Raw genomic sequence first — 72,089 nt, forward strand, 5'->3', positions numbered from 1 at the left:
TTTTGTAGTGATGGCTGTGGTGGGTGTAGACTATGTAGTTTCCATTGTAGTTGTAATGGTGATTATAGACGTAGCTGTGAAATTTCTGATGACTGTGGTGGTTGTGGTAATTGTTAGTTGTGGTTGGTAGTTGTGGCTGTTATAATTGTTACTGGTGGTTGCTGTAACTTTTAGTAGTAGTGGTTGTGCTAAGTCTTAGCAGCAATGGTTGTGGTAATTGTCAGTAGTGGTGGTGTGGTTTTTGGCAGTGGCAGTTATGGTTATTGTATTTGTGGTGGCTATGATTGTTGTGGCTTTTATTTTTAATTTTGTTTGATTCTGCTGTAGTGATGATGATGATGGTTGAAGAGGTGGTAACATCACTGTCATGTTTGCAGTAGCAATCACAGTTGTAGCAGTAGCTGTGATTGGACTCTGGTAAACAGTTCAGATAGTTGGAGAGGTACCATAATTTTTATTTATAATAGGAGCAATAGTTTCAATAGGAGCTGTGCTTATTGTGGTACTAATGGTTGCTATGGTTATAGTGGTGGTTACGGGCAAAGTGAAAGTGGATTACAGTAGTAGTTGTAGTTATAGTAAAGATTGTGGTTATAGAAGAGCATATGTTTATAGTACTTTTGTGTTTGTAATAATTATAATTGTGGTAATAAGTTTTTGATTGGAGTGGCCTCAGCTTTGTGGTGGTTGTGTTGCTGCTTGTAGTGCCAGCTTTCAGCCAGGCGTGAGTAAGAGGAGGTACAGATCAATTTGCAGGTTTTGCACAAACACAATAACAAGTCTACACATTTTGAAAATAAGAACTGACCACTCAAAATTCAAATAGTGATGGGGTACTTGGTTAGTTTAAAAACTGTATGAAAGAAGGAAAATGTGTTGAAAATATACTTTCCTGTCGAGTCTAAGGGTGGTTACACATTTAGTCTAAAATGAGTACAACAGAAATTAAAAGTGATATATTAACAACTTGGTAGGACTACTTGGAGTCAAAGTTACCATCTCTACATGATAACTTTGAAAAATCTGTGCAACTAAGTCAAAACGTTCTTGAAACTAACATAAATACCTGGACCCTCTTTGGTACAAACTTGTATACCCAAAATAATTTAAGAACTAGTTACTAGTTAATATATGCCATAAAGCAGATAAAAGAGAAGCTGAAGGATGGAGCTGGCACAGTACGTAAGAAGGATAAGTCTGCACAATTCTCATAAGAAAACTGGACAAGTAAATGGACATATAATGACCACTCACTAATTCAAGCCACAGTAACTCAAATCTTCAGATAATTTGAGCAAAATCATAACTGTCTCTTGATTCTGATGAATATTCTTATTACACGAGTTAGCAGTCGAATTGCATACCAACACTCAATTGGTCAATGTTAGTGGACTAATACATTAAACACTACATTAACCCACTGCCTGTGTACCAAATAACAATAACAATAATAACAATATTAATAATAATAATAATAACAATAATATTAGTTATTATCATCATTATTAATTTTATTATAAAGTAATACATTAGCAGTTAAAAAATAGAGAAAATACAAAAAATATCTAAGCCTTTTTTGGTTTTGTTTGGCACAAGGGGAAGCCAGGTACTGTAATTACCAAAGTGTATTAACAGGAAGAGAGCTACACTCATGGTGTCATGTAACTATTTGAAACTACTGACGTTCTTGGCCTCCACCACCTTCTCATCTAACTTGTTTCAACCGTCTGCCACTTTGTTTGCAAAAGTAAATTTTCTTATATTTCTTCGACAGTTTTTTTTAGTTAGTTCAAATCTATACCTCCTGTCCTTGAAGTTCCAGATCTCAGGAATTCTTCCCAATCAATTTTATCGATGCCCATTACTATTTAGTACTTAGTGATCATATCGCCTTTTTCTCTTCTATCTTCTAGTTTTGGCATATTTAATGCCTCTAACTTCTCCTTGTAGCTCTTGTCCTTCAGTTCAGGGAGTCATTTAGTTGCATGTCATTGCACCATTTCCAGTTTGTTGATGTGCTTCTTAAGATATGGGCACCATACAACCGCTGCATATTCCAGCTTTGGTCTAACAAGTCATGAACAATTTCTTTACTATTTTGCCATCCATGTATTTAAAAGCAATTCTGAAATTAGAAAGTGTAGCATAGGCTCCTTGCACGATATTCTTTATGTGGTCCTCAGATGATAGTTTTCTATCTAGAACCACCCCTAGATCTTCTTTATCAGAATTCTTTAAAGATTTCTACATAATTTATAAGTTGTGGGGGGGTCCTATGGTGGTGGTGTTCCATATACTTATTTTGTCCAGGTCTTCTTGAAGGACATGACAATCATTTAAGTTACTTATCTTCTCTATTATCTTAGCATCATTAGCAAACATGTTCATATAATTCTGTATTTCATCTGGTAGATAGTTTATGTAGACAATGAACATTACTGGTGCAAGAACTGAACCCTGTGGTACTCCACTCGTGACATTTATCCAGTGCAATACAGTACATTGCCTCTGATTACTGCCCTCATTTTTCTGTCAGAAAATTTTTCATCCATGATAAGAAGTGTACCTGTCACTCCTCCAATATGTTTGTTTCCAGAACAACCTCTTATGTGGAACTCTGTCAAAAGCCTGTTTTAGGTCCAGTCAACCCAACCATCTTCTGTAAAATCTCTGTGGCTATAACGTAGAAATTGAGTAAATTCGTTACACGGGATCTTTCAGATCGAAAACATACTGCGTGTTATTATGTCGTTTTTCTCCAGGTGTTCTACCCAATTAACTTTAAATTATTTTTCCAAAATTTTGACTATTACACTTGTCAATGATACAGGTCTATAATTGAGGTCTTCCCTGCTGTTACTTTTGTAGACTGGAACTATGTTAACCTGCAGACGAGGAGTCACAATAATGTGGCTGAAAAATGTTGACCAAACCACACACTATAAAGTGAAGAGACGACAAAATTTCGGTCCGTCCTGGACCATTATTAAGTCGATTATGTTAGCCCTTTTCCACATATCTGCTAGGACTCCTGTATACAGGGATACCTAAAAAAAATCAGTTGAAGTAGAATGCTGAGCTCAGGTGCACATTCTCTCAGAACCCATGGTGAAACTCCTTCTGGGCCACCTGCTTTGTTCTTAATTAGCTGCCTGAGCATTTTTCCCCACTTTATCTCTAGACACCTCTAGGTGCTCTATGTTTTCTCTGGAACTTTTATTGTGTCAGGTTCTCTGAAGATTTAATTTTGCACAAACACACTTTGGAACTTTTTATTTAATGTTTCACACATTTCCTTTTCATTTTCAATGAATCTGTTTCTCATTTTCAACCTCTGAATATTATCGTTTACTTGCAATTATGATGTATATGACCTTATTTAATATTTCCATTCTAAGTTGTTTCCCTGAATGCAACAATGCTGGCATCTGCAGCTGTATACATCACTTAACTCTAGTATCTTTATCTCACTCCATCTATGTCGGTGTATACATTGCAATTTTTAGGAGCATGTTCCCCCCTCTCCTTATTCTTAACTTCCCCTTTCTCTAGTGATTTTGTTGGTTTGTTCTTTTGTACCATTTCACTGGCTTGCCTACCCCTATCACCTTGCAGAAAAAAAATTGATTTCTTCTTCTTTCCTGCTCTCATTTAGACATTTTGCTTCTACGAGGTTCAGTTGCAGCTTCTCTGTCTTCTTTTGAAAGATCTCGTCTGAATGACCATAATTTCCCTTCCTCATCACTTTGTAGTTTCTTAACATTCCTTAGTACTTCTTCCATCTGTTTAGAACTATTTAGGGTGATCCTCAAGGGTCGATCTTTCCCTTTTTCGTACCTACCAATTCTTCTGCAATTGTAGACATTCTCTCTGGCTGTAAGACCTTCCACTAGCCCAACAATTTTATCTACTACTTTTGCTTCTTCTAAGGCTCTTTCTGACCTAGATGTTATCCCCTTTTCTTTGCAATCAAAAATTAATAGGGGCTTACTTCACTCAACTGTGTTTTGCACCAATTTCGGGTTTGATACCAGTTCCTTTGACTTCCAGCCTAATATTTGGTTTGTTCTGGTTGCTGCAGTGTTTGGCTTCCTTTACTGCTTCTTCTATTTTTTCCTTCTCCCTGGCCATTTGTGCATAGGCAAGTTGCATATCCTTCTTGCACTGTTCTATTCCCTGTTTAACTTCCTGCATCTGTACTGACAAAAGATGTTTATCCAACAATCCGAATTGACAAAAGCTGTTTTCCTGTTGGATTTCCTTACCTAACCAATTGAAGTCATTTATGTTTAAATTTGCTTTAACTTCTCAAAAGCTATTTTCAAGACTTTATTTTCCTCTTCCATGGCTTTGCATTGATTATTTTCCTTGTATAAGTCTTTCACTAGTCATTCAAGATCTAATACAGTACTTTGCTACTCAAGGGGTCATTACTTTCTCTCAATATACTGATTATTTCAACATATTTCACAATAATATAATTTTGCCAACTTGTTGTGTAGACTGCATAATGCTTTCCTCGTTGAATTCATCACAATTTAGCTCAATTTTGTTTTTCTTCTTGCCTGCAAGCATCTTGAATTTTGTCGTCTGAACTGTTTACACTATGGCACTTTTTTTCATCCAATTATTTCACTTCCCCTGGCACATTCCTTTATTTCACCTTTTTTTCAAATGCACTACATCTTTAAGTTTCTTGGGACACCACTCACGATCATCAACCTGTTCTACAATACTTAGGAATTTGAAATATTCTGGAGCTCCTCTGATCCAGGTGTTGACTTTGCTGTAACCCCTTTCCAGGTGGGGGAGTAACTGGGTCTGTGGACTGGGGAAAGCAATTTTGCTGATTCACCATGTAGAAGGATAGGATTGTTATGTTTAAGTTTCACTGTTTCATAGTAGTTTACACCATCAGTGGAGTAACTCAATTTATACACAAAAATTAATATAGTGATTGAGTACTGTATATAGGCCTACACTAATATGAACAATTCCACAAGGGCCGTGATGAGGGTTCGAACCTATGCACAGGACGTTCCCAGATGCACCTTAGTCAACTGTACCGTGACATGGTAGTCAGGTTCGAACCCTCATCACAGCCCTTGTGGATTTGGATTTGTTCATTTGATATATCACGTTATTGTGATTTCTGTGTCTACACTAATATATATGCCTATATTGCAAGTAAATCTGCTCCTGGCACAGCTCAAGGAATGTTTACAACCTACTTACTTCTTTGCTGCTATTCTGTCTGGCAATGTCATCCAGAAATAAATTTAAACACTGACAGAAAAGGCCAAATTTTGACTTAAAGAAAACCATAAGCCACTGCACAGTAAGCAATTAAATACAATAGCAGAATTTTTCCTGGGTCTAAGGTTAACTCCATAACATTCATATATAGTAGATGTATTATAACCACATTTATATCATTTGCATAAAGATCAGGCAATAATAACTAAAAATTAACATATGGTAACAACATTACCCTTGAGATTAACGTATGATGATAACCACCCTTTAGCCCCCTAACGTGCAGCAATGAATTTGCATGCATGTCCATCTATGCGAAAAAATTATACTTTTTTCTTTATAGAACCTGGATGGAATTTGGATGAAAAAGTATGGAAACGTAGAAATAAATGAATATCTACACTCATTTTGTGTAGTGAACAAGGTCCAACTACTGCACTATGAAAATTTTTCAATATCAAAACAGAAATCACATATCAAATGCAGTCAAATAAAACTACTGTAATGAAAGAAAAAGAAATATAACAGATTTGGAAGTAGTCATGTGGGAAGACCTTACTTTTAACGAACACAATAAAGTAGCTATCACAACTGCAAGAATATCGACAAATTGGATAACAAGAACCTTTCAAACAAGATATTCCATACATTCCATACAGACTAAGGCACGTCTGGAATCATCCCAGACGTAGGTTCGAACCCTCATCATGGCCCTTGTGGATTTGTTCATTCCATGCATATAATTATACTTTTTAAGAAATAAGTGTTCTCTAGGACTGAATATTGTTGCACACTAACAGCCCCTTTTAAAACTGGAGAATGTGGAAAGGTCTTTTGCTGCCTAAATCCATCAATAAAACATCTCAATTACATGGACCCTTTAAAAATATTAAACCTGTATTGTCTAGAACATAGACGAGAGAGATGCATGATAATTTACACCTGAAAATATTAGAGAGACTGGTTCAAAATCTGCAATGAAAATAAATCCACATGAAACCAGAATTCATAGCAGGATGTGCAAAATAGCTCCATTGAAATGCAAAGGTCCAATTGGTAAAGTGAGAAGAACTCCATCAACAATCAAGTGCCCAAGACTTTTCAACACACTACCTCTACACATAAGGGGGGGCCTAACTGGTTGACTACTCTCATGGTGTTCAAGAGAGAACATGATAAATACCTCTAAAGAATACCCAATCAAAAAGGCTGTGAGCAACTGCATCCAACAACCTATATTTCATGAGACTTGGCTATGGAGACATTAATCCCTAGGACCAACTACAGATAGTCAACAATTATGTAGCACTCAAGCACCAGACTTTGTCACTCATTCAGTAGCTGAGCCAGATGACCATAGACATCTAGACTTGCATGTCTAGGCGATTGTTTTTATACTGCTATGTATGAATGAATGACTATACAGTACTGCATCAATAAAACTAAGGAAATTGCATAAAGTCTATTGGCCCATACAAGTAACTCCTATTTATATCTCCCAACCACTTGGGCTGGACGTTGAACGACATCTCGCTTCATGCAGGTCAGGTGTTCAATCCACGACCATCCAAGTGGTTGGAAAGCACTCCTTTCCCCTGTCCCATCCAAAATCATTATCCTGACCCCTTCCCCTGATAATTCCCTTTCCTTCCTATTTATACCCACCCACAATAAATAGACCTGCTGGGCCAAACAAGGCAGCTCCTGTTTATTATCATGGACATAAAGAGGGACCAATAGGCCCAAATATGAAAGTGTTTTGGGATATATAAATAGAAGCCATCTTATTTTGGGCAACAGCCTTCTGCAGTTTCTTTATTATGTTCAAATGATGATCAGTAGACATGGTATATGTACTTTATAACAAAAATATAGTTGTGAAAACCATATGAACATAATAAGTATACATATCATGTAATTATAATGGAAAGTTATACCATCGTGATGATTATCGCAATGGCATAGTAACATTTTTCAACAATAATCGCATTTGCATAGTAAGGTAATCATGAAACAATAGCAGGATTTTGTTCATGAGTTACAGTAACTCCACTACATCTATCTAGAGCTGTTATCTCCACATCAGCATCACTGGTGCAAAACCCAGACAATAAAAGCTGAAATCAATGAATGACGACAACCACATTACCCCCATGAATCAATATATGACAATGACCAAGATAAAAATTATATGAAATATTATAGCAATCAAATATTGCCTGTTAGAAATGCTTGAAATTCCCTGTTGAAGTAACTCGTGCAGACCAGACTCTGTGAGCCAGGCTTGTGTTTCTGCCCTATCATGTGATACAAGGTGAAGCTCCATATCTCAAGTGTATTTTCTTTGATGATGTATTTTGTTTATCACAAACCTGACTAATATGAGTCAACAACATGTACTGCATAGAAGACATCAAATCAGCACCTTGATGCTAATAATCCAGGTTATGGTTTGATGCCTGAAGATTATATCTTTCAGAGTTAATAGCGACATGTGGGAACGTGAGGAGAACAAGGAGAAAATTTCACTACAAACTACAAAATCAAATTTCCTTATGTTAAAAAAAACTGGTGCCTTATAGTTGGGTAAATATGATATTTAGGTCAAAACATTCAATTGACATAAGTAAACCTGTAAATTTATTTAAAAACCAAATTGATTTGCAGTTGACCCAAGAACAGGGGCTGGGCTATACTGTATTGTTAATTATGTAACAAAAAAGAGAATGAATTTATATAGCTTTAAGAGTCTTTCATCATAGTTTTCACCCCTTTTTCTATGGGCTGATGACCCTTTCATCCAATGGAAACGGACAATGACAATGAATGGATGGATAGTCTATACACAACTCAAACTTTTAATTCAACATTATTATTAAAATTAATGTTGACATTTAGATGTCATTAGCTTCTGCATCCCATTTTTGTAATTTAGTTGCATCTGCATTATTGTTACATACCATAATCTCATCCTCCTTTTGTGTGGGTTGAATTACTGTAGAGTTCCTTCCACAGTAATTCCCTGTGGGAGGACAGTGATGGGGTAGCAGGTGGGAGGGTAGTGAGGGAGTAGCAGGTAGGGGGAGGGGTGGGGGCAGCAAGGGGTAGCAGGTGGGAAGGGTGGTGGGAAATGGGTGGGGTTGTGGTGCTAGTCATGAGGGATATTAACGCACAGGTGGTGTCAAAAGAAGGGAGGGGAGAGGAGTTGCAGTTTTATTTTCCTATGCTTTCAAGTTAATAATATGAGAAATTCTCAAGACATCAAATAGAAACCTCAAGGAAGAAAATAAATTATTCCTACCAGGGAAAACCTAAATATACCACTATTCGAAGGGATACACTTACTTTTTGCTGTGATATCGCATAGAATTAGGGAAAAAACACGACATGGAAGCAAAACTGAACAATTTCAAAGCAAAACTTCCTTTTATGACTTTAATTATTTAAAGTTTCAAGTAAATGAAACAATAGATTCTATAGTTCTTGTCTAGACAAGAAGAAACTCTTGGAAAACAAATATACAGTGGTACTGTGGATATGCACATTGCTGTCAATCAAGTTAAGCACGACTAGGTATGGCCAGTAAATAGATCGGTAACCACATGGATTAAACCTTACCCTTGGCAATGACCACCCCAACAAGCAACATGCCACCTGTATTCAACAGGGTGTACTCATACCCTTATTAAAGTATAAGGCAGTATTTAACAGTATTGTATGGTAATTTAGATACATGTATCCATATTTTGGAAGATGCTAAACATGAGTGATGAACAAAACAAAGCTTGAATATATGACATCAAGTAAACAAAACAAAAAACTTTGTTTCCACTTGCACAGATAAAGCAATTATAGTTATACAACATGAACTATGAGCAATTCCCAATACCATGACATTAAAGCAGTATTTAACTTGTACTATCATGTAAAACAATGTTTATGTTGTAATTTATTTACCATGTAAATTACAGAGAATAAGTCATAACAATGTGGCTGTAAACAAATAACCCAACCCAAACATATGAAATGAAATGAATCTGATGACATTTAGGTGTGTCCTAAACCCTTATCAAGATGTAACAGCAAGAGTAGGAGAGGGGGATCAATATAAGTGAAGAGGGAAGGTGAGGTGACAGGTGGTGAGGGATAAGTAGAGAATTAAAGAATGAAAACTGACCTAACACAATGTCTCCCACTCCCACTTGTTCGGTCACAAATTGAAAAAGTTCCCGGACATACTGCAACATCGTCAGTTTCATTTAATTTCATATCTGTGGGTTGGGTTATTTATCATACTGCATTTACTTTCCAGTGAAATAAATCCAGCCTCCTATATTTACAGGTGTTTCAAAAGAAAATTATACTAGTTTTGTATATGCCTACCTCAGTGATCTTTTTGGTGGCAATTGTTTTTCGTGTGCATTCTTCATCAAAACATCAAAGGCATTGTGATATGTCTTGTCGTCTTTTTTCTCAGAAACCGGTAGAGACTGCGGGCAGTCATATCTGCAGTGGATGAATTTCATGTTGAATGCATGGATGACTGTTAGCACTGACACGTTAATATCATTCAATGTCATCCAAGGACCACTTCTGCTTGTGAGCAAAGCAGACAATGGTATTCTTTATCCACAGTGACTGCTCCACAAATTCTCTATGTCAGAGCAGAAAATGTTTCTGCCATCTGGCACTGTGTGAAATTTTTTAATGCAGGGGCTTTCCCAATTTGACAGGCATTTTACAAATGACTCATGAAATTGCTTCACAAATTTATGTTTTTGTTGTATGGAATGCATTGTATTGGGCAACAACTCACTTCCAAACTTCGCCTGAAAAATCTTTAGTCCATAAGATTTTGGTATGGTCGGTGGGAAATCGGAAGTTAAGATTTTTTCAAAGGAATTAACTGAAAATAAATGATGTTATTCCAAGCTTTGGTTAGAAATACCATGGAATGGTTAGAAAAGGCACCACACAACCTTTTCAACGAACAAATATGAAAATAATGTTTGTTTACAGTTCCTGCAGGACATTGCCAATCAACCAGGTCATAACAGCTAAAAGTGAGCATGCAGGCCACAAGCAGCATAGCCTGGCTGATCAGGGTGTCATCAGGTAAGTTTGATATCAGGCCTGGCTGAGTAGAACAATCTCACAACCAGTCACAGGTAAATATTCCAAGATGAATATTACAAGTCTGCAAAGATAGACAATAAATTCCTAAACAATAGGTCAACTTATCAGGGTTTCCAAATAATTACCATAACTGAAGGGTCTTGAAAACACACAACTCTCTTTCTTCTTTACAGAATAATGATATTGTATTTTATAAAGCTGATAATGCTGTTAAATTTCTTCATCACATTTGGTATGACTAAGACCTGTGAGTGGATGTGAAAATTTATGAGATGCATTATGGAGGAATCACAGCAGACAAATGATATGAAAAGAATAAAATCAATATATTCATATTTATAAGAAGCAAATGGGTAAATAAATAGGTCAGGCGGAGGTAACGGAACGAACTAAACAAAGCAAAAATGAGGAAGGGATAATAAAAGGGGCCATCCAACAAGTGTCCGCATATTACTAGCTGGTTAGCTTACTGTAACACATTATCATGCATCAAGCCAGCACATCCTCAACTCTCCAATACCACAGCATGTACCAAACTTCACAAAACCAGCACAACTGCCTGGCCCCAGGCTGGGCTTGAAGAGAACAACCCCCAGAACCTACTCCAGGTATGGATAAACTGCAAGGCCACAGCATACCCTGGATCAGAATAGCCCTATTAATACCTCCCAGAAACAACACAAAATGATAAGTCCCCCTATATTTCCCACCATATAAGGCTTCAAATATAATTTAACAAAAAATGAACTTCTATTCATGAATGCTTGCAGCATTCATAGAAACTCATACTACAGATAAAATGAACAATGAAGTCCAAACACCAAATATCATTTAAATAGATGTGATAAGAGTAAACAGGTCAAATATAAGAATAGGTTTGTATATTAACCCTTAAAGAGCCATTTTTGTCATATGTTGATTTTAGTTACCATCACCCAGTTTCTATACAAATGATGTAAATGTGGTTGTAATATAAGATATAATGGAGTTAACCAAAAGTCATAACAAAATTCTGCTATCATTTTTTTAATTGCTTACTACTATGTGATGAGATAATTGTGCACTATTGCACTAATCATCAAATCACAATTTTTTTTTCCTGCTGGTGTCTGAATTTATTTCTGGACAATGTTCCCAGGCAGAACAGCAGCAAAGGAGAGGGTTGCAAGACACTTCCTTTGACCTTTAGCAAGGACAGGTTTATTTATTATATAGAACATATACATTATAGGCCTGCATACAGTACTCAAACACTGTCTTTATCGGTTATGTAAACATAAAACAAGTTATTAAACACACAAAACTAGCCTTGAATGTAAAGAAATGCCTCTTTCTAGTGGGTCCATGGTGGCTCGTTGTTAGCTACCTGGACAGCTCCACCCACTTAAATCCATGCCAGGGGCCTCGAGAGTCACTATAAGTCTACCAGGACCCAAAGGATAAAACCTGACCCCATTCTACAAAGCGAAGTCAAAACAGTCAGCCAGCTAAACAAATCCTAAAATACAAGACCTCAAATCAAGCACAAAGTGTTAGATCTCACTCTCCCATATAGTCACTAATAGGTAAGCACCTGTGAGCCGCCCAGTGGTTGCGTGCATAGCTTGTTGCTCTCTCAACTTGACAGCCGCAGCCATTTAACTAGGAAGACAAAAACCTTAGCTCCTGAAAAGGGAAGGGAGGGGGTTCAAGGAATCACCAAGAACCCACCAAAAAGTTGTTTCATTACAATGAATGATGGTTTTCTGGGAGGGCTACTATGTTGGCCCTTTGTTGTTGTCACCAGGGGTGGAGAGCTGTAGAAAGTAAGTCCCAAAGAAGGGGAAATTAATGATACAATAAATCCACCCAAAACCACACAAACCCAGTGCAGACCAGGAGCGTTTACCAAGGAATGATAAGCCATCGAACTACCAAAACCACAGTAGTCAATGATATTACCAGGAAACATTCATATGATATTACCAGGAAACATTCATGATATTACCAGGAAACATTAGAGGATAGAGCCCCTAACTTGTGCATAACATGTCTTTGGATAGACCACAGACTGGCTGAACAAAATGACACTCCAGACAATGTGAGATAAATGGGACCCAGAACAAGGGACCAGGTACACGAGACCCACAAATAGAGTCTTCTCCCGCACACCAGTAAAGGCACTTGGGTAATGGTGAACAGTGGCAACTGGACACAATAATTAACAAAGCATTAATTAATCATCCAAGAATCTCAGCCATTTCAACCATAGCCAGAAAGGAAGGAAAGAGGTGGAAGAGAAGAAAATGACCCCAAGACCAAAAGAACTAAATAAGAGCCTAGAAGCCATCCTGGTCCAAAGGGGCAACAAAAAACCAAGGGGAGGGGAAGAAAATCCCCGAAACCCTGTCTAAAGATCAGGTAGCCTCAAAAGAATCATGAACAATCCTTAAGTGAAAAATGCCTATATGCAAAACTAACCCAACAAACATTGCACCAAATGCTGTTGTCACCATCAGTGGCACTGCCATGCCCGAATAATACAAGGCAACAGTAATCAAAGCAAGTACACACACACATCAAACCAGGTAAGAGAGGAAGGTGAGGAAGGGGAAATGGAAGAGGAACCCCCTTCCCCATGATGGAGATCCCCTCCAAGGAGGTGGAGCCTATTCAAGGCTCCACCTCCCAAGAAAGGAGCCTATTCAATAACACACACACACCACCATAACTGACATCACAGGTCCTACAGTGGACAAGTTAATCAACCCACAGGCAGTGTAATGGAGGTAGTAACAGATGGCCATCAGAATAAAGGAAGACCAACGGCAATCCCCCACAAACTCTTACCCTGTGAGGGCAGAATCAAAGGGCTGGTATATATATAAACACCCCTGAAAACTGCAAAGGGGATGCCAAATCCCAAAGGACTGACCAAGCTTGAAACACTGGACAAAAGGGCTGCTCACCATATACCAATAACAAAAACAGTCTATGGGCATATGAGGCTGTCAAGGGTGAGCAGTGCACCATAACATGAGCACAGAACATCTCAAACTGCACCCATCCACAAAGCCATACAGAGAAGTATAAAACCTGTTCACTGCTACAGACGAGGCACTGTCCACAGGATGCTGGCATCTCAAACAGCAACTTTAACCCACCAGAGAAAATAACTGACTAGGTATGGTCAAGACCAGCGAATACCTAGAGATGACCACTCTAGGCACTAGCAGTTCATGGTGAACAGTTAAACAGTCACACACAAGAAGTGAAGCATAACAAACATGCATTGTAAAGCCCAATACTAAAATATAGACAAAACACACAAGCAGAACAGAACAGTGTCCAGGATGACATAACACTTATTTGAGTAACCAAGGCTTGAAGAAATTATGGGAATTAGAATAGAAGGCTCACAAACCTAAGGCTGCCTAGTAGAAGGATTGACAAGTTAGGAACATGCCCCCTTGGTGGAGAGAAAGGTGTAAATAACAAGTGAACTGCTTCGCGCTCAGGTGTTTTGCTCAGTTCAGGGTTCATTCTCTACAGCTTGTTTACCTTGCTGATTGTCAGTTTTGACTCGTCCACCTTAACTTTGTGGCCTTTCCTTTGTTAGGGTGATCTCATATCCCCCCCCCCTGCTCCTTGTGCCTCTATAAAGGGGGGTCAGGTTTTGGTGTCAGGTTCTTAGTAGGCTTATAATGACTCACAAGGGCCTAGTATGGATTGAACTGAGTAGAGCTATCCAGGTAGCTAGCAACAAGGAGCCACCATAGGAGCCCTTCCAAAAATACATGATGTAAACTAATAAATGAAGTAGACGGGAGCCTTGGTTACTCAAATAAGTGTTAAGTCATCCTGGACACTGTTTTGTTCTGCTTATGTGTTTGTCTATATTTTAGTGTTGGCTTTACAATGCATGTTTTTTATGCTTCACTTCTTGTGTGTGACTGTTTAACTGTTCACCATGAACTGCTAGTGCCTAGAGTGGCCATCTCTAGGTATTCGCTGGTCTTGACCATACCAGTCTCCATGGTGTAGTGGTAAGACACTCGCCTGGCGTTCCGCGAGCGCTTTGTCATGGGTTCGTATCCTGGCCGGGGAGGATTTACTGGGCGCAAATCCTTGACTGTAGCCTCTGTTTAACTCAACAGCAAAATGTGTACTTGGTTGTAAAAACGATTCTTCGCGGCGGGGATTGTATTCCAGGGACCTGTCCGACAAGCTACGCGTACTAGTGGCTGTACAAGAATGTAACAATTCTTGTATATATCTCAAAAAAATAAAAAAATCACGATCATAAACAACCATTAGCCTGATTAATCAAGCTCTCTCACCCTTACTTTGCAAGTCGGCAAGCTGCATTTCTAGTGGCAACGTAGTCATTCAATCTTCCACCAGCTACTGCGTACACCTTGCATAACCACAAAAGAACGATACTTTTTTGTTGCCCTTTTCTTACTTTTTACAATACAAATGAATAATTTATAAGAATTTTTTTTGTTGCATAAACCCTGTGGTCCTTTGATGATAAGCACTTTTAAGGGCTAAACAGAAACTTGCATTCACAAAACTTTAACTATACAAATGAGGTGGTGGTGGTACTTGGAATCGAAGTAGAGAACAAAAACCTTGTTATTATTCTAATATACAAATCTCCGTATGCAACAGTTAACTCAAAAAAACAATCAGCAAAACAGAAAATTCTCTCAATAATCTAGAAAATCCTTTGCCAGATTTCTTTCATGGAGACATGGATGAAGAAATAACTCAACACAAGTCGGAGAGCTCATTAAAATTTGTGACAAATGCTTGATCAACCAACAAATAACAGAGCCAACTAGCTAGGAAAATACTCTCAATTTGAAGTTTACTATCGTTGAAGGAATAATCAGAGACATTAGCTCTCTCAGACACCAGATACTCAGATCAGAAACTTGTATAAATCCAAACTAACATGATACATGACATGTGTCCCAGAAAGAAAAACAAGGTTCAGTACATAGAATGTCAGCTATAAAAGGATTGACTGGGAAAATTCAAAACAACTACCATACATATAATTAAAAACCCATCATAGTTCAAAAATTCCCACACAAGAAACATAACAATTGATTGCCAAAGTGTACACTGTTTGCTTGAAATATGTTCCTTTGTTGAAGATCAAGAAAAGAATCGACTTAGTGAAAGTGCAAGGCACTACAGAAGGCAAAGAATATCTGATATGTTCAAGCCTGCATGAACATCTTTACTGTGACAAAGTAATCTAAACAGTGTGTGTGTGAAGAAATTTTGTGAAGATTTAGAGCTCATATCAGAGAAAATGCAGATGGAACAAGCCATATTTAGACCAGGAAAAATCTAAAATACCTTTTCACATATGCAAAAGCAAACTCAAACACCTTGGCCATTACAAGACCAATACTGTACTTACAAGAGATGGCTCACTCTTGTGAAAAAATAAAGAACTCTGAGAAAGAAAAGATTTAGGGGTGGTTGTGGATAGTAAACTGCCACCAGAGGATCACATCTAAGGTGTTGTGAGATGAGCCTACACTATGCTAGTAAACATAAAAATATATGGATAAAGAAATACTAAAGAAACTGTTCATGAAATTCATTCAACCAAAATTGGAATATAAAGCAATTGTGTTGTGCCCATATATCAAGAAGCATATCAATAAACTAGAAAGAGTGCAAAGACACACTACTAAATAGGCATTAAATATGTCAAAGCATATATATAGAAGAAAAAGATGTGGCAATAGTGGCAGAAATCAACACAATTGAAAAGGAGGATTATTTTTAAGCCTGCAGCTTCAAGAAAAGGCCAGATTCAAACTAAAGAAACAAAGATGCCAATAAAACATACAAGCATAGCTCTCTTCCTGTAGCTACATTTAGCAAACTACATAAAGAATGACACCAAAATTTGTGAAATTTTGAAAGAACAGTAGAAAATCTATGTTTACCAGACCACCAACCAGAAGGCCTGGTCAGAGACCAAAGCCATGTGGGACAGTGATCTTCAAAATCTTCAAAAGGAAACCAAAAGTAGGTAAGCTAGCACCCTAATAGAAGATCCTTCCAACATTCTTTCATCAAATACAGGTAAGAAATGTTGTTGGAACAAAAGTGGTCATTTTTCAAGAGGTAATTGGACAAGTTCCAATATGAAATGCAAGACTAGCCAGGTTGTAATGGTGGACCTGTGAGTCACTGCAAACAACAGCCTAAATGATCAAGTTATCATCAGACAAGACCAAGCTTGGAGACTAGAAACTAGAAGACCTCTTCAACTGACTACAGGTAATATAGGTACAGGTCAATATATCAACTTACTATAACAATACCCGATTTCCTGATACCCTGTTTCGTAAGAGCACTTTCCTTTCTCGAGCAGTCCAGGTACATGCATAATCTTTCCAGATAATTTGGTTTTTTTAAATGACGAATATTCTGAAGGTACTGTAGAGTAAAACATTTTCTAGAGATCTCCACAAAATTGTTTGATTACAGTTCGAGTACATCAGTCTCCAATTGTTCGAAACGAGGCAAAAATGTGTACTGTACTCTCTACACATTTTGTATCCTGCAGCAACAGAATACAATTGAGAAGCAAACAAATTTTGAGGGAGTAATAGACAGTGGGGAGGGAGGAAGGTAGGATTGGAGACAGTGGGGAAGTAATAGACAGTGGGGAGGGAGTAATGGACAGTGGGGAGGGAGTAATGGACAGTGGGGAGGGAGTAATGGACAGTGGGGAGGGAGTAATGGACAGTGGGGAGGAAGGAATGCACAGCGGGAGAGCAATAGACAGGAGGAAGGAATAGACAATGAGAAAGGAAGAGAGGAACAGACAATGGGAAGGGAGGAATTAACAATGGGGGAGGAAGGAACAGACAGTGGGGACAAAGGGAGGAATAGACAATAGAGAGGGAGAGAGAAATACACAATGGGGAGGAAAGAATAGACAGTGGGAGGAACATATAGCAGGGAGGGAGAAAAGGGATAGACAGTGAAACCAGGGAGGGAAAGAGGGAGGGGGATAGACAGTGGGAAGGAAACAATACACAATGAATAGGGAGGGAGGAATGGAATGTGGCGAGGAAGACAAAAAAATAATGAGGAAAACGGCATTGCTGAAGGCAATGATGAAATGGTAAAGAATGCATAGGACAAAGTGGTGCCGTACCCACGGAAAGTACCACCAGTGATAGAAACGGTATAACAGCTGCCTTCCCCTCAGTTGTGCTTTGAAATGCAACCAAAACCAATAGTTTGATTACCTGCAATTGATTCACAAATATGCAGTGTTTTAGGCTACATGTTAATTGATAACTTAAAAAAAATGCACGGACAGGAAATATTATGCAAGAGAAAACTTTATACTCTTACCAAAACATAATACTATACAAACATAACAATACATCAAAGAAAAAGAACGAAAAATAATGATCTACTTATATAAGTTAACCATGCTCAAGTGATGAATGAAAGGGATATGATGCAAACCAAATGAATCTATAATCTGTGATGTACGAAGTACAGACGGCCAGTCTCACATTCACAGATTATATCACTTACTGAATGCTCTTGTATAACTCTTTGATCTTGGCTTGTATGGCAGGATTTCTTAATCTCACTATTTCAATAGCTCGACTCTGTAGCTCATTCTTGCGACCAGTTTTATTCTTGCCTGCGTATCCTAGGAGCATCTGAAGTTCTGAGACCCGAAAGGTCATCACCATTCTCTGTTGGAGAAGAAGTCTTGACGCATGAATACATGATTAATAAGCAATACTCATACTGCTTCTATGCTTTTTTTTGTAAGTACTGTACTGTATTTGTATCGCATTTATCAGACTAAGAAATAACAAACATGCAATTACAGTAGCCACAGTATGATGAAAAACTAACAAGACTCGTGCATCACGATGCACGAGAAATCCCCTCACCTCTTCCTATATGCATGAAAATTGTCAAAGAACAGAAACATTATAAAAGTGAAAATACGACCCTAGATGAGAAAATGGTTTAAAAGGAAACTAGCAAATATATGACTCTAAACCACATTTAACAAGTAGAAAATGAAGGGGTGACAAATAGACAAAAGGAGCATTATTTTATAAGAGCATAATTTCAGCACACACTCAGTTTAATGCAATGGTGAGAAACAAGGCACCTAGACTTCAAGCACACCACTCTATTTTACAAAGAATTTTAGGGAAAAAATGTGATGCATTCCAGGACCATGAATTTTATTACAAATTATAAGCACAGAACTGTACATTTTGTAAAATATTACGTTTTACTAACACACTGTACAGTATTTGAATTCGTATGGCCAGATCAAGAGAACAATACTCATCACAATTTAAACTAAAAATTGACGATGATTACTTTTAAAACGAACCCACTCTTTTCCACCCTCAAAACTGATTTGTTGGGTTAAAATTTTCAATACATAATTTGTTTAATTCTATTGAATCAATAATTAGTGAAACATGAGCACATTCATTCTCAAATTCAAGCTCATGGGATGGGCACTGAGTGAAAATGATCTCAGTCAAAATTAAAACTAGCCATACGATCTTTCTCAAAATAGGTTGTATGGCCTTCTTGTGCTCTAAACAGATTCTCTTGGGTAAGATTTTCTATTAAGTTCTTGGGTAATTCATTGATATCGATTGACTAACTCTTTGGCTACATGAGACAGATCTACGAATGATCCATGACGTTACAAACCCCAAGCTGATCTGTTTGAATCAAATTTTAAGAGATCTTCAGTAATTAAAACAACAGTTTAGATTTAGAGGATATCACCATACGAGCTCATGTAAAATCCTTAAGTGATCAAAATTTTTGTCACGCATAAAAGTAGTTCATGCAAAATCTCCTCACATAAAACTGGGAGTGTACTGTGTATATAATTGCAACATGAAACACACAATATGTATTAATTCAAGGCTTAACAGATGTACAGCACTGATCTTTTATTACATCTAGTTTAATATTCAGTATTCTTTTATTGACAAAATATAACTAAGTGTTCAGGGGCCAGAAAAGTGTAAAATATGGTTTAAAGCTGCTAATATTCAAATGTGTCAGAGACTATAGATATAAAGTTAAGTAAACAGTACAGTACTAATAGAAATTTTGTTATTTCTTTAAGTTGTTGCATAAACTAAAACCTTCAACATTCCAAAGTTAAATGGCTAAAACCTTAGAACATATAGTTCAAATATGCTTATAGTTAAGCTTGCCTGAGGTTTCATTTTGAGGAGGATGAGAGTGCTGTAATGTAACTGATATGTAAGGACTATACAAGACTGTACTGTACTAGAACAAGCAAATTGTCCTCTTGTCACAAATAAAGGGAATCTTTTTAAACTTTTAAGATTTCAGACAGTGGCAGAGGTAAAGAGATACAAGCTTTATTTGATACCAGAATAATAAACTTCTTATGCACGACTAATCCAATTGCCTTACCTTAAAAATATCAGAAGAAAGAATCCTAGATGAAAAGTTTAATATCACTAATATTTTTTTTTATTTGCATGTGTGTATGTCCTTGTGTGTGTGTGTGCATGTTTATAAGGTACTGGAGCCCTCCAAAATCTGTATTATACAATTACAAACCCACTTTAAATTCCCATTTCACAAGGTGAAATCTGAATTTTTAAACAGTGCTCTTATTTTGGCAATTATTAAAAACTCAGAATTTTTTGTCACTCAAAATGAAAATTAATTTACTACAGCACTAACAATTGTTTCCAGATACAGTAGCTTTAAAAATGTAATCTAAGTAATAATAATGTAGTTAACATTCATACCCTAATTTTTCTAAAGCTCATTGGGCAAGTTTATTGAGCAAAATTTATGCTGTACTTCAACCTATCATTCAGACATCTACTGGACAATCTGACTATAGAAAGAATTTCACTCTCAACACCAGTATATTCCCCCCACCCAAGCCCCCCTGAACCTGTTCTACAAGGTAGGGCCATGCCCTTCTAACACTTTTGTGCTCCAGCGATGACAAACGTCGTCGTTCATTTTTCTCTTGATTCTACTCCGGTGACGACGTCCGGCATCACTCATTAAAATATTTGTTAAAAATTTGAATTTTATTCGATCAATCTAGGAGTGGTTTCAAAATGAGCACCTTCAGACTGTGCACAATTTGATACCAAAATGAAAGACGTAACATGAAAATTGATGTCAGAACACTGGAAAGATATAAATAATTTTGTGGTGATGAGCATTAAAAAGTGTTCATAAGTAAAAATATTTGTTAAAATTTTATTTATTGTTCTATTATTATGGGACTAGTTTTAAAATACGTGTCTTTTTATTGCAAACAATTTGATACCAAACTGAAGGACGTTGCATGAAAATTGATGTCATCAAACTGAACGAGTATATACAGTAGTCTGCAGGTGTGCCAATTGGTGCTCGTTCACGAGTAACTTGGCCAACTTTAGGCTCTGCTGTGGGACTCACTCCGGGCTTTTAGACCTTATATGCATATACCACTATAGAGAATTCTATTGCGAACACAATGATACCAAAACGAACGATGTAGCATGAGAAATAAGGTGAGAAATCTGAAACGAGTATATACATTTTACAGATTTTGCGCGCTCACGGGTAACTTTGCCGATTTTAGTCTTTATATTTTGTTATTGGTATTGCTTATATATATATTGCAGTTGTTATTGCTTATATTGGTCTTTCTACTTAGAGCATTTTATTGAGAATATTTTGATACCACAATGAAAAATGTAGCACAAAAACTAATGTTAGCAAACTGTATGTGTTTGTCTGGTGTACTGGGTGTAGCGGGTGTGGCAATGAGTGTGCTCTAGCGGGTAAGGCTTCGACGACTTTGGGGGTCGTTGCGGGTGAAGCGTGCCCATGTTGTATAATTTATATGCATATGTCTGTGTATGAAATTTTATTGCAACCACAGTGATACAAAAAAAAAAAAACGTTGTCGAACAAGTTTGGACTTGATAAACCTGAACAGAGTAGCAACATGTGCTCGCTGTTTGGCGTGAACGACTAATAAATGACTTAGTTCTTTATTTGGTGCCGGCATCACGTTAGCTTTGACGACATGGTATACATATGTTCCTATAGAACATTTCATTGGCAACACATTGATTCCAAAATAAAACACTTACATCGAAAATGAAGGTTTGAAACATGAGAAGAGTATAAACTTTTCAGTAGTGGTATAGCGCATGTGCAGTTGTGCGTGCAGTAGCGGGTAACCCTTAGGCAACTTCCCACGGTCTTGCGGGTGGGGCGCGCCCATGATTTGTATTTTATATTCATATGTCCGTGTAGGGAATTTTATTGCGGTCACAGTGATACCAAAATTAACGATGTAGAACAATTCCGGGGTTGACAAACATTTAAAGAGCATGAACATTTCATCGCAGTTTGGCTCTCGCGGCTAACGATTGCCATAGTTTTTTATTTGGTGCGGATCTCACGTCGGCTTTGGAGAAATTTTATAGATATATTCCTCTAGAGCATTCTCTTGCGAACAAAATGATACCAAACTTAAATACATACATGGAAATTTAAGGCGAGCAGACCGAAAAGACTATAAACATTTAAGTGTCGCTGAGTGGTCGACCGAAACAAACGACGCATACTGGGGAGTTACACAAGGACTGTCGGGCGCGCGAAAGTGCTAATAGTGTAAATGAACAAGGTCTATCAACTTTTCCATGTCAAAAACTCTTTCTTAAGTTCAAGATTTTCTATAAAATATCTTGGGACCTCATTCCAATTAAGGAAATATTGGTTCATAGCCATTTACAGAATAACATTATTGACACTTTCATTGAGCCAAATGTCAATCATCACTAAGCAAAGCTCATTGAAACTGCACTTTCAAAATAAAAAACCAGCTATGGGATTTCTTCCAAAATAGGCCTATTGACTTTAACCCCTATTCCCTTAAAGAAAGATTACTGTAATTTGGATGCAAAATGTTAATAAAAGTTAAATTTACATAAATATCTCCATATTTACTGGTTAGGGAACCTGTTGATGGGTTGCACACCCAGCCACATCTGTCAACACTAGTTTTGACTCTAGGCAGAGTACTCTAGTTTTGGCCTTAGATGTTCCTATGATTATTTCTTCACTTTTGTTCATTCGCTACAGTGTTGTGAAGAATAACTAAATTTATGTACAGTAAATGTAATTTACAGAAGCATGGACTAGATCCATTACTAACTACTGTATGGTTATGAAAACTACATGAACATAAATGATATACATATCAAGAAATTATAATGAAATTTTAAACCATGACAATTACCGTGTCCGATTACTGCACAAATGTACTGGCATACAGTACATTTACGACAACAACCACATTTGCATAGTAAGCAACCATGAATTAATAGCAGGATTTTGTTCATGAGCGAAGGTAAACTCCACTACATCCAGATAGAGCTAATATATCCATATTAGCATCATTGGTATAAAACTCAGACAATAATGATTTAAATCAATGTATGATAACTGCATTACCCCGTAAATCAATGTGTGACGGTAATTGCACCTTGAGGGTTAAATGAAGATTTTATTTAAAAAAATTATTAACCCAATATAAACAGTATTTAATGAGAGAGAGGTCAATATTCAGTTCTGATTGCAAAACTCCTAACTCTCAAAACAATACATAACTAGCTACTGCACCTTTTTCAAACCAGATTCATCCACTTTCTCCCATATCTAAAGCTATTTTATTCAAAATCACCTAGGAAATATCTTAAGAATCTGTTCCAAGTAACACTACTGTTTAAGTCCAATGATGCATTTAAGGTTAATGCATAATTTTGCTGTGATTTATCCAATCATATTAAAACTTCATCTGATCTCCAAACTTCTAAAACTCTCTTCCTTAACCATTCAACTTGCATTTACATGACAATCCTTTTGAAATGGTGGCTGTCAATAATGGTATTTATATCAAGAAGTGTGGAAAATGGGTACACTCTTATGTACACATATTACTAATATGTAAACCATCTTAAAATACATTATTTCTGCTGTTATTACATTGTACACACACCTAAGTTATAAATATTTACATGTTTATACACTGTTATAACACACACAGCACTTCTGTCACTTTTCCCACCTTTTTATGTTCTTGCAGACAATGCACTCATGTTGGGCCTTGGCACAAGCTCCAACATGAGGTCAGTCTAATTACACAAAGCTACCCAAAGCCACCCAAAGCTTCCTGGCATTATACTAGTAATGAATAAATATGATATATTTACTCATTATAATGTTGGCACTGAATGTAGAACATGGAAAACATTTTTACTCTGAAAAAGTATCATTTCATAACGAAATTAGACGAAACTAAGCTGCTGGTGACGCCAAAGCAAGTCGACGGTTCAAGCAATAATGTTGTGGACCAACTAAGCAAAGCAAAGTAATTAGGATTTCTGTCAATTAACTAAAACTCTGTCTTGATATTGGTCGAATTCGGGTTACTGAAGTTCCAATTTGTAAGCTCATATTGTACGAGAGGGTTTGCCATGGCCAAACAGTAGAAGGCATCAGAATTAGGCAGGAGAGACCACTCCACAAATAACTATGACACAACATGAACACTGGCACAAAAATTAGGGACAACCAGAAAGGCAATGTAAACACCAGCTCATACTGGCACTGGGAAGGACCCAACTGTAAAACTAAAAGTACTTGCACCTGGTCCTCATAAAAGTGTGGAACTACACAGTGCTACTCTGTTACCGAGAGAATTTCTTTCCGAACTTTTTTCTTGAATAGAAAATTGGAGAAAATTTGTGCTAGCCTGTAATATTTGAATGTTCTGCCAATTTTATATAAAGATAACATTCACCACTAGAGACCTCAGGCAATTGTTTGCTATAGTGAAAAAATCTTGAGCCTGAATTAAATGATGTGTAATACATCTGGCACATTGTAGTGTGAGCCAGGTCACAAATGCAATACTTTTTGTGCCAGATAAAAGAAGTGTAGGGAACAGAAATGCATACTGCTGATGATATAATGTAATAGGAGTGACACGACATTCCACTCTGGATCAATGACAGTTTTACTGACTACTACACCCTCCAGAGATTTTAAAAACGGCCAAATCACTGATATCCATGTACAATACAGTTTACATTTGCATATGAAATGTGTGTGTATGCAATTACAAGACTTATGCACAAAAAATGATATAGATATAGGTTGTGCATATAACCTACACATATCTGCATACTGCTGTAGTGGGGCAGCGGGCATTACTTTAAGCATACAGTGGAGCCTCGACTTGCGAATTTAATCCTTTCGCAGACGGGTCATAAGTCGAAAATTCGTAAATCAAAACAAATTTTCCCATAAGAAATAATGTAAATTGAATTAATCCGTTCCACACCCCAAAAATATTAACTTAAAAATACATTTTATACTGAATAACACTACAATATAGTATGTATATCTTACCTTGGATAAGGACTCTTGTTGGCGTATGGAAGACCGTGAAGAGGGGGGGGAGGAGGAGAGGCGAGTCTTTGGAAGGGGAGTCCTCTTCCATTATAACATCAGGCAGTGATAACTTTTCTGGGGTACTCTCTCTCTCTCCTACATTTTGCCTGCATGCCACTAGGACAAGCTTGTGGCTCACTGCTTGTTTTTCTCACTAAAAATCTGTCTAGCAACACTTGTTTTTCCCTTTGTTGTAACACTTGTCTGAAGTTCTGAAGTGAGTCATCACATTGTCATTAATAAGGTTAACACAATGGCCTGCTACAGCTTGATTTGGGTGACACTTTTCAGCAAAACTTTGCAATTCTTCCCATACTGCACACATTTTCTTAATAAACGAGGAAGGGACATCCTCTACTCTACATGAACAACCCCTCATACAATTTTCATGTTTACAAATTATCTCTTTGTTTTTCCTTTATGGTCATCCTCACATGTGTTTTCTAAGGTTGAACCTTACCACTGACTTTCTTGGGACCCATGGCATGATATATAATAATTATTTTTATGTTTAAAAAAAAAAAAAAAAAAAAAAAAAATACTGAAATTCTTTACAAGCACAAGCGTCACTAAGCGGGCGGCTCTAGTAAACTGAGGTGGGGTCGGCCATACGACCAGGAAAACGCGCTTGGTTGACTCAAACGCATATCAACAAAGGTTGTTTGTCGACGACACGTTCGTAAGTCGAATCGCATTTTCCGACAAAATTTACGTTGTAAATCGAGTCGTATTTTCCGACAAAATTTACGTCGTAAGTTGAGTCGCATTTTCCGTTGAAATTTACGCGATAAGTAAAAAAATTCATAAGTAGGGGCAATCGTAAGTCGATTGTCACTGTACAGTATTTGGTTGAAAGTGACAACATTGCTAGCATTGTTCATTTTGCTGTTCAGGCATTCAATGGGTCTGACAGTCTTCTTTCCATACCAGAATAAAGGGAAACATTTTTTTTATTCTTTCCATACACATTGAGTTGGATGATCATGTTACCAAAATTCGTGGTCAGTCTGGGTTTTAGGATATTAAACATAACAAGAATGACTGAAGTATTATGTGTATGTTTCATTCCACCCTGAAATATCTTCAGGTGAGATATAATGTTTTCCATGTACTGTATAGTGAAAATCCATGTTTTCAATGCATAGTTTTCCCATGTATAGTAAGGGGAACATGTACTCAAGTAAAAGTGATGTGCAGTTTAGGCGAGTCAAGCCGTGGAACTCAGGTGTCGGTGAATGACGTCATCTTCCACTGGGTGGAGTCTAGGCCTCAGCGTTGGTAATGAAGCAAAGTCATTGTTTTGTATACAGTATTTATATTAGGTCTTTTTTCATTGATGAGGATTACTTCTAGAATTTGTAATCTGCCATCAGTTGCAGAATCGAGCATCTGTGTGTTCCTCAAACATTTTCCTAGCGAGTGCCACATTGTGATTAGTTCGCTTATGGTTTTTTTGATTACCTGCCTGTAGATGACAAGTCGACCTTCTTGAAAGCTTAGTAGCGGTCATGACAATACAGGCTGATTAATTTAAAGATTACATTCTTCATGGAGCCAAGTGTACTGGTACACCACGTTGGCTATCTGGATAGGGTTGCTTTTTCTGTTCAGGATGTTCTTCAGTATTAAGTCTGCTGTCTTTTCGGTCTCATAGTAGATTATGAGTTCAAGCTTTTAATTAGGGTCAACTGGTTTTACTCCCCCTGGATATGATACCCTTTATAATACGTTCATCTGTCTTGTATTGGGAGTTCATGATGGATTTATAAAATAGCTTAATGGTTGGGGTCATCTGCTGGTGTGGTTGGTAAAGAGTTGTACCATTTATCTAGATACTGTATGACCTCATTTATCCATACTATATGGGAAGGACCTCCCCCACCAGATAAGTCAGATTCTTACTGGTAAAGTCCAAAATTGAGCATATTCATAATATTTTGTACCACAACCAACATAACTCAAATTTTTACATACACTTTACAAGGAATTTCTGCTTTACGAACATTCGTCCATACGAACATTCTCCCAGGTCCCAATGTACCCCTTTCATGCATAAAATCATTGCACTAACTCAATGGAGCATCCCTTTGAATTTTGAGGCAGTGCCAGCATCCGTGTGGCAGCCAAATGGAGTATAGTATTGTATGGGTGGAGGGGGGGGGGGGGGCAGATGGTTATGGAGGGGTGCATAGGAGTGTAGGTTTGAGTGGGTGGGTGGCTGGGTGTGTGATACACTCCCACCAGTGGCCTCAAGTCCTCAGTGACCCACACTCACATGATTTGATCCGTGTTTACAGTGTTGGTGGGGTGGGGCCCTGGGTTGGAGATAGGAGGGGTAGGAAGGAGTTTACGCCTTAGGCCAATTGCAAAATGGCGGACCACCAATACAGTGCACATGTATTTTCATTTATTTATTCATGTAATTATATCACTTCACTCTTTAAAAACAGCCAACTCTGATTTGTTTTAACATAATTCTTGGTTATTTTGTACAATACAGTAGTAATAGGCCTCTTCACGTGCCCCTCATCCCCCAGACGCTCTCTCTTGACTCTCCCAATACCCTCCTACCCCAAACCCCACCCCACCCCAATACCTCCAATACCCTGAGCCTCAAGTCACTTTGTATGAGATCAATACGGTATAACCCAATGCTTGTCTGCAGTATACAGCAAAATTTCCAGTTTTCTGGATTTCTATCTGGATATGGTGAAGTTTGGCAGAAAGTTATCTGGACTTGATTTAGAATCTATGCCAGGATGCACGATCCAACAAAATCTCAGGTTATCCAGACTGTATCTGGATTCTTGAGGTTATCTTGAAATGATTTCGGGGCTTTTCAGTGTCCCCGCGGCCCGGTCCTCGACCAGGCCTCCACCCCCAGGAAGCAGCCCGTGACAGCTGACTAACTCCCAGGTACCTATTTACTGCTAGGTAACAGGGGCATAGGGTGAAAGAAACTTTGCCCATTTGTTTCTGCCTCGTGCGGGAATCGAACCCGCGCCACAGAATTACGAATCCTGCGCGCTATCCACCAGGCTACGAGGCCCAAAGATATGATATGGCAAAGTTTTGCCAGAAAAATATCCAGATACTATTTTGACTGGATAACCCAAATATCTGGTACATTATAATTCGGATAAACAAGCTCATACAGTACGTCCCAATGCAGGTACAGTATTCAGATCTTTGTTAGGGTATTCAGTGTTTACTAGAGCTTGCAGACTTCTCTCCAATTCTTTGTGCACTGCATCCCAGCTTGTGCAGTGGGCGAGAGCTCTACATACATATGTAGGGTCCCAGTAGTACAGTAGGGTCGTTATCGACGCACAATCGAGAATTCCGAGTTTGAATCCAGGCAGGAAGGGACATAAATGGTTGGGCACATTTCCTTTTACCTAATATCTCTGTTCACCTAGCGGTGAGTAGGTACTCAGGAGTTAATCAGCTTCTCGTGGGGTTACATCCTGGGCGGTGTCAGTAATTCGGCCTTGAGGGAAACCTCAATAAAAGCAAAATGTGTACGAGTACACTCTGGCTTCCTGTCCCCCGACAGTGAATTATTATATTAATTCATCACACTTGTCCTGTATTGGTAGGGGTGCTCGCTGAGGCCGTTCAGACACATACCGATGTTTGTTGGTTTCATGAAAAGAAGATTGTCAGACGCATCGAATGCCTGAACAGCAAAGTCAACAATGCTAACAATGTGGACACTTTCAACCAAACATCTGCATATACACTATAAAGGTTTCACATTAAAATAACAGATAAAAGCAAATAAATACAACAAGAAATTAAAAAAATAAAATGGAAAGAGAAATTGCTGCCCTGCATCTCACCCCATGTGAGATGCAGGGAGCCGGTCGGCCGAGCGGACAGCACACTGGACTTGTGATCCTGTGGTCCCGGGTTCGACCCCGGGCGCCGGCGAGAAACAATGGGCAGAGTTTCTTTCACCCCTATGCCCCTGTTACCTAGCAGTAAAATAGGTACCTGGGTGTTAGTCAGCTGTCACAGGCTGCTTCCTGGGGGTGGAGGCGTGGTCGAGGACCGGGCCACGGGGACACTAAAGCCCCGAAATCATCTCAAGATAACCTCAAGATCTCAAGATAACCACCCACACCACTCATCACCTAACTACCATAGCAGAATACCCCACCCACCAGCTACCAAAATTAGCCAAGTGTATAACTCCACCAGGGCTAAACCACTAAAACAAAGGCCAAATTGTATGATATTTGTGCTTCCAGGATGGTTTTAACAATATTTGTTTTTTTTTATGTTGGGATAGGTCTAGAATAATGGCACATGGTTTAAGCATTAAAAAGCAATTAAAGTATTGTCATATGTTAATCTCTAGACCAATATGGTTATCATCAATTGCCAATATTAGTTATTAAAAACCCAGTTTTTTTATATACAGTAAATGTAAATATGGTTATAAAACATTTATATAGATGTGATGAAGTTAAGCAAGACTTGTGAAAAAATTCTGCTATCATTTTGTAATTGCTTACTACGCAATACGGTTATCATGTACTAGTGGCTTGTGGTTATTGAAAAACTGCAATCTGGTCATTGTCACCAGTTTGAATTTATTCCTGGATGACATTGCCAGACACAATAGCAACACAGGAGTGGGTTGTAAAACTTCCTTTGAGCTCTACCATGAACAGATTTACATGCAATATGGGTACAGTATGAATACAGTATTACATTGTAGGCCTATATAAAATATAGTTTTTGTTAATTATGTGTCACAAATTGAGTAACTCCATACACTGTGTAAATTAAAGTGAAAGAAAAATCAAAAGCATATAATGAACACGAGTCATCTCTACACAACAATCCTGCAAAACTACATATCCCTGGTCAAGGCCCCCCCCCCATCTGGCTCCCTCCTGACACTCACGAAACCAAAAACAGACTTTGATACAAGTACTGTATTTGTATTTGTTTAATTTTCTTAACTTTTGCATACAAATTTATTCAGTTTTTTTTTTTTAGGCAAGATGACAATTTTGATGACAGCCAATCTTAATGGGGATTAAGGAAAATCTTAAGTCATTGTACAGTACTTTGTAAAAAAATAGCCATTCTGCTATCAAAGTTGCCAGGCAATGGTGGTTACCATTAATGAGCTCAGGAAGCTACTGACGGATCCTTCCAAGAAAATACTACTACATTTATTTTTAGTGTTTTATTGTCTGCTTGCCTTAGGAGGCCTGGTCAGGAACCGGGCTGCGGGGATGCTGAGCCCCACAATCAACACTAGGTAACTGCAAGGTAAGTTTGCCTGACTAGTCTGACTGGACTGTAATGACTGACCCAACTTAACATTCAACTGTCCATAACTGTAACCACATACACACTTGCCAACATACCCACCAGTCCACCCACAAAAACACCTGCCTGCACTTATCCTCAGTGTTTCAAGTGACAACTAAATTTAAACTCAAGCAAATGTAAAGTAATAAAGCTTGGTATGGAAAACAGGAGGCTGGATAAAAGATTCTACATGGGAGAGGAAATCCTCCTAGAATCGGACAGAAAAAAAAAGATGGGACTTATATTGTCACCAGAGGCGCACATCAAAAGAATATCTTCAGCTTGGCCAATGTAAGAACTGACAATTGTAATCTAAACAGTTGTTCAGGATCTTGTATATCAATTATGTCAGATCAATTCTGGAATATGCAGTACCTTATCTTGTTGAACACAAAACAAAGCTGGAGAAAGTTAAGAGGTAAACCACCAGACTAATCCCAGAGCTGATAAGTACAGTATGAGTAAAGAGGAAAAGCTAAAAAGTATTAAACTTCACATCACTGGGAGAAAGAAAACTAAGAAGATATGATTACCACAAAAAATACAGTTTAATAGACAGGGCAGTCAAGGGACAAAATTTGGCATGGGTAGTACATAAACATGGGAAGACAGGTGGAAACTAAGAACCCTAATGAACCAAAGAGACATCTGAAATAATTTTTCATTGTCAGGATAATGAAGAAATGGAATGCAATAACGAAGTGAAGTGGTGAAGGCAAACTTCACACACTGCTTAATAGGTTCTGGAACCTCTACACAAGTCAATTAATTAATGGTTCAGAGGCAGAAACCAAGAACACAGCTTATCCCTAGTACACTCAACTAGGTGAATATAACTTATATAAGTAAATCTCATCTTTTAATGTACTTGCATAACTATACACTATTGGATTGAATTACAAACCATCCTGTCAGCCACCCATATTGAGAAAAGCAGTCTGATTTCAAAGTTAATAGCTAGAAAGCATGGGGGTTAAACCCTCTTTACCTGATAACAGTAATACAGTATAATCAAGGGTCTCAAAGTCTCACACAATTACTGTACTGAATATAATTTATTAAACTAACAAACCCATTGAAAGACAGTGACGAAGCCTTGAGGTTTATCTTGCCTAAACAACTTCACAATTCCTTTTTTTTTATAAAACTAAACAAATATAAACAGTAGAGGAATGATGAGTAAGCACAATTTTAAGCCTATAAAAGTAGGTCTAGCCCAATAGATTCCATAAATTACAGGAAATACAATATTAAGTGCAATAAATATGGCAAGGAAAATGAGACCGATAGTTTGTCTTTTATAAATACAATACCTATAACTAATGTATATTTTACCTTTATTTGTATAAAATATACCATAACAGTTTTACATCTGTAATACTTTTTACAATTTCAGTATCATTTCCTGTATTCTTTGATGCCCAGCCATGTTTTTCATTACTGTATTTATAATATAAGGTAGCTTACCAATTAGGTATTGCTTCATTATTTAACCTTTCTATTGTATTCTAATGGAAAAAAATATCCTAAGCTAGTTTTGTGTTACACAATACTGTACTGTATACCATATTAACCCTTAAACTGCTCCTGTCACCCCTCAAGAGATAGACACACTGCTCCTTTCACCTGTGTAAGATTTAATGCACCTCATAATATTCAAAATTCCTAAGGACTACCTGCTTGATGGGGTTCTGGGAGTTCTACTCCCCAAGCCCGGCCCGAGGCCTAGCTTGAATGTGAATGCCATTCAACAGCCGAGACCTCTGGCAATCATTTACCACATTTGAAATAATTCTGAAAGCCTTAGTTGCCTTACTGGGCATTATCACAAAAATTAGCACCATATCAGGTGCATCATCAGCCTATGGGCTAAAGATAACCACTGATGCTATGCAAAATTTCAAATTTTTATGGCCAAGGAAGATATTTATGAAAAGAAATCTATTAGAAATAGTTTACTTAAAAATTAATAATCAGAATTTAATGTTTTAGAGATGTCCTCACCTCACTACTCCAAACTATAATGATTATAATTTTTCCAGACATCAGAAATAAAGGTTTTATGATATAGAATAGAAAATTAATTTTTAAAATTTTTTTTTTTATGTTCAAGAGGAAACTGACCTAAAAAATGGGTGCAGTTTGATGGTTAATATTACAGTTTATTAATTCAAAACAAATACTCTATAGAACAAATCCACTAGGGTCGTGACGAGGGTTCGAATCTACGTCCGAGAGGATCCCAGAGTAGGTATTGCTTCATTATTTAACCTTTCTATTGTATTCTAATGGAAAAAAAATATCCTAAGCTAGTTTTGTGTTACACAATGTGTGTTCTGGGATCCTCTCGGACGTAGGTTCAAACCCTCGTCACGGCCCTTGTGGATTTGTTCATTTGATGCATCACACTATTGTGATTTCTGTGTAAATACTATATAGCACAAATATACCTTTTTTTTAAGTTCTGCCCCATTTCCATAGGTCACTGAGGACTAAAGCCACGATCTTCATAGAAAATACTCATTTCAATCTCACCAGAAAAAATTAAGAAAACCCTACCTACCTAGTGTCATCCTAATGTGAAATTTAAACAAAACTCTCAGCAATAATTTGGAATCCCTAAACCAGAACTTTACAGTTTAACCTTACCTAGCCTTTGCAGAAATGTGTGTCCCTCACTGGAAATTGAAATAAAGCATGGTAAGAAATGTCTGAATAAAATTACAGCTCAAATAATAAATAATAAAGGAGCACATCTCAACTGAAATACTTCCAGTTCAGTTGCTGATCATATTGTTACATCACTTTAGTAATTTTTTTTTACAATTTTGACACCAATTTGTATATACAGTACACTTACATCCTACCACTTTTAAATATCTCTGAACAAATACTTGTTCTTCATTTGCCTCACAATGGGTTGTGCCAACAGGTATTTTATACCATTAGTACACACCCACCATATCAATAACCCTTTCAATAATGACAACTTGTAAACTTATATGCAAAGCTGCTATGCAAAATGTAACTTATCACAAATTACTCCTAAACCCACCACATGTAAGAGTACAAGGCTACAGGTCCTCGACCATCTTAATTAAATTATGTATCCATTAGTATAATTAAAAAATTATATTTATGTATAAATTCAGCAATAAAATGCATTATTTATCGAGGTATTAACCAAAATATGTTGGCTGCTGAAGTCATGTCATGCACAATAAAATCATCCATCTTCATGCCAGTTTTCACCCAGGTACTGAAGTTGTATCATCTTTTTCTTTTATTTTTAATTTTTCACCAATAAAAATATGTACAGTATTATAATCTATATTCAAACAAAACACCAATAAGACAGTATAAATAATGACATGGGTACATGTACAAAATGAAGAATTTTGGAAAAAAAATAACAATACACAAAAATAACACCACACAATTTGTCATATTGGCAGAAGAATAATAATAAATCCTCTCCTAACCATCTTAGGCTTAATATAGTAAAGAGAATATATTTAACCAATGTAATGTTAAGTTAGGCTTGGGTGAGCATCATGTCAAAGTACTGTAATTATTTGCCAACTATCATCTGCCAAGAGGAAAAATATGCAAAAATTTACAATTTTGAATATACAGTATATCTGTTGTCATTATGTGTACAGTGCTGTCTTATCGCAAGACGGGGTTTCATAAGTATTATTCTGATCTATCCAACACTACTGCTCACATTCCTACAATAATTGGTTGTATTGTACAGTATTGGTCCTCACAGGTCTAAAATCTAAATGGCTGACAAGTGGCATCAACTATTCAAAAGTTTTGTGACATGTGCTAGGGAAAAGTACAGAATGTTAAGAGGAGGTATTACAGCCCATCATCAAAACAAATGGTTGTGAGGTTCACAATGTTCAAGTCAAATTCTGACTACAAAAAATCTACCCAAGTCAATATTGGACTTATAGCCCACCTAGCCATGTTCGAAGCTATAAACTATAGGAACAAATGAAGGAACTAGTGAAAGAAAATGAGTTATGGAAAGTGAAGAGTGATGAATTTAAAGAAATTAACAAGAAAATACTCATATGGTGAATAACTAAGAGACCCTGAGGGCCAACATGGAGTTAGGCAAGGATATGCAAAGAGAAACTTCCTTGACAACTCATATAGAGGAGGTTAATAAAGAACTAAAAAATACAAAGAGGAAATTAAAGACATTCTCAAGTTGTAAAAGAGAGAGAGACAATCAAGGAAGTGTGTTTGAAAGTCAAAAACCAGAAATCGAACAACAAGCAGAAATTAGACAAGCAATTAGGAAAGAACTAGTTACCAACAGTAAATTAGTACAAAACACTGCAGACAGAAGTAAGTCCATAATCATTTTTAGAGTTTAGAAAAGGAAATATCATCTAGGGTGCACAGAGCAGCAGATGAGACGAAAATCACTGAGAAAATAGTAGGTTTAGACGGCCTCAATTTAAAAGAAAAGGTCAGTGATTTTAGGAGAATAGGATAATTTGAGAGAAAAAAATAACCCCTTAACCCATTAACTGCGCAACGTGCCTGCAGGCCCCACGTCTGGGGTGCATTATGCGCCTTCGGGTATTTGTATTTTTCACGTTCCATTCAAAACTCCCGCGGCTACGTGGGGTTCACATCAGCTTACTCAGGGCTTTTGTAAACAGACGCCATCTTTAAAAAAAATCGTGGTCCACATTCCCGGGTGTGAGAGCCTCAGTAGTGAGTGAGCAACCAAGGCCGGCGCACGTAGCATGAGTTCACAGCACTGCTGTTCAGCTTGTGACCACAGCATCGCCTAATAATGTCAAAATATATACAGTATATAATTTGTACTATTTTGCCATGATAATATTATAGAAGAGCCTGAGTGTGATAATGACTGTGTACACTGTTCAAATATTAGTGATTCAATGCTGTTCACAATGTTCACAGCGCTAGCCACAGCACCACAGCATTATTTCGTCCATCTGGGAATCTTCAAACTACCTCTTAGGTTCCTTTACAAAATAAACTTGGTCAATTATGTATTTACAGGATTTAGTGACCAGTATTGTGATAACAGCAGGATTGTGGTGATAATAAGCACTGCATAGTATTGTGGGAGGAGTAATTGTGGTGAGAGCGAGGGAGAGAATCGAGGTAGCCTCAATGTGTGGTAGCCATTCTTGTTTTGCTCGTCATACTAGCTTAGTGGTTCGCTATGACGAACACATTTGTACATGGGTATATACAATGTGTGTATATAGTGTAGTAACAGCAACAGGAGTATGTTGGGAGGAGCTATTTTGGTGAGGGAGGTGACATAATCGTAGCGTCGTCTGCTGGCTGCTGTGTGATTTCTCATGCAGTGTATGGTGGCCAATGTAAAGTTTGAGCACAATACCGGCTTACTTGCATAGTTCTGGTGAATAAAACATGTAGACAGGTATACATAACACGTCTAAATAGTGTAATACAAACAATAACAGTATGGTGGGAGGAGCAATGTTGGCGAGTAAGATGTTGGAGGAGTGAGGGTGTGGCAGCTGACACTCACGGAGTTCTGAGTGTGTTCATGGTGAATGTATATAGTGTGTGATAGTGTATAAATAGACTGTATATATACATAAATTAGCATAATACAATGGAAATATGTGCCGGATATGTGTACACGTGTCATGCACGTAACAGTGTTTTCGGACAGTATGGATGTTCTACTGCCATAATATAGTGTACTTGTTCATTATACATAGGATTGGCATGTAAAAGCATATAAAATGTATTTGGAACTGTGCACTGAAAATGAACAAACATATACTCGCAGCAACTCGCGCATCCTGCCCCGAGCGCTCTATGGGCCCCGGGGGCGTATGCCACAGGCGCCCTACCGGCTCCGGGGGAGTATGCCACGGGTGCCCTACCGGCTCCGGGGGAGTATGCCACGGGCGTCCTACCGGCCCCGGGGGCATATGCCACGGGCGACGTCACGCACGAACTTACGAACCCATAGCAGCTACAGTACTTACAATTTTGACGTTCTGTTACTATACCCATACTCGGGGAAGAGTTTTTGACACTTTAAAGACAGAAAAGAATTTTTTCCAGAGATTTTATTTCCTGCGCACTGGGGGGGGGGGTCATATTTTGAGGCCGCGCAGTTAAGGGGTTAAAGGTGACATTTAATGGAGTGAAACAAAGAACGGAAGTGCTTAGAAATGACAGGAAATTGCAGTGATGAGGATGGTAAACTTTGGCCAATATGACAAGACCTCTCAAAGGATGACAGAGAAAAGTCAAAAAACAAACCTCAATGAAACAATGTCTAAATGGGAATAGAAAAGAAGAAGAAATTCTTTTTTTCTACAGTGTTAGGGACTGGATAGCTAGTGAAATGGTACATAAAACCAAAGCAACAAAATCATTTGACAAAGAGGGAATATAGAACAAAGGGAAAGGGACTCATGTTCCTGAAAATTGTATATACTGTACCAACAAAGATGGAGATAAAAAAAAAATACTATAGCTAAAAGATATACAAGTAATTCAGTTTAAGGTCCCAGATGTTGTCACACTAACAAAGACAATGTGAAGAAAATATTTTAAATGGGACCGTATTCCGAAGGGGCTACTAAGTTTGGAGGCATGACAGGAAAACTAAGAAGGGGTGAGGAGTGGCAGTGCTGGTGAAAGAACACCTAAAGGTAATAAGAGTTACATAATCGAAAACCCTCGAGAAGTTGACAATGGCATTGCAGGTCTGGAATCAGGATGATAAACTGATAATCGTAAATGCCAACAGCCTGACTATAAGCTAATCTGCAGATTATGTTCCATCAACATTTGGTAGTTTGCCTTGTGTAAAGCTGTTAAAAAGAGCTCTAATTTTGCTAACAGGAGTTGAAAGTCATTTCTTGTACCCAGTAGCTAGTTCCTGGATGCCCTGTACTGTATTTATGAATGGGTGGATATAAATAGGAATTGCCAACAGACCTTTATGTAATTTACTTAATTCTTATATTCTTATAAACAAATGACAAATAAAAGTAGCAGAAGTATAAGCTGAAATTATACCAATATCAATAGTTAAAAACAGGCAGATTCCACCAATACATCAGTACACCTCAGTTTAAATCTTTCCATACATTAATCAATATTGATACATCACCGTGAAGCAGTTCATTCATCTGGCAGTTTTGTAGCGCAGTGGTAAGACACTTGCCCTGCACTTTGCGAGCGATTTGACCTGGGTTTGTATCCTGGCCAAAGAGGATTGACTAGGCACAAATTCTTAACTTTAGCCTCTGTTCACCCAGCAGTGAATGGGTACCTGGGTGTTAAACTATTTGGCGGGGCCATATTCCAGGGAAAATTAGGATTAAGGACCTGCCCGAAACACTGTGTGTGCTAGTGGCTTTACGAGATTTTAAGAACTCTAGTATATATTAGAACATAAGAATCAAAGAAACTACAGGTCTATTGGCCCATACGAGGCAGCTCATATTCATATCCACCCAGACTCGTTCATATGCATGAAACATTCAAGGGTTCCTATGTCTATTATGTTACGAGGTAATTGGTTCCACAAACCGACAACCCTGTTACCGAACCAGTATTTACTCAGGTCTTTCCTAAATCTAAACTTATTCAATTTATATCCATTGTTTTGTTTTATTATGTGTTGTTGTATTAATACCTTATCAATATCTCCCTTGTTAATGTATGCTCATTCATCCACTTGTACACTTCAATCAAGTCACCATAATTCTTCGCCTTTCTGGAGTATGTAGATTAAGCTTTTTCAATCTCTCTTCATATGAAAGTTTCTAATTTGTGGGATATACATCAGGCACAGGCCCATGTGGCACTGCAATTAAAAGATACTATTGGACACAGCTGAAAAAGGTGTGAGGGCTAACTAGCAAGAGGGCAAAAAGACCTGCATCCCGATCTGGGGAAGCAAGTCACATTGTTCATAGGATGATTCACAATCAAATTTTAAGACCTCTACCTAACCTAACTTCACTTTACCCAACTCAACCGAGTCTAATATCCCAACCTAAGCTAATACATGCTCATCTAACGATATATACAGTTCTGACAATCAGACCTTCGTCAAACCAACTTGTGTACGATTTGACCATACCGCCCATTGTAGACATTTATAATTCGGGGAAGGTTTTAATCCTTTTCAGCAAACAAACTAGCTAACACAGCTATTTTGTTTTGTTTTCCCTCATTAAACATTGTACAGACGAGAGAACACGTAACAGCGTGCTCGGCTGCATAACTAATGATGGCTTCCATTCACATTTACAGAGCTGGGTCGCAAATGACCTGTCAAGCAGCACAAAAGGGAGAAAAGGTAATATTTGGAACTCTTAACTCACACATTTTGAAATAAACACGCTCCATACATGCCTAGAAATGCACTGAACATGCACCCACACAATAATAGCAAATCGCTGTAAAATTCTTATCCACCCTTTCGAACCAAAACAACTTTGTCTCAAATTTTCCCAAGAAACCACGCACAATACAGATCTGCCGATTTTAACTCATACACATGAATTAACGCCGCGGAAGACGAACATTCACTGTATATTTTGTTTCTACTTTAAAATGCTCATACACCTGCTTAAAGGAATACTACTCTTGCCCCTAAACATTAAAATGTATGTGTTACCCGCAACTGGTCTTCCGAATCTGCCATATTTGTTTGGGTTTGTTTTCGAGCGTGCAGCAGACGGCAAGACGATCCTCAACTCCAGTTTTCACTCCCGGCTCACATGCTCACACACACTCTCTCACATATTCACTTTTATTTAAAACTCATAAAACAGACTACTTTATTAAGGAATATAACTGTGAGTGTGAATAAAGCTTAATATTTGCAATAATTACTATAACACACTGATCAGTCAACGCGCGCTTTTCGTTATTATTATAGTGCTCTTAGCTAGCATTCTTCAGAATGGCAGCATTCTGAGAATGCTTCCATTCTGTCTGAGTTTGGTGGCCTGTATATAACTCCTATAATAAGCTTTTTATCTTTTTCGTTTAATTCTAACCAAATAGTTCATGTGTGTGGCTAACAAGGTTGTGTATTTATGGAATCAATTACTGGGTAACATAATATACGTAGGATCCCTTGAGTGTTTCAGGCGTAGTCTGGACATATGAATGAGTATGGGTGGGTATAGGAGCTGCCACGTGTGGGCCAATAGTCCTGCATTTTGATTTCATAGATTCTTTTGGTTTCATTGATTCTTATGTTCTTATCCATTTCTCCTTCTAAAGGGGGGTATGGGAGTGACCTTTTCTTGTACGCCCGTTCGAGTTCCATTTTATAATAATTTTATTATTATAATAATATTATTATAGGAATGGGACTCGAACGGGTGTACAAGAAAATGTCACCCCCATACCCCCTTCATAAGGGAGAAATGGATAAGAACATAAGAATCAAGGAAACTGCAGAAGGGCTATTGGCCCCACACGTGGCAGCTCCTTTCCCACCCAACTCATTCATTCCTATAATTATATTTATTTATTTATTTATTTATTTATTTATTTATATACAAGAAGATACATTGGGATTGTGAGGATACATAGGATAGTAATTACAATCTTGTAAAGCCACTAGTACGCGCAGCGTTTCGGGCAGTGAAATATAGTAATACATATAGTAATTATGTTTACAAATGCAAAACTGTGTTATATTTCAATACTAGCTAACTGATATATTTACTATTTGTGTCAGCAGAATCCAGCTATTAGCTCTTAGACCCCGCCTTTCCAACCAATCCTATTTTTCCTGTATTAAATCTACTACATAAAATACATTAGATCTCTCTAACACACACACACACACACACACACACACACACACACACACACACACACACACACACACACACACACACACACACACACACACACACACACACACACACACAAGTGTAGATATGATAGAGCCCAATGGGGTCAGGAATCTGTGCACCTGTTGATTGACGGTTGAGAGGCGGGACCAAAGAGCCAGAGCTCAACCCCCGCAAACACAACTAGGCGAGTACAACTAGGTGAGTACACACACACAAAGACAGGAAGACAGAAGAGTTAGGGGTGACATGATCACCACATTCAAGATCCTCAAGGGAATCGACAGGGTTGATAAAGACAGGCTGTTTAACACAAGGGGCACACGCACTAGGGGACACAGGTGGAAACTGAGTGCCCAAATGAGCCACAGAGATATTAGAAAGAACTTTTTTAGTGTCAGAGTAGTTGACAAATGGAATGCATTAGGAAGTGATGTGGTGGAGGCTGACTCCATACACAGTTTCAAGTGTAGATATGATAGAGCCCAATAGGCTCAGGAACCTGTACACCTGTTGACTGACAGTTGAGAGGCGGGACCAAAGAGCCAGAGCTCAACCCCCGCAAGCACAACTAGGTAAGTACAACTAGGTGAGTACACACACACGTGCATAGAAAAACTCCTCTGCATAGAAACCCCCCTATCCCAAACCCTCCCTGCCCCCACTCAAATGCTAAGCCAAATACTAAGTCGCTAAAGGCAAAGGACTCAACATAACTTTAAACTGGATCCCATCCCATATTGGAATCCCATTAAATGAAAAGCTGATGAAATTGCTAAATTGGCAACTCGTCATCCAGTGATACATAAAACAATTCAACCCAGCCTAGAGAACAACCCAGCCTAGAGAACAACCCAGCCTAGAGAACAACCCAGCCTAGAGAACATAAAAAACATCATCACCAAAAAACTCTCACATCTCAACAAAGCCGACCTACACCAGAGAATAGCTGAAGGTTCGCCATCTGCAACATGGTATCTTCAGGCAACCAAATTAGAAAGGTTAAATATCCCAAAAGGAATCCACAGGGAAATAGCAGTTAGGTTATATAGACTACGTCTAGGTTACAGATGCAACTGGGAGATTGGTGAACCCCGAGAGAGAGAGTGCATCTTCTGCCAAACTGTCACAGAAAAGCCATTACTTCACTATCTTCTGGAATGTGAAGCAACCAATGACCTTAGAAGAGCTTTAAGAGTTCCTGAATCATGCAGTGGCCACCCTGAAGCCATCAACACAGCCACTCTCCTGGTCAACAAAGGTGTCCAGCAGCTGGACACCCTCATAAAGACTCAAGCAGTATCCTCCCCCGCGATAACACCTTGATGGTTAAATGCAAACTCAGAATACTGAGAAAAAAAAATTGTACCACTTACGGGCTATTCATGCCCGTGCCACCTCTTGGGTGGCTTAATCTTCATCAATCAATCGATCATCCCTCCCACACCCCATTCCCACCCTTCTACCCCTCCCCTCCTCCCGCCATGTCCCCCCATCCCCTTTTCCTTCTGGTCCTCCCTCCCCCTTCATCCCATTCCCTCCCTGTCCCCCCCCCCTCACCCCAGTATCCTCTGAGACCCTGTTATCCACCTCACACCCATGGAACACCTTCCCCCACCAGTAGAACACTCACCAAGGAGGCGATTTGAGAAGGGACAGAAGAAAGTGAGCCTCAGGTCAATGTACACTAACATAGATGGAATTACAAATAAAGCAAATGAGGTTGGAGAATGGGTACTAGAGGAAAACCCAGACATAATAGCACTCACAAAAACAATGCTAACAAAAACCATAACAAATGCAGTGTTCCCACAGGAATATTATGTTACGAGGAAAGAGAGAGAAGGAAGAGGCGGAGGTGGTGTAGCTCTGCTGGTGAGAAAGGGCTGGGACTTTGAGGAGATGGTTATTCAGGGCTGTGAGGGTTTCAGTGACTACAAAGCAGGTACCATAACAACTGGAGGACAAAAAATTATAGTCGTAGTCATATATAATCTACCACCAAATGACAGAAGACCCAGACAGGAATATGATAGAAACAACATGGCCACCATTAACATAATAGAGAGAGCAGCTTAGGTTGCCAGCAGGAATGGATTTGGAATACTAATCATGCGAGACTTCAACCACGGGAAAATAGACTGGGAGAACAGAGATCTGCATGGAGGACCAGAAACTTGGAGAGCTAAGCTGCTGGACGTGGCAACAAGACACTTTCTAAGAAAGCACATCAAGGAACCAACAAGATTGAGAGGAGAAGATGAACCAGCCATGCTCGATCTGATGCCCGAAACTTGCCCGAAACGCATTGCGTAATAGTGGCTTTAGGCATTGTATGTACTAGATCTATCTATATATCAATCCATTAATGTAACATCACTTGTATGTATATACCTTACCTGAATAAACATCTGAATCTGAATCTGAATCTGAATCTGAATCTGATATTTACCCTAAATGATTGGGATATAAGGGAAGTTAAGATGGAAGCACCCTTGGGAATGAGTGACCACAGTGTATTAAACTTTGAGTACCTGGTAAAGCTAGGAATTATCTCCCCCCCCCCCCAAAACAACTAGGAAACAAAAGGCTGGCATACCGAAAGGGGAACTATGAGGAGATGAGACGTTTCCTAAGGGAAATACCTTGGGACACAGACCTCAGAGATAAGTCTGTACAAGATATGATGGACTATTATTAATTCTGCTAGAATTTACCTGCTTAAAATTATCTGTTAGATTAAGGACTTGCCCGAAACGCTGCGCGTACTAGTGGCTTTACAAGATTGTAAATACTATGCTATGTATTCTCACAAACCCAATGTACCTTCTTGTATATAAATAAATAAAATAAATAAAAAATGTTACCCAAAAGTGTAAGGAGGCAGTAAACAGGTTCATCCCGTCCCAAAGGGAAAAATCCAAGAAGCAAAAGAAGAATCTATGGTATAATAGGGCATGTATGGAAGCAAAAGGGCGTGGAGGAACTTTCGGAATAACAGAACACCAGCAAGCAGAGAAAGAAACCAGAGAACCAGGCATGAGTATGTTAGGGTGAGAAGAGAATCAGAGAAAAATTATGAAAATGATATAGCAAACAAAGCCAAGACCGAACCAAAGCTACTCCACAGTCACATCAGAAGGAAAATAACAGTGAAAGAACAGGTAATGAAACTTAGAACAGTCGAGCACAGGTATACAGAGAGGTATACAAAGAGGTGTGTGAAGAACTCAACAAGAGGTTCCAGGAGTTCTTCACAATAGAACAAGGTGAGGTCACTGTGCTAGGAGAAAGGGCAGTAAACCAGGCGGCCTTGGAAGGATTCGAAATTACGAGTGAGGAGGTCAAGAGACACCTGCTGGATCTGGATGTTAGAAAGGCTGTTGGTCCAGACGGGATCTCACCATGGGTACTGAAAGAGTGTGCAGAGGCACTTTGCTTGCCACTCTCCATAGTATATAGTAGGTCACTGGAGACGGGAGACCTACCAGAAATATGGAAGACGGCAAATGTGGTCCCGATATACAAAAAGGGCGACAGGCAAGAGGCAGTGAACTACAGGCCAGTGTCCTTGACTTGTATACCATGCAAGGTGATGGAGAAAATCGTGAGAAAAAACCTGGTATCACATCTGGAGAGAAGGGACTTCGTGACAAATCGCCAACATGGATTCAGGGAGGGTAAATCTTGCCTGACTGGCTTAATAGAATTCTACGATCAAGTGACAAAGATTAAGCATGAAAGAGAAGGCTGAGGGGACTGCATTTTCTTGGATTGTCGGAAAGCCTTTGACACAGTACCGCATAAGAGGCTGGTACATAAGCTGGAGAGACAGGCAGGTGTAGCTAGCTGGTAAGGTGCTCCAGTGGATAAGGGAGTACCTAAGCACTGGTGAAGTCACCAGTGGAGTCCCACAGGGCTCTGTACTCGGTCCTATCTTGTTTCTGATATATGTAAACGATCTCCCGGACGGTATAGATTTATTTCTCTCAATGTTTTCTGACGATGCCAAAACTATGAGAAGGATTAAGATAGAGGAGGACTGCTTAAGGCTTCAAGAAGACCTGGACAAGCTGAAGGAATGGTCGAACAAATGGTTGTTAGAGTTTAACCCAACCAAATGTAATGTAATGAAGATAGGGGTAGGGAGCAGGAGGCCAGTTACTAGTTATCATCTGGGAGATGAAATTCTTCAGGAGTCAGAGAGAGAAAAAGACTTGGGGGTTGACATCACGCCAGACCTGTCTCCTGCAGCACATATCAAGCGGATAACATCAGCGACATATGCCAGGCTGGCCAACATAAGAACGGCATTCAGAAACTTGTGTAAGGAATCATTCAGAACTTTGTATACTACATATGTCAGGCCAATCCTGGAGTATGCAGCCCCAGCATGGAGTCCATATCTAGTCAAGGATAAGACTAAACTGGAAAAGGTTCAAAGGTTTGCCACCAGACTAGTACCCGAGCTGAGAGGTATGAGCTACGAGGAGAGACTACGGGAATTAAACCTCACTTCGTTGGAAGCCAGAAGAGTTAGGGGAGACATGATCACCACATTCAAGATTCTCAAGGGAATTGATAGGGTTGATAAAGACAGTCTATTTAACACAAGGAGCACACGCACAAGAGGACACAGGTGGAAATTGAGTGCCCAAATGAGCCACAGAGATATTAGAAAGAACTTTTTTTAGTGTCAGAGTGGTTGACAAATGGAATGCATTAGAATGCCATCCACCACATGTGATGTGGTGGATGCTGACTCCATACACAGTTTCAAGTGTAGATATGATAAAACCCAATAGGTTCAGGAACCTGTACACCTGCTGATTGACGGTTGAGAGGCGGGACCAAAGAGCCTAAGCTCAACCCCCGCAAGCATAACTAGGTGAGTACATGGAGGGCCTGACGGATGAATGGACAGCGTTCGGGATTTGTAATCCTAGGGTCCGGGAATCGAACCCGGGCCACAGAATTACGAGTCCTGCGCGCTGTGTGTGTGTGTGTGTGTTGAGAGGCGGGCCGAAAGAGCCAGAGCTCAACCCCCGCAAGCACAACTAAGTGAATACACATCCCCAGGAAGCTGCCCGTAGCAGCTGTCTAACTCCCAGGTAGCTATTTACTGCTAGGTGAACAGGAGCATAAAGGTGAAAGAAATTCTGCCCATTTGTTTCCGCCTCAGACGGGAATCGAACCCGGACCTCTAGGACTATGGTCCCGGAGCGCTGTCCAATCAGCCGTGAGGCCCCTCATGTGTTTAGCCTGGTGTGTTACCTGGAGCTCCGATTGTGCTATCATAGTAATAATGGAAAGTGGGCAGTTCGATGTTACCTTCAACATCGTTCTGACAGTTCCTGCGACGGCGCTGGAACCAATCGTATTGGCGTTTAACTTTCCAGTGGAGACTTACGGCGCCGTGGAGAGGGGCAGACCTGCTGCATGGGTGACAGCTTCTCCCCCGTATCAACCTACCCTGGCTTTGCGTCCTGAAGAGGCCACTCCAGACCGACAACCAGAGCGCAATTCTATAGTCTTCTATGACTGATGGATGCCTACTACTACTAGTGAAGGAACTGATGAATGTATGTGGAGCTCTGAGAACAGATTTGGATTCAGTGTGGGATCAGGAGCTAAGGAAGATGAAACAAGGTGTCTACCCTCAAGAGGAAGCAAAGGAGGAGAGCAGCATTAGAAAGTCTTCGTCTTAAGATAAGATAAGATGTTTATTTAGGTATAGGTACATACATTGAAAATGAGATACAAACATAATGTTGGATTAAGAGACAGAACTAGTACATACAATGCCTAAAGCCACTAATACGCACAGCGTTACGGGCAAGTTGTGGAAAAAATAGAGTAAAACCTAATTGAGTACTAATTGAGATCAAAAGCATAAATTAAATTGAAAAAGGAAAAAAAAGAAAAGGAGAATGATAATAATTACATGCTGGATGGAACAGCAGAAAATGCAAGAGAACAGCAGAAAGAATTTTAACTAAATAAACAGAAGATTATAATTTTCTTTAAGTTTATACATGGCGGACATCAGCAGTTAAACAAGTTGGTCAATAATCAATATAGTTTGAAAATAACACTTGGAGTTATTTTCTCCTTTAGAGTATAATCCACTAGTATATACACTAGTATATATTTGGAGTATATTCTATGGTATATACTCCTTGGAGTATATTTTCCTTTGCGACGCTCTTGGAGCGTCGAAAAGGACAGGGAACTTTAGAAGATTTTGGCAAGGCCGCCTACTGTTGTCCTGAAGACCTCAAAATCATTCGCCATACTGGGAGACAAGTGCTGTAGGGAGACTGCAGTTCACCCGAGACACAAGGCAACGAAGGCAGCGCAGGTAAAGGAAATAGCTAAACGAATTTTGGTTGTTGGTTGACCAGACCACACACTAGAAGGTGAAGGAAGGTGAAGGGACGACGTCCCTTCACCTTTTGGCAGAAGGTGAAGGGACGACGACGTTTCGGTCCGTCCTGGACCATTCTCAAGTCGATTCAAGTCAAGTAGTGTGTGGTCTGGTCAACATACTTTAGCCACGTTATTGTGACTCTTCGCCTGCATTTGGTTGTTGGTGATTCCCAGGTAAGGTCTTTGGAGGGAGCTTTCTTGTGCCAGAGATACGGAAGACTGGCTAAGGGTTTTCTATCCGGGAGCAGGGATTGGTGATAGAGTAAACTACATGAGTGATATTATGACTGGAAATAGGAACAAACCCATTATTTGTGTCAGTGCAGGTGGAAATGATGCTGGACGAGATAGGAGTGAGGCAATGATACAGAGATTTAAGACAGCCAAAGAATTAGTTAAGAGCAAGGGAGGAATGTAGGCGATGAGTCACAATAACGTGGCTGAAATATGTAGACCAGGCCACACACAAGAAAGTGAAACGACGACGACGTTTCGGTCCGTCCTGGACCATTCTCAAGTCGATTGTGATGAGGGACGATTGATTGATTGATAAAGATTAAGCCACCCAAGAGGTGGCACGGGCATGAATAGCCCGTAAGTGGTACATTTTTTTTTTCTCAGTATTCTGAGGTTGCATTTAACCATCAAGCTGTTATCGCGGGGGAGGATACTGCTTGAGTCTTTATGAGGGTGTCCAGCTGCTGGACACCTTTGTTGACCAGGAGAGTGGCTGTGTTGATGGCTTCAGGGTGGCCACTGCATGATTCAGGAACTCTTAAAGCTCTTTGGTTGCTTCACATTCCAGAAGATAGTGAAGTAATGGCTTTTCTGTGACAGTTTGGCAGAAGATGGACTCTCTCTGTCGGGGTTCACCAATCTCCCAGTTGCATCTGTAACCTAGACGTAGTCTATATAACCTAACTGCTATTTCCCTGTGGATTCCTTTTGGGATATTTAACCTTTCTAATTTGGTTGCCTGAAGATACCATGTTGCAGATGGCGAACCTTCAGCTATTCTCTGGTGTAGGTCGGCTTTGTTGAGATGTGAGAGTTTTTTGGTGATGATGTTTTTTATGTTCTCTAGGCTGGGTTGAATTGTTTTATGTATCACTGGATGACGAGTTGCCAATTTAGCAATTTCATCAGCTTTTTCATTTAATGGGATTCCAACATGGGATGGGATCCAGTTTAAGGTTATGTTGAGTCCTTTGCCTTTAGCGACTGCTCCAAGATACAAAATGGTGGTAATTATTTCCACGTTATCTTTCCACTGTTTTTGTCCTAGTATTTGAAGTGCAGCTTTTGAGTCTGTGTGTATGATTGCATTTTGAGTGTTTTGTGCAATCACATATGCGAATGCCTGTTGTATGGCAAACAGCTCAGTTTGGGTTGATGATACTAGTCCTCCCAGTCTCCAATATGCCTGTACGCTGGTCGTGCAAAGAGCAGCGCCAGCACTCTCATATTCTGTGTCCACCGATCCGTCTGTGAAGATGTGGGTGGCTCCTGCTACTACAATGCTATACATTTGCTCTTCTATTGTGCGCCTTAGGATTGTTGGATCATAGGCAGCATTTTTCATTGGGAGACTTTCTATTACTATTTTGAAAGTAGGCTCTTCCCACGGTGCGGAAGGAGTGTAATTTGGGTGTGGTTGATCACCCTCTCTATCAAGAATCATGCTTTTTAAATGTAGTCTGTTTAGGACTTTTCCTGCTCTTGCAGCCCAAGAGTTTCCATTGTTTTGGCCTAGTCCAACCACCAAGGCCTGCCGTACTGGGATTGGATCAGAAGAAATAATTATCTTACTGATAATTGTAGCTGTCCTTTGTGATATTCTTTCTTGTAGAGAGGGCAAACCCGTCTCCAGTCTAAGAGTTTCAAGCCTGGTCCACATGGGAGCTCCCAGTGTGGCTCTCATAGTGTAACGGTTCTATTGTTACGTAAAGTATGGTGACAAATAAACACAGACACTAAGATACTATATATATATTTGGTCGAATATACAGAAGTACACAGGTGATACTTTGGTGTGAGTTGAGCGCACTGAGCGTCGGTACAGTATCTCGCAAGTGTCTGCTCTAGACCACACTTGAAAGTAGACTCTGGTTAATGTTTGATTGATTGATAAAGATTAAGCCACCCAAAAGGTGGCACGGGCATGAATAGCCCGTAAGTGGTGGCCCTTTTGAGCCATTACCAGTATCAATAGATGATACTGGAGATCTGTGGAGGTGCGACTGCACCCTGCGTGACGGGAGATGCCTCCCGTGGGTTAATGTTTGCTATTCTGCTGCTTATATGCTCGGGCAACACCTCACCGTGTTGCCCGGGCAACGCCTCACCTCATTCATCTCCAAAGGTTGACAGGAATATTAATTAACAATGCATTTGGAGCGAGTATATTATTTGGATAATCTACTCGCTACAGAACTCCCCCTCCCAGGGGATGAAAGGAAAAATACTTGATCAAGGAACTTAGCTGGTCGGTGAATTGTACGCCCTGCTCGCGTCACATAACCATCAAAGTTAACTTCCTCCTCTTCGCTGATGTCATCTAACTGGGGTCGTAGGGTGGGAGGTCGCACAGGATCGTCCGTCGTTTGTGGTGCGGCTGGTAACTGGGGTTGTAGGGTGGGAGGTCGTACAGGATCGTCCGTTGTTGTAGGTGGCGGTGCTGCTGGTAACTGTGGTCGAAAAGTGAACTGCGTAGTCGGCGGATGTGTCTCTGGATTTAGCAGTGTCGCAGAAGTTTGAGACGAAGCCTGGAGCAGAGCAGAGAGCTGAGTGAGGCCGGAGTCGTGGAGCTCTATGTGGGAGAGCGTGGCGGCTCGATTGAGAATTGTGAGTGTCTGAACTCGGGGAGCGAGAGCCTGGCGGCTCGATGCGGTTGTAGTCTGCTGTCTGCTCTGTGTCGAAGTTGTAGCGTCTTAGGTTGATTAGGACTGTACACGCCGAGTACTACATTGTTGACTGTGGAAATTGTAGTCTGGTACCAAAAGATGTAGGCAGTGTGTGGACAAGCTCGGTGTAGCAGGAGAGAAGAATGTGCATAATTGTTGCGTCCTTGGGTCTCTGGTGGAGCATTTAGATCCGGGGCGGATGGGCTCGGGCACCAGGACATTAGGAGGTAATGTAGGCACGTAGTTAGGACAACGAGGTAATCACATCTAGAGCTGAATTGTCCTGAAGGCGACGAAGTGTCGGAAACGCAAACTGTAAGTCCTGTACTGCGCAAAGGGCTTGAGTCGGCCGAGTATCAAAATGCAGTGAACGTGTAGATGAATCTGATGACAGAGCAGCTGTCGTGGGCGTAGGACAAGCAGTGCCCTGGCAGCGACGGAGAGTCGGCAGGACAAGCTGTAGATCCAACATGATGTAATCATTGATGAGGCTGTCAGATGAGTGAGTAACGATCGTGGAGCAGCAAGCCGTAGTAGATGAAAATGCAGAGATGGACGCGATGAAAATCATAGCTGTGGCGAGGGTGTTGGCAGTGTTCCATCACAGCAAGCAGCAGCAGTGGAGGTCCAGTGAGAGTCCATGTTGTAGTCCATCGTGGCTGGGTATCGTCGAAACTCTCTGGGGTCACCAATGTAACGGTTCTATTGTTACGTAAAGTATGGTGACAAATAAACACAGACACTAAGATACTATATATATATTTGGTCGAATACACAGAAGTACACAGGTGATACTTTGGTGTGAGTTGAGCGCACTGAGCGTCGGTACAGTATCTCGCAAGTGTCTGCTCTAGACCACACTTGAAAGTAGACTCTGGTTAATGTTTGCTATTCTGCTGCTTATATGCTCGGGCAACACCTCACCGTGTTGCCCGGGCAACGCCTCACCTCATTCATCTCCAAAGGTTGACAGGAATATTAACAATGCATTTGGAGCGAGTATATTATTGGGATAATCTACTCGCTACAATAGCATTGTTTTGGGCAACTTCAAGCTTTTTCCACTGTTGGTGTGATAGATTTGTGAGTGCAGGTGCGGTAAAATCGATCACTGATCTGACTGCCTGTACATAGTATGTGCGAAGGACTTGCAGATTGGCTCCTCCAGAAAGGGAGGTTAGCGACCTGAGGATTCCCGTCCGGGCCGCAGTTCGCTCTCTCAAGTAAGTGACCTCAGCATTAAAATTCATGTGTGTGTCCAGGATGATTCCTAGATACTGATAGGTGTCGACCCATTCTATTGGTTGACCCTGTACTGTGAGTTGGATGTTGGGCTTCGCTATTTTTATGGGCATGGCCTTTGACTTTGAGGGGATGAGTTTGATCCCAATCTGTTTTGCCTCTTTACTGATGCAGTCTAAGCATTTGGGTGCAAGGCGCGCCGCATCCCTTCCTTTTATGATGATGACAAAGTCGTCCGCGTAGTTTAGCAGCCTGCAGTGATGTGGAAGTTTCAACCTTATTATTCTTTCCATTAAACAGTTGAAGAAAAGAGGGCTGAGAATACCCCCTTGCGGTGTACCATTTTCATGTCTTTTGTACTCAGAGACTGTGCCATGAAGTTTTACTCTTGCTTCTCTGTTTATGAGACAGTTTTTGGTCCAGGAGAGCAGGTTGCCTCTGACCTCTTTGTCAATGAGGCAGCAGAGAATAGCTGGGGCGCTAGCCAGTTCAAAGGCTTTTTCGAGGTCCAGGAATATCAGCATTCCTGGTCTGTCATTCAAGTGGGCTAACAGAGTTGTAATACATTCCACTGTGCCAACCCCTCTTCTATAGGCATACATATCATGGTGCAGTTTAGGCATTTTCCACTCCAGTCTGTTGAGTGCCATTCTGTCAGCCGTCTTGGCTGCACAGCTTTGGAGAGAGATGGGCCTGGGATTAGCTGGATCTTTGGGTTTTGGGATCGGCACTATGTCTGCTCTATTCCAAGCAGAAGGTCTAGTTTGAGAAGTCCAGGCTAAATGAATTAACCTTAGGTATGCAGCGTCTCCCTCTGGGCCGAGGTTTCTAATCATTTTATAGGTTATTTTGTCGGCTCCAGGGGATGTATCCTTGGAGTTTTTCTTAGCCCGATTGAGCTCATCCAGTGTGAAGGGGCATTAGTGTCAGAGACTTCTTCACATGCTGTAAGGATTCTGTGCCACCTTTCTTCCTCTAGTCCGGACTGTACTGCTAATACATCTGGTGGAAGTTGATTGCTGGCTGCTCTCTCTGCAAACCTGGTTGCCAGTACTTCGGCTTCCTGTTGAGGATCCTTGGGGTGTGGAGCTTTAGGTGTTTTATTCCCTTTGGCTCGGTGAATTTGCTGCCACATCTCTCCGAGAGAGGTGTGTTCATTCAGGTGTGAACACCATTCCAGCCACTTTTGTTCTTTTATTTGTCTGGTCTCTCGATGCACATGTTCCTTGACCTCACAAAGTAAGGTCCTGTTGCGGTCACTTGGCTGCTTTTTGTATAGCTTTCTTGTTCTGTTGAGTCTATGGTTGAGTTCTTTGACACGTTCGCAATAGTACCAATGATCTTTATGGTGTCCGGTGGACTGTTTTTTCAGTGGGATTGAGTGGTTGGCTGCACTTTGAATCGCTTTGACAAATTCTTGTTCTGCCTGATTAATGTCTTCGGGAAGATCATAGTTTCTATGGCACTCTGAAATGAGGTTTTGAAATCGGTCCCAGTTTGCTAAAGCAAAGTTCCAGGCTTCAGATGGAGGCGGAGGTGGGGTGGGTAGGTCTAACTTAAGATCAATTTGGACCCCATAGTGGTCGCTTGTGAGTGTGGGCTCAACTGACCATGTTGCTGCATCTCTTAGGGAGGCTGAAACGAAGGTTAGGTCTAATCTGCCTCCTTGGATGTGGGTAGGTTCATTCTTGTTTAGGATTTGTATTTCTGGAAGCTGGTCTAGTAGATGTGTAATGTGAGTGCCGGCTTCATTTGTTGTGTTCGAGCCCAGTGGCAATCGATGATGGGCATTAAAATCTCCACAAATGATTGTATTTGTTGTCGCGTGTCCAAATAACACAGAGAGAGATCCATTTCGGCATGTGGAGACCTGTACACATTAAACACTTCAAGTTTGTCGTGTCTTAGCTCAATGGTAACTCCCATTACCTCTGTCCCTGCTCCACAATCGGGTGGGCTGGTTATGGACTTGGAGATCAGGTCACATTTTACATAGATTGTACATCCCCTGGATTGCCCATTGATCCATGGAAAATCCAGGGGATGTGCAATTACTCTTACTGTACGTTGTTGTTGTTGAGAGGATTTAGCTACTCAGGACGAAGTGTCCTTGTAGCACGGGCTATGGTGAGCCCGTAATTGAGTTTGGTTATACATGATAACCTTTTTCCTGTGATATTTGGGTCTAAGTTTAAAATGGAGGAGAGGATTTCTCCTTTTTCCCTGCTTATTTATCGCTTCTGTTTTAGTGCACTGATTTTAATCTTGTTTTATTAACATTATCTTGGTGGTGGATGTAGATGCAGAATGCTCACTAATGAGTCCCATTCCTCAACAGCTTTTCTAATCATTGTAGTCGCGGTGGAATGTGCATCTAATGCAGCTGCTGTCGTTGGATTAATGTTGAGTTTGATGCGCAGGGGTTCAGTAGCTTCACATTCCAGTAAGTAGTGCAATAGTGGCGCCTCTGCTTCTGTTCCACAGATATGACACACTTTAACTATTGGGTTCATTACCTCCCAGCAGCACTTGTAACCAAGTCTGAGTCTGTGTATGGCTACTGCAATGTCTCTGGATATCTTTTTGTCATGCAGGAAAGAGTAGTATTCAGTGGCTTGTTCGTACTATATCGCAGTGGATCTTCCTTCCGCTACTTTGGCTCTGTGGCGACTTTTGATAGTTGAGAATATTTTCTTCTTGATTTGCTCCTTAATCTGTGAGAAACTTGGAGGTATTTGAACCTGTACAACAGGTAGAGCAGTGACAGTTTTTGCTAGTGAGTCTGCCTTTTCATTACCATCTATGCCAATGTGACTTGGTATCCAATTTAGGGTGATTGACAGCCCTCGATTATGGGCTTCTTTTCCTATATGTTGATTTTCTGTGATGAGTTGTATATTATCTCTGTGCTGACTGGATAACAATGCCTGGAGCGAAGATTTAGAGTCTGTATGAATGATGACATCATGTAAATTATTCTCAATTGCATAATTTATGGCCTCTTTCAGGGCATATAATTCTGTTTGCAATGTTGAGCACCCACTATTCATGCTCCAGTAAGCTTCATGGTTGGTTGTGTAAACTGCTGCCCCAGCAGAACCTTTTTCTTGATCAACTGATCCGTCTGTGAAGATGTGAGTCGCTGTAGGTGTAGAGATAGTTTCCATTTGTTGCTCTATTACTTCCTTGAGCCTCTGCGGGTCACATGCTGAGTTTTTAACTGGTAATCTTTCAATGATTATCTTTAGATTCGATTCTTCCCATGGAGGAGGCTGTCGAAAGTGTTGATATGGTCTATCTTCCCCTTTGTTTTTAATGGTCCATTTCAGGTCCATTTTCTCTAAAATCTTGACCACATTATCCATCCATGAGCTTGTTCTATACTGTAGGTTTTTCTGAAAGGATCTCTGTATGCTCTCTTTGATTGACAGTCTGGCGGTTGTTCCAGTAAGTTTTCCTATTATGGTGGCTATCCTTTGTTTCATCCTGTTTTCTAATGCTGGTAAATTTGTTTCCATTCTAAGGTTCTCTCTACGCGTCCATATAGGTGCTCCCAGCATTGTTCTCAGAGCATCATTTTGAGACACTTCCAGTTTCTGCCATTGGTTATCACTGAGGGATGTAAGAGCAGGAGCAGCATAGTCGATGAGTGACCTAACTGCTTGAACGTAGTACATTTTGAGTACTGGTAGAGATGCACCCTCTCTAAGACTGGTCAGAGAGCGCAAAGCTGAGTTTCTGGCTTTACAGCGTTGCCGAAGATATTCAATTTCTTGAGTAAATTTCAACTGGTTGTCTATTATGACTCCTAGGTATTGAAAAGAGGTAACCCACTCAATTTCTTGTCCTTGTATTGCCAGTCTGATGTCTTGAGTTCTCATTTTCCCAATCACTTTTGTCCCGGCCGGGAATGGAACCCGGGATCCTCGATTTGTTAAATTGTCTTGAATTACGATATTTACATATACAGTTATTAGTTATTTCTCATGTTTTATTAGTACCACAGAGTGTAAACTCAGTTCATCATTACCTTCCGAAATGCTGTCCGTAATATTATATCTGTAGAAGAGAGTGTCTTTCTGTCTGTCCAAGAGCATTTGGGACTAACCTCATTAAACTTTCTCAGGATTAAACTTTCTTGTCAGGAATGTCATAGAGGGTTGAAGGAGGCCCACTGCCCCGCTGAAGGGGGCACGACCCCAATTATCTTCTTTCATCAACTCTGTGGAGGTGAAATGTTTTGTCCTGAGTCCGCAGACTTAAGCATTAGTTTAAATAAAATTAATTTAACCAATTCATATATTGACTTTCAAAATTTATGTTCAGATGACAGAGTTGCACTATGGATGTAACCTGTGCGTCAGATACACTCACCTGCTCAACTGTGGTGGCGATCATGACATTACATTCAAACAATGTCCTTCATACATAGCAGCAGCAGCAGCAGCAGCAGCAGCAGCAGCAGCAGCAGCAGCAGCAGCAAAAACTAAGGTTCTCACTACCATCAACCTGCAATACAGTAGTGTATTGAAACAACCTAACTCAGTCCATCATCAACCACTACCTCACACTCAACCACAACCTTTGCGTGTACCTGATATGTCTGTCACCGACCATCCCGCACGCCCAGGGTCCAATCCTCTCCCACATTACGTACAACAGAGTCCCGATCTTGCTGAAACTCTTGTCACTCGCAGTGAAAATGCACTAGAAAAGACGCTGGACCGGCTTTTAACTAAATTCTTTACACAAATAACTCAACCCATCCCCGAGGCTGACCCAACAGACATCCCATCGATTTCTACAGACAATGACATCCGCCCAAACACAGCTGCCAGTGCTGGATACGCATCGTTTGATCTGATGATGGGAAAGCTCCTAAATAACTCCCTAGCGCGCCTTACCAAAGTCACTCCCCAGGATGACTTGCCACAAAAACCAACCACCGGCACCAGGAGTAAGAAACCCCCAGCTGTACAAACCTCCCAACGACTTGACACTTTGACTGGAAACCCCCATAAACCCCTCTTTCCCTCCACACATCCCCCAACCACTCCCAGATATTCAACACGGTGTATTACTGGCACGTCAAAGAAGACCGATGTAATCACATCCCTGACGTAACGATCCGAAATACAACAGCAAAACAACCGTTCTTCAACTAACCTACTTCTACCTAACCTAAGTTAACCTAACCTATCCCAACCTAACCTAACCTTATACACATTAACCCCATGTTACTTAATGTGTTCTAACTCACCCTACCATAATCTACCCTAACTTTCTCGACTAAACTTCACACTTTTCATAAACCAGCAACACTTGGATACCACCATTAACACCACCCCTCATCTTTGCCATCCCGAGTCCATTTCTACTCATGTTTATTTTCCTCATTATCCTCACACAAACAGAAGACATCGATAACTTCCAACATCTATGACCATTGACGCGTCACTGTGAGTGCCGCTTCACCATAACATCTTCACCGTCCATTTTAAAGAATTAAGATTTTTTTTTATTTATATTACTTCTAAGCTGCATCACTTATGAACCCATCCCTGCTCTTGTGTGGCAGTGCACAATAGGAAGCTTTCACATATCCATACATTAAAACATTGATTGTAACCATGATATATATGTGCTTCAGCCTACAGTTTAGGTCTATTGTCTTGTGTACGACCCTCTGTCCTGCGTGACAGTAAATATCAGCATTATCCTCACTTTAATAAGGCTTAATCGAAATCCTCAAATTAGGCAAAACTGTAATTGATTTTGTCAATAAAGATGTTAATAATAATACAACTCGTGCAGTCATCGGGAGGACAAACCTTCACTCAAACTGCACGTATCGTGAAGAAGAAGAAATTATGTAATCTTTTGGTTACAGTTATGGAGATAGTGTGGATGAAGAATGGTTACAGTGATGGAGATAGTGATGAGGGAGCCAGGGAGGGTGTGTGTGTGCTGGGTGGAGATGGGGAGGGTGTGTGTGTGTGCTGGGTGGAGATGGGGAGGGTGTGTGTGTGCTGGGTGGAGATGGGGAGGGTGTGTGTGTGTGCTGGGTGGAGATGGGGAGGGTGTGTGTGTGCTGGGTGGAGATGGGGAGGGTGTGTGTGTGTGCTGGGTGGAGATGGGGAGGGTGTGTGTGTGCTGGGTGGAGATGGGGAGGGTGTGTGTGTGCTGGGTGGAGATGGGGAGGGTGTGTGTGTGCTGGGTGGAGATGGGGAGGGTGTGTGTGTGTGCTGGGTGGAGATGGGGAGGGTGTGTGTGTGCTGGGTGGAGATGGGGAGGGTGTGTGTGTGCTGGGTGGAGATGGGGAGGGTGTGTGTGTGTGCTGGGTGGAGATGGGGAGGGTGTGTGTGTGCTGGGTGGAGATGGGGAGGGTGTGTGTGTGCTGGGTGGAGATGGGGAGGGTGTGTGTGTGCTGGGTGGAGATGGGGAGGGTGTGTGTGTGTGCTGGGTGGAGATGGGGAGGGTGTGTGTGTGCTGGGTGGAGATGGGGAGGGTGTGTGTGTGCTAATAACACACACACACACCCTGTGTGTAATACTCTATCCCTTTGAGATGTATTTCTTTCTTGTCACAATAAACATACTTGAACTTGAACGGGAAGACTGTGTAGCGCCGTATTTTAATCTGATTAACACTTATTAACCCAAGACTTTATATATAGTTAAATATTTCTGTTCTACTAATGATCGACTGGCATTTCCGTGTTCTTTTTCTAATGATGATTACAGACGTGATATTAAAAAAAGCTTTGTTAACAGATTTATACCTCCTACTACTTTGGTACTCTTCGGATTTCATATTATTGAACGATGGCGAACATGTAAACATGAGGTGAGCCTGGGGAGGGACAAGCATCTGGTGACGAGGTAAAGTGCATCATGAGCATCAGTGTCTTCAATCCTCTCATCCATCCTCTTCAGGTCCGCGATCTTCTTACCAAGGACCTCGTCGATGGCCTTAATTCCCTCCAAAAGGAGCTCCTAGGAGCTCTTCTTCATATTATCCACATTATTCCATAAATTACTCCATATTATTCATATAATAATATGATCCATATTTTTTTTGTTTGCTTCTATACTTTTCGGACCCCAACATGATTGTGTTTAATACAGTGAGGCACACAAGATAAAACTGGAAAAACAACCCTACAAAAGGCATTGGATTTAGTGGCCAAGACAGGAAAGCTGAGCCATTTGTCCAACCCGTTCTCGCACTTGCTTGCAGTCAATATTGGCTTATTTAATAAGTGCATATGTGACATACTAATTGATTGTGAATATTTTAGTTTACCTTGAAACGCTTCATAGAAAACACCGACCTCACCTAACCTTCTTAGTATGTTAAGATAAGCATCTTATTGCTTCTTATTTACAATTATTACTTAACCTATCAACGGTATATTTGTCACAGTTGTTACACAACACGATCTTCGAAATGAGAGCCGGTGAGTGTGTGTGGCTGGGTACGATGTGTCTCACTCTCACGACCTCCACTCTGCATCCTTTGGTCTATCTTGCTAGAAATGTTACCTATATTCACTGTTAGAAAGTACTTGAATAAAAGATGTTTTGTTACGTACAAATAATATTTCTCTATTAGAAAAAAATGACCATCAATATAGATTTTTGTAGAAAAAGGATTTTCAAAATTTCACAGTATGCTCTCGAGAGCATATTTTGTTGTGCATCTGAAGTTTTATCTTAATAACAGTTTTATTACAAAAGGCATCCAACAGTGATGAGAATTGCATTTTATTCTGTTGCCCTGGTAATACAGTTGGATTCGTTATCGATTCACTATCGGGAATTCCGGGTTCGATTCCTGGGCTAGACAGAAATAATTGGGTACGTATTCTTTCACTTAATGCCGCTGTTCACCAATCAGTAAATAGGTACACAGGAGTTATGCAACTGTTCTGTTATGGGGTTACATTCTGGGGACGGAGGGGGGGGGGATATCAGAGGAAAGCGCCAAGCCATTACGACTATATAGCACTGGGAAGGAGTCAGGATAAGGATTTGGGATGTTGTTGTTATTTCAGCTTCAGCTACTGGGAACCAAAAGTTGTAAGTAGCACGGGATATGGTGAGCCCGTAATGGACTTATCTGGCACAGGAACGGGACTGAGGATTTGGGATGGAACGGGAAAGGGGGAAGGAATGATGAACAACCACTTGGAAGGTCGGGGATTGAACGCCGACCAGCAAGAAGCGAGACCATCGCTCTACCGTCCAGCTAAAGTGGTTGGGCACCATTCCTTCCTCCCGGGAGGATTGACCATGGAGGCGGGGGCCTCACAGCAGACTTAGTGTATAAATACACACATGTTCCATGATCCCTGACAACGGTAATAATGTGTAAGCAACGGTAGAGCCGAGAGTGAACCTGTCCGAGACTGTCCCCAGGGCATCAGCTGGCCTTAATCCGGCCCTGGCTGATGACACCCTTACAGCTTGGACACTACAGTACTGGAGGGAAAACGCTACAATCAACTATATGTAAATGCTTCATTGAGTCTCTTATACTGGAGGATGTCTTAACAAAATATTTGTAACTTTAACTCCCATAACTATTGTCCTGTGTGGCAGTGAATATGGCACAGTCCTCACTGTCGTATGTGGTAGTGTATATGGCACAGTCCTCACTGTCCTGTGTGGCAGTGTATATGGCACCTTCCTCACTGTCCTGTGTGGCAGTGAATATGGCACCATCCTCACTGTCCTGTGTGGCAGTGTATATGGCACCTTCCTCACTGTCCTGTGTGGCAGTGTATATGGCACCATCCTCACTGTCCTGTGTGGCAGTGAATATGGCACCGTCCTCACTGTCCTGTGTGGCAGTGAATATGGCACCATCCTCACTGTCCTGTGTGGCAGTGTATATGGCACCGTCCTCACTGTCCTGTGTGGCAGTGAATATGGCACCACCCTCACTGTCCTGTGTGGCAGTGTATATGGCACCATCCTCACTGTCCTGTGTGGCAGTGAATATGGCACCGTCCTCACTGTCCTGTGTGGCAGTGAATATGGCACCATCCTCACTGTCCTGTGTGGCAGTGAATATGGCACCATCCTCACTGTCCTGTGTGGCAGTGTATATGGCACCTTCCTCACTGTCCTGTGTGGCAGTGAATATGGCACCATCCTCACTGTCCTGTGTGGCAGTGTATATGGCACCATCCTTACTGTCCTGTGTGGCAGTGTATATGGCACCTTCCTCACTGTCCTGTGTGGCAGTGAATATGGCACCATCTTCACTGTCCTGTGTGGCAGTGAATATGGCACCATCCTCACTGTCCTGTGTGGCAGTGAATATGGCACCATCCTCACTGTCCTGTGTGGCAGTGCATATGGCACCTTCCTCACTGTCCTGTGTGGCAGTGAATATGGCACCATCCTCACTGTCCTGTGTGGCAGTGTATATGGCACCTTCCTCACTGTCCTGTGTGGCAGTGTATATGGCACCTTCCTCACTGTCCTGTGTGGCAATGAATATGGCACCATCCTCACTGTCCTGTGTGGTAGTGAATATGGCACCATCCTCACTGTCCTGTGTGGCAGTGTATATGAGCACCATCCTCACTGTCCTGTGTGGCAGTGTATATGGCACCATCCTCACTGTCCTGTGTGGCAGTGTATATGGCACCTTCCTCACTGTCCTGTGTGGTAGTGAATATGGCACCATCCTCACTGTCCTGTGTGGCAGTGAATATGAGCATCACCATCACTTCACTAGCTCCAGATCACGACCTCTCCGTAGGGTGCAGTCGCACCTCCACAGATCTCCAGTATCAGCTAATGATACTGGTGATGGCTCAAAAGGGCCACCACTTACGGGCTATTCATGCCCGTGCCACCTTTTGGATGGCTTAATCATCGTCAATCAATCAATCAATCTCACTAGCTCACTTTTTTTTAAAGATGAGAAGCTATTCAGAAAAAGGACTTCTTTAAAGTATCTGATAAGTTACCACATATGAAAGGTACCACTGAAACTCCTTTTCAGAAAATCCCTGGACCAAAGAATATCACTCCCTGGATTGGAAAAAAAGCAGAAGATGGACTCTCTCTGTCGGGGTTCACCAATCTCCCAGTTGCATCTGTAACCTAGACGTAGTCTATATAACCTAACTGCTATTTCCCTGTGGATACATGCGGCTCAGGCTTGGGTACAAATATTACTGGGAATATGGGATAGGTGTTCATGATAATGACACGAAGTGTAAACTATGTGGTATGTTAAGGTCTCACACCCTGGCCCATTATGTTCTTGATTGTCCGTTGATTAATGTATATAGAAACACTGAGATAAGGACTGTTCCTGAACAAATAGCCTGGATGTGTCACAACGGAAAGGTTGATGATATTCTTGAGAGATATAAGAATTTTGCACCAAGACTGTAATCTTTTGTTGAATTATCTCCGTGTCTCTTGCAAATTGTCTATACAGTATTCCTACGTCATAAAAGTATTTGTGTGTACGTCTGATACCATACTACTTGTGTGAAGGAGGAAATGTATATGTTTATCTCTCAGAATATTCGGTAATATGTTTATTGTTTGTGATGTGTGTCAGTATACAGTATGTAAGAACACGTTGTACTGAACGGGGTGAGAATAGCTTGAGCTACCTCATCCCTTTGTGTGTATTTTACCTCAATAAACTTATTTAAATTTCAGTTTCAATTCAATTTTAACCCTCAGGGTGCGGCTCGCGGCTCCCAAGTCGTGGGAACACCCACCGCGTAGGTTGGAACTCTCATCACGACTCCTACGGATTTTCTCAATAATAATAATAATAATAACAATATTTTATTAATAAAATATGCATAAGAACATATTAAAGTGGTTTACTTGTAGGTACAGAGGTTGTCTATTAAATAAATCTAATATAACGCAAGACGCAAAAAAAAGCCAACTAAACTTTAAAAATAGTCAAACGAACCTTTGACATCAAGGAAAAGAGAGTAGTTAGTCAACTGCACAAATCTCTATGAACCCCCATCTGGAGTAGTGTATCCAAACATGGAGACCTTACCTTAAAAAATGATAGATCTATTTCGGAGAAAGTTCAACACAGAGCGACAAAAATCCTCCCAGAACTAAGTCAACTCTCCCACCAGGGAGGGTTGAGGGTCACAACAACACTGCATGACAGAGGTCATCACATCGAGACCCTTAAAATACTGAACAAGTTGAAGGATTTTTAATCCAGAACATTTCATTAAAAGGTCAAACGTAACCTTCAAGCTCAACAAGCCACAATGTAAGACAGAAAGCAAATGTTTTTTCATCTATGGCTTATAAACCCATGGAATCCGCAGAAGCCGTAAATGTCAAGACATTACTTAAACTTTAAAATATAGATAAAAAATATCATCAGGAACAATTTAAGTGAATCCTTCGACAAGTCGCCGGCGTCCTGTCCCAAGCGTAGGCTAATTGACTATAGACGCATTTCACGTTTTTCTCCTGTGAGATGGTGGGATATCCCAGCATGCTGCTGTGTTTACATATAAGCTTAACTGTCAACAATAAATTAGTTTACAATAACTTTATATTATTAATTAATGAACTTAGATTTTTTAAAATTAGCAAGCTTAGGTATACAGAGCAATGTGCTGCTACCCTATTCTATATGAAAAATTAGAGTGTAGATCAAAGTCTAGCTATAAGTTCATCTAATATGCCCATCTCACAGCATGGTTTATTTATTTATTTATTATTTATTTATATATATAAGAGTTCTTATATTCTTGTACAGCCGCCAGCACGCATAGTGTTTCGGGCAGGTCCTTAATCCTGTGTTCCCCGGAATACGACCCGCCAAATCGTTCAACAACCAGGTACCCATTTTCCTGCTGGGCAAACAGAGGCTACAGTTAAGGATTGACGCCCAGTCAATCCTCCCCGGCCAGCCAAGACAAAGCGCTCGCGAAACGCCAATTCAATTTCTTTCTTTATTATGCACCTCATACCCATCCCGTGGGGCGGTGGTGTGAAGGATTACAGAGGCACATAATCGGTTCAGGAACTGAACCCTCTAGTTCGTTTAGCTAAGCAAATAACAATCTTTTGACGCTAGTTATACAATTATTAATGTTATATATACATCTACACATACTCATACATACATGTACATATATATACATATACATATATACATACACATACATCGAAACGGCAGGCGAGTGTCTTAACCACTACACCACGGGGACTGACTAAAGTCATACCTAAATGGTTAGTCATTGTGGGGTTTTCTATTTTGTTTTCCCGACTGCAATGCGTACGTCGCCAATGTACATGTGGCAGAAGCTTCACGAAGCTGTCGGAATCAGCAGAGAAAATACGAGAGCAACCGTACAGGGCCTGGGAGCAAGGTCGAGTTAGAGTCCTTGAGGGTCTCTTCTCAGACTAGCCTCACTGGGTCCTGGTCCACATTGATCGTTGGAATCTCCTCAATGCTTGAAACACTTTAAGGGACTCCTAGGGTCCTCATCACATTTATAGTTTAGTGAATTAGGCAACTCAGTGTTGAAGACACTTAGACCTGAAGGCTTGAGTAATGTTGACAGTATTCAGAAGTGGTTCAACGGAAACACCGCATAAAGCTTAACAGTAGTTTATTTACTAACTTAACCACTAATACAAAGGGTGCTTGATTTACTTTAGAATGGCGTCAGAAAGGCTATGGTTGCATTAGCGAGACTCTTGACGTCTGGCTAATCGATTCGGATCCACTCGTGGCGAAACACCTAACTTAACACAGTTGACAGCCAATCATTAACACGGCAAACCTAACTGCCGGTATGCAAAGGGATTACAAGAGTGCCAACCGGATACTCGGGTAATGATGATATGCAATAACTCAACAGTGGCACTGTCACTGGGACAGGCAATAACATGCACAATAATAATGTCACACAATACTAAATGTGTGGTGTATGTGAAGCTCACATTCACAGACGAGTGTAATGTCGTGATATCACACAGATAAATACGCATACACCGTGGGGTGTCTTCACCTATACCTGTGTCAGGTATGAGAAGGTGAGAACTGTGGTTGATACCTCAGATCAACACAGAATATGTACATTAATGTGAATTCATTATGTGAATTATAATGCACAGAATATGTACATTATAATGTATTCACTGTATCAAAAGCTTTGCTAAAGTCAAGGGTCCCTCGATTGTTTCAAGCATGGGTTGGACATGTATATGAGTGGGATTGGATGGTTATAGATAGGAGCTGCCTCGTATGGGCTAATAGGCCTTCTGCAGTTACCTTTGTTCTTATGTTCTTATATCTTGTTTTGAAGGAAACAATTCCGATTTCGTCTACAATTGTCGGAGAAACAACGTTGTTGATTACCTGCTGTCCAGCTGACTGGTATTTTGCACAACCAGTACGCAGGCGACCCAAACTCTCGTACCGCACTTTTTTTTTTTTTTGAGGACCGTATCACGGACCTATCACTTAGAGTCCTACCCTGAAGGGCGAGGCGATATCCCGCGGGCATTGGCACAAGGGAGCACCTTAGAAGGTGTACTGAGCCTGACAGGGAAAGGTAGACCAAACAGCTCATTTAGGTGTTAGGTATCCCTGATTCCACCTGGGGGAATCATTCTACGACCTCCGTTGGAGGGGAATGAATTTCACCAGGCCTAGGAGTGTCTCAGGCATTAGGTAGGGCAGTGATTCGGGCCTCACTACGTGGAGAGAGTCATGGGGAAGGCTAAGAGTAAGAGGAAATGGAGGCAGCTTTCAGACGAGGAGGGACGGTGGACCGATGTGCAGCAGGCACCGAAGAAAACTGCTATCGAGGCTTCACCACTTGCTTCTACCAGCAAGACAGCAGACGTAATGGACCTAGAGAGGACAGCACCAGTCACACACCAGCCAGTGTCAGACAATGTACCTCTCTCCACAGCCCAGCCACAGGACAACAGTATGAGACAGGAGAGGTCACCGCCAGTCTCACACCAGACGTCGCCAGACTCTGCACAGCTTCCAAAATTCAAGATAATGCAGACAGACCACTTTCCTACAGCATATGGAGTAGTAACGGCAATGGAAAAAGAGCAACCAGAGCTCAAACTTTCCATTACAGTCAACCTGAAAGGAGAAATAATAATGACACCACAAGACCAACAGACTGCAAATTACTTAGAAAAAGTAAGAGTCCTGCAAGGGAAACCTGTATGCTTGGTAAAGCTGGACCCTTCAGAAAGACGCACACGAGTCGTGCTTTTGGGATACCCAATCGACTTTCCCCTGGATCCATTACTAGAACACAGGCAAATCCTGAATGCGGAACTATGCCGCGCAAAAGTAGACAAGTCAGCGACACGTCAGGTTCTGGTGACCGTCATGGGACATGTGCCAGAAACATTCAGTCTTGGAAATTGGGGAACATACCGACAGAGACCATACGTCCCAGAACCCCTGCGCTGCTTCAGGTGTCAGAAATACGGCCACCATCAATCACGCTGCACCGGACAAGAGAGATGCGGAGTGTGCAGCCTGAGACATCCAACCAAAGACTGTATAGCCAAGCACAAGGCACACCAGCCAAATGTCCGAATTGTGGAGGCAAACATCATGCCTGGAGCACAACCTGCTCTGCACGGAAAGAAAAAGTGCAGACAGCTCAGGCCAGGATAAACACACAGACCAGCACCATATACACCAACACCAACGTCTGGACCACTCGTGCACAGCCACAACAGACACACACTCTCACAGAGCAAAATTTCTCGAATCTATTAATTTCAAATCAGAAAATACACAAAAGTGCTGCAGAAATACAGCAAATGCAAAAGAGCAAAAATCAATTACTTTCGGAATCAACACAACAGATATACAGTTTTACCACCGAGATCCAGTTGAAAAACATGGTGAAGATCATGGCAGAGACCATTATCAATTGCCTACAGTTGACGCAGAACGCCTCACAACAACAGACTCAAGAAATCACTTGTGTAATAATGGACAAGATCGTGCAGCAGACTACAGTTACACAAGAAATAGACAGTCTCAGACAAGATGGAGCACAAGAGGACAAACACGCAACATGGACATACAGACTACCAACAACAGTCGGGTAGTCCAGACACCAGAACATCAACATTTACAAAAGCAACTGCAAGAAGCAGTGACCACCCAAGATCAACAGAATCTTACAACACAAGAGACAGACAACAACAGTCAATGCAGTCTGATATGCAACAACACCAACAAAGACGCATTGAACAGCAGAGATGCACAGGTTCCAACAACACAAGAAACAGCCACGAACAATCAATGCAGTCAGACATGCAGCAATACCAACAACAAAGTGATGGACCACAATTATGTATAGATTTCAACAATGCCGGGGATGACCAAGAGCAATCAATGCAGTCCAATTTGCAGCGACACGACTTGCGAGGTGGAGAATATAGAGGTCGATTCCGAAAAGGAGTTCTACTAGAACAGGCAACACCAACCGAAACCGTCGTCTGGCCATTACGAATACTGCAGTGGAACATACAAGGTCTTGGAAATAAAAACCACACACTTCAGGAGGCTGCAATCAGCACGAAAGCAGATATAATCGTTTTGGAAGAAACTCTTTTCCCAGCCACGAAAACCTTCAGATTAGCTAGATATCAGCACTATGTTATACCGTATGAACAGGGGAGACAAAGAGGGTTAATGACCCAAGTCAGGAACACCATACCCAGCAAGAAAACAGACCCAGTTTCGTGTGAGGATGGAGTAGAGGTATTAGTAGTAACAGTGAATATGGCTAATATTGAGCTCCTCATATACAACGTTTACAAGCCCCCTAGACGTAAACTAGAAACAGAGGCAGTGCTTGCCTTGGCCACGCAGGAAAATGTAATTATTGCTGGAATTTTAATGCTCATCATCAAGAGTTAGGTGCAACTGGGCCAGCCAATGCAGATGGGCGCCATTTAGCTGCAGCTCTGCGAGAAGTACCTGAAATTACACTTCTCAACACTGGGGAACCCACTCACATTCTGGGAGGTTCCCTTGATCTTACATTCATCTCAACAGCACTCAAGCATCAGGCGAAGTGGGAGGTAGACCCGGTGATCACCAGTGACCACTATGCTACTGTCACAACACTAAACAGAACCACCTCCTACCCCACCTGCACAACTCAGGTGGTATTTAAAAAAGGCCAATTGGAATATATACCAAGAGGAACTTGAAAAATGGTATGCAACATACACGCCACCTGAGGATTGGAACATACACGAGACCAATCTGCAGGAAGCCATTGCAGCTACTGCAAACAAAGCTATGCCAATCACTATCACAGGAAACACAAAACGAAAGAACTATTGGTTCTATAGTAATGAAGTTAAAGAACAGAGCCACAGAGTCAACATCTTCAGAAAACATCTAAAGAGAAACCCCACACCAGAAGGAAGAACTCTGCTAAGAGCGGTGATATCTGAAGCAAGACGAGTTTCTAGAGAAGTAAAGGAGGCAAGATGGTTTGAGTGGTGTCCAACTCTAAATGAACATAGTAGTCTTGGCAAGATATGGGATCAGATTAAAACTATATCAGGTCGACCAGCCCGACCACAGGCATGTATTCAACCATTGCAGGAGGCTGAGAGACTTGCTCTCCAATTTGCAGAAAGAACAGCTTCATATCAGCTTCCTGCAATGGTCAGAAGGCAGCAAGAACAATTAAAACAAGGGAGGATGACAGCCATTCATGAGAGTATAGCTACAAATGACGAATGTGACTGTCCCTTCACCAAACAAGAACTAATCAAAGCCGAAAAAGGTGGTAAGGACACTGCACCAGGTGCTGATAACATTACCTACTCAATGGTCGCACACGCAGGTCCTGCTGGAGAACAAGGAATATTGGACGTCATCAATGCATCTTGGCAGCAAGGCAAACTACCGACCTCTTGGAAGAAAGCGGACATCATACCGATTCCTAAGCCGAAAGAACCTGGCAATTACAGACCCATTTCATTAACATCATGCATTAGTAAAACTGCAGAACGGATGGTCTTAAATAGGCTACTGTGGAAGACTGGAGACCTTCATAAACACATATTTGGCTTCACAAGAGGAGTAGGTACTGCCAACTGCATAACAACATTACTAGGAACTGTTAACTCAGGTCCAGCTATAGGGATCTTCCTTGATCTAGAAAAAACATTCGAACTTGCAAGCCTGCAAGCAATTTTACACACCTTAGTTAAAAAGGTGTAAAAGGAAATATGCTAGCATGGATTCAAGATTACCTAAGTCACAGGTATGCCAGAGTAAAGTTGCAAGGACAAGTGTCGGACTACCACTTGCATGAGAATGGGACGCCACAAGGAGGAGTCCTCAGTCCTGGTTTCTTTAACATCCTTATGGAAAACCTTGTTACCATGACATTTACAGAAGGGGTTAAATTGCTAAGCTATACTGATGATATAGCATTAGTCATTACAGGTCCTTCACTTCTAAATAGAGCACAAGGTGCATTAGATAAAGTGACATCTGAATGCAGCGTTTTAGGGCTAAAAATATCTGCACAGAAGTCTAAGGCAATGAGACTAGGCGGCAACACTCCAGACAGGCACCTACGCATTCAAGACATTAACCTTCAGTGGGTTACACAATATCAATATCTCGGAGTGTGGATAGATTTTAAAATGAAATTCAACAAGCAAATTCAATATCTAAAGGAGAAAGCAAAATCACGACTAAATATAATGAGAGCAACCACAAGGCCCCGTCTAGGAGCGGGACACAAAGTGTTAAGAATGTTTTACATACACGCCGTTCGTTCCCTAGTTGATTATGCAGCGCCTGCCTTACTCACTCTTTCTCCTGGTCAGTGGGCAAACGTTGAGGTTATTCAAAATGATGCATTGCTAATCATAACAGGAGCTCCCATATGGACTAAAATACTGAACCTAAGACTAGAAACCAAGCTAACGTCGATTGAAATAAGGGTAAAAGGGATTGCTGTGTGCATGTTGACCAAGATATTGACTAGACCTAGAATCAGTTCACTTAAAGATATAATCACTGGAGCACTAACTCTGGACAGAAGAGCCTCCAATAGCAACAGGTGGACCCATTGTGCGATAAACACCATCAATACATTCGATATAACAAACACAGTCACTGAGAAGGGTGTCGACGAAATACTTGCAGACTTTGTTATGAAAGCCCCTTGGGAATCTCCGCCAGCAGACTTTAAGATTATGGTTATTGAAGGAAAAAAAGAACCAGACAAATCCTCATCTGCTACGTAACATTGCACAGATGCATATAGAAGCAAACATGGCATCCGACAGCTTCACTTACTTCACAGATGGATCAGTAGACCAGCAGGGACAAAAAACCGGAGCTGCAGTTAAAGCAGGAAACTCTGTAAATAGTTGGAAACTCTCAAATGGGTGTTCGACTTTACAAACAGAGATGCTAGCCATTTTTTTTCAAAAGGCTGTAGAACATGTTCTTGCTGAACACCGACCATTGAAACATTGCAACAAGAACACATATGTGATAACATACATCTGATAAAAAATGTCATATCATTAATGCAAACACTCAAACGACAAGGCCGACGGGTACTTATCAACTGGGTGCCAAGTCATGTGGGAATAATAGGAAATGACATTGCAGACGAAGCTGCAAAACTTGCAACTAAGAGAAGAAATGTAGACATTTACATACCACAGAGTCTATTACAGGTTAAGAAAGTAATTAGAAACAGAGCAATGCAAAAGATGTACAGTGACCACAACACAGCAGTTGCAACATCAGGATCTGCGGGTTGGTACAAGAATTCAACCAACTACGAACCACTTAGTTTGATGAAAGGGAACAGTAGAGCAACAGAAGTACACTTACATCGCATCAGGCTTGGATACGCATGTGCATGGGAAATAGGCTTACAGGTTCCGGAAGATGAGAGGAAATGTCAGCACTGTGGAGAAATGCCCGACAGAACACTGAAACATTATCTAACACAGTGCACAGTTACAACCACAACAGACCACTGGAACATTATCTAATACAGTGCACAGTTACAACCACAACAGACCACTGGAACATTATCTAACACAGTGCACAGTTACAACCACAACAGACCACTGGAACATTATCTAATACAGTGCACAGTTACAAACCCATTAAGATTTCAACTTAGATTCAACAGAGCAGAAGTTGTTAAACACATATGGCCAAATCTTACTGAAGCGACCATACGAGTCATAAATACTCATACTCCGCCCAAGTAAAACAGAAACAAGCAACACTTAGTGGGCCAGCCAGAGGCTTAGGGCCCGCACAGTGGGCCAGCCAGAGGCGTAGGGCCCGCACAGTGCGCCAGCCAGAGGCTTAGGGCCCGCACAGTGGGCCAGCCAGAGGCTTAGGGCCCGCACAGTGGGCCAGCCAGAGGCTTAGGGCCCGCACAGTGGGCCAGCCAGAGGCTTAGGGCCCGCACAGTGGGCCAGCCAGAGGCTTAGGGCCCGCACAGTGGGCCAGCCAGAGGCTTAGGGCCCGCACAGTGGGCCAGCCAGAGGCTTAGGGCCCGCACAGTGGGCCAGCCAGAGGCTTAGGGCCCGCACAGTGGGCCAGCCAGAGGCTTAGGGCCCGCACAGTGGGCCAGCCAGAGGCTTAGGGCCCGCACAGTGGGCCAGCCAGAGGCTTAGGGCCCGCACAGTGGGCCAGCCAGAGGCTTAGGGCCCGCACAGTGGGCCAGCCAGAGGCTTAGGGCCCGCACAGTGGGCCAGCCAGAGGCTTAGGGCCCGCACAGTGGGCCAGCCAGAGGCTTAGGGCCCGCACAGTGGGCCAGCCAGAGGCTTAGGGCCCGCACAGTGGGCCAGCCAGAGGCTTAGGGCCCGCACAGTGGGCCAGCCAGAGGCTTAGGGCCCGCGCAGGAATATCCCTGCAAAAAAAAAAAACTGTGTGAGATGGTATCCATACAAATGAGACTTTGAAGCTCTTGCTCTTTGCTTTAATAATGTTGTTTATAATGGATGTTATAACATTCTAAGTGTTTATTTTGCATGTCGGGTTTTTAAGGGAGCTGACTTTAAATCACAGAAAATTACTCCTCCACTGTTCTTCATTGCGTTAGTGGCAAGTTGTAGTGCAGCTAACTCTGCATGTGTGGAGCTAAGCCAGTTATCCAGTCTCACACTTGTGGTCTGTGTACATATGTTGCCTTTGTATATTCTACAGGCTGCTGCAGCGCGACCTGTTGACATTTGTACAGGTGGCACTGCAGCAGCCTGTAGAGTGACTTGAGGTACTGTACATGGCAGTGTGCTGCTACTCAATTCTATATGAAGAATTACAGAGAATAGAGCAAGAGCTACTTAATTTAAGTACATGTTTAATTTCTATCTCACGAATTGCCAACTCATGAACGTTATTGTATCATAGTTTTGTAACATTGCCTCAATATTTCTTACTGTATAACCTATATACCGCAAATAAATTTAAATAAAAAACGCAGAAAAATTCGTAAAATATTATAACTTGCAATTTTTAGAAGAACTACTACTAAAACAAAACTAATTATCACTTTAAATATACTAAATATATAGTAAATATATACTAAATATATCCTACCTTGGCCAAGGTGGCGACTGGTGTCAAGTGCTGCCAACAGATGGCTCTGGCGTCTTTATAAACACCAGTCGGCTACGAGGCGTAGCAACGAGTGGTGGGACGCGTGGTCTCTGTGCTATTATTGACATTATCTTCACTGAATATAGCTTATATAATTTCTCAACAGCTTTGTTACCTAACCGTTACTCCTTCAAAGTTTAGCTTCAGCGTTCTGATCATAAAGGCATTGGTTAGTACCAACCATTAAGACGGAGCGGCCTGTCACGTAGGTTGGTGGCGCGTTTGGCCACTTAAATCTATAAGCATTAGTCCAAAGCTTGTGAATATAACACCATGTCAATCCACGTGCTCTTGCACGCTCGATAACTGATCTTGCTAACCACCCTTTTAAACGCCGTACTAGAAGTTTTATTTCGTTATTGCAGTGAGATTGACAAGACGATGGTGATGATGTCAGGGTTGAGAGGTGTCCGGGGCGGGTTGGGCGTGTGGGCGGGTCACCTGGGTGGGCGGTGTGGTGGGCGCCAGGCCCCACGCCCACGCCTGCCCACCCTCACCACCACTCTTCCTTACCACAATAGGTAAGTAAGCCCACCTAAAATGTTTTAATAGTCAAATTGTTTCCAACCTGCGCGCTCTCCTGTCGGCTCATTCAGACAAGGTTAACACATTACATTCAATTTTAAATAATAAATCCGATAGTATTTTCATATATATATATATATATATATATATATATATA

The 72,089-nt window shown here is 40.8% G+C and overlaps 2 protein-coding genes across 4 annotated transcripts in view; one reads left to right on the plus strand and one right to left on the minus strand.

Moving 5' to 3' along the window:
• Positions 1-7,267: 7,267 nt before the first annotated feature.
• LOC138355440 (E3 SUMO-protein ligase PIAS1-like) lies at positions 7,268-39,052 on the minus strand. Its single transcript, XM_069310366.1, has 3 exons — positions 38,945-39,052; positions 17,962-18,128; positions 7,268-9,762 (listed from the first exon to the last, which is right to left on the minus strand). Exons 1-3 carry the CDS (start codon positions 38,969-38,971, stop codon positions 9,636-9,638), a joined length of 321 nt encoding a protein of 106 aa, XP_069166467.1. The 5' UTR covers positions 38,972-39,052; the 3' UTR covers positions 7,268-9,635.
• Positions 39,053-71,401: 32,349 nt separating this feature from the next.
• Positions 71,402-72,089, plus strand: part of Fpps (Farnesyl pyrophosphate synthase) — a 104,647-nt gene continuing 103,959 nt past the window's right edge. For 2 of the 3 annotated variants that reach the window (XM_069310369.1, XM_069310371.1), the window contains exons 1-2: positions 71,402-71,616; positions 71,773-71,928. In XM_069310369.1, coding sequence (XP_069166470.1) covers positions 71,789-71,928 — 140 coding nt within the window. In that variant the 5' untranslated portion in view covers positions 71,402-71,616; positions 71,773-71,788. The remainder of the gene's footprint in view (positions 71,617-71,772; positions 71,929-72,089) is intronic. The other variant, XM_069310370.1, reaches the window with a different exon arrangement.

The sequence above is a fragment of the Procambarus clarkii genome, chromosome 67, assembly GCF_040958095.1.
Source record: "Procambarus clarkii isolate CNS0578487 chromosome 67, FALCON_Pclarkii_2.0, whole genome shotgun sequence".
Taxonomy (NCBI): Eukaryota; Metazoa; Arthropoda; class Malacostraca; order Decapoda; family Cambaridae; genus Procambarus; species Procambarus clarkii.

What these genes read in the sequence shown, in the direction of transcription:
- LOC138355440 (XM_069310366.1), bottom strand. Translation starts at nt 38,971, where the DNA reads ATGGCAGATTCGGAAGACCAGTTGCGG. An exon ending in ATTCGGAAGACCAGTTGCGG is followed by an intron (nt 18,129 to 38,944) that starts GTAACACATACA and finishes CTTCTCCAACAG; the next exon opens with AGAATGGTGATGACCTTTCG. An exon ending in GAGTTATACAAGAGCATTCA is followed by an intron (nt 9,763 to 17,961) that starts GTAAGTGATATA and finishes CATCCACTGCAG; the next exon opens with ATATGACTGCCCGCAGTCTC.